Below are 63,541 nucleotides of genomic sequence, written 5' to 3'. Positions count from 1 at the left end.
TGTACATTTATTAAAAAGAAAAATACTGAAATATCACCCTTTCACAAGTATTCAAACCCTTGACTCAGTACTCAGGCAGCTCCTTCGACCTCATGGTTTGGTCTTTGCTCTGATGTGCATTATCAGCTGTGAGACCTTTACGTAGATAGGTGTGTGTGACTTTACACATCATGTCCAATCAATTGAATTTACCCCAGGTGGACTCCAATCAATGTTTAGAGACGTCTCAAAGTTGATCAAGAGAAATGGGAGGTACCTGTGTCATAGCAAAGGGTCTGAATACTTGTGTCAATGTGATATTTCAGTTTTTCCTTTTTCACAAATTTGCAAACTTTTCTAAAATCCTGTTTTCACTTTGTCATTATGAAGTATTAGTTTAGCGTAAGGCTGCAACATGATAAAACATGGAAAATGTGAAGGGGTCTGAACACTTTCTGAATGCGATGTAGATCACCCACTGGGGCAAATTGGCAGTACTTTTACCTTTGATACTTTAAGTACATTTTGCTGATACAGTAACACTTTTACTTTTTACAGAGGGTAAGAAATATATGGCGGTGGAATGCAACTTATTTATTCAAGTAATGTACAATTTGAGGTACTTGAGTATTTCCATTTCATCCTACATTATCTGAGGGAAGTACACTTTGCTAATAATACTTTCAATTTTTTACTGACCGACTTGTACTTGTAATGAAGTATTTTTACGGTGATTGCTACTTTTACTTCAGGATCTGAATATTTATTCCATCACTGCCTAAGCACTGAAACACGGTCGAATTCTACTTGGTATTTTTTTTATCTCACAGAGTCTCATATGTGCCTCAGAGTTTTCTGATGACATCTTTTATTTTAGCGTATGCAGATGAACAGGCACTACAGTTTAGAAATTACAGCACTATGCTAAAGAAAAAGAAAGAAGAGAAAGCCCTCTTAAAAGTTTCCCTCAACATTGCAGATCAATGTCTCCAGACAGAAAAGAAAGAATCATTTGAGCGTTTCTTTTTTTTAAATATGATTTACCATCCTTCAGTGTATCACAGGAGTTTCACAGTGGATGCCGCAGTCGTAGCTTTTACACATTTTTACAGTACACTTGTTAACAGTCCCGTTCTGTTTCAAATTCACATCATCTTCAGTCAAGACAAAGAGGGCCTGTCGGTGTAAACTGAGCTGCAGGAGCAGGAGTCAGATTCTGTGGAGGTCGAGCTCTCGTTCACTTTGTTAAACATGATGGTTGAGAGTCTTTGGAGTGGCAGGGTGGTAGATTTTGGTAAGGCAATATTTATTTCACCCCTGTGAATCCAGTGCTTACGAGGAGCAACACTTAAAAATAAAAAAAAAGCAGAAGCAACAAACACTTTACAAGAGACATTTCCCTCCTGGATCTTTTAAAAACAAACTTCTCTCTTGCAGCAGAAAAGGCAATTGTCTCATCAATATTTCAGAGACGGATCCTCTTTCTGCTTTTTTTTGTGCAGCGCTCGTCGCGGCCTCCTCTATCTGCGTCAGTAAGACTACACCCACCTTCCTCATCGACAAAGGTGTAGTTTTCACCAACACCTGTGATTACCAGGAGCAACGAACCAATCAACGTTTACTGTGCTGCCACATGCACTCCTAATCTTTGCTTGTAGAAAGTTTGATTTTCTGATTAAAATAAAATATTTAACTATGAAGACAGTCTGTATTTTGGTACACAGTAAAATAGACCAATCGGGATTGATGACGCAATTCAAATCAATGTCGTTATCATCATCATCCTGATAAGGGTTTTAATTCAATCAATAATTTGGTGGAAACAAATTGAGGCCATGCACTGGATCAGATCAGATCAGATCAGAGCGGTAGACAGTGTGTGGGAGCGTCAGCATGCACACAATCACAGAGATAAGAGCTGGAAGCTGATAATGCCAAGTCACCGACATTCACTCGTAGTAAACAATTAACTGCAGAACTTTAAAAGAAATAAAACCTTGGTTGTGAAATGAAGCTATTTTCCAGGCTGGTTTTGTTCATGGCGCCTGCGTTATTAACACAGTCTGTACGTAAACAGGAGGAGACACTATGATGAAATATAATAGTTCTAAACAGGCACCTTGTCAGTGACGGGTGGGACAGCGGAGGTTAATGTAAACAATTTTTGCACTGTTTGGTAGAATACACATTTCCATTTCAAAGAGAAGCTCTGCTGAGTGACTGTGTGTGTTTATTTTACCGATGGTGAGCTGTCTTTTATCTCGCTTCAAAATGCTATTTCAGTGACATGCTATGGAGTGCAGCAGGAAAACGGCTAAATGCATTAAAGGAATAGTTTGACATGTGCTTATTCTATTTTTTATTTTTTCCAGAGAATTAGACGAGAAGATTGATACCACTCTTGTGTCTGTGCACGTACATATGAAGCCAGAGCCAGCAGCTGGATAGCTTAGCTTAGCATAAAGACACGTGGCGGGAGGAAAGAAGCTAACCTGGCTCCGTCTGTAAAAGTCACTAAATAACATTGTGTATCTAGTTTGCTTAATTGGTACAAAAAAAATGACAAGTTGTGGTTTTATGAGGTTTTCTTGAAGGTTTGGGAATTGTACGAGAGAGGAGATGTGACTTTAACTTTCCATAACTGTCAAGAGTTTGTGTAATAGAACGTGTGTCAATTTGATCGCAAATGTAGTTATAGAGATATTATGGTTAGTTGTTGTGTCTTTCTAGCCAAACAGCTACTGTGGTGCTAACGTAGCTGTTAGGTGGCTCACGCTAACAAGCCGTGGTCGTGGCCGTGCTCGACTCGTGATTGGCTCGGGCGGTTGTGTGGGCGGGACCTCAATACCGCGGCTCCAGATTCGGGCTCCAAATGATGTCAAAATCTCAAGATGGCAGCTCCAGTATCCAGGATATTTTGGCTTCACTTTTATACAGCGAGAGGAAGAGGAGATGCATTGTCCATCTTTATATACAGTCTTTAGATTAAACAAAGAATATAGCCCATTACATGTTCATTAGTGAGCTTTAGAGGTGCTGGTAGGCAGGTTAACTGTTTCCAGTCTTTATGCTAAGCTAAGCTAACCTGGTCCTTGGCTGTAGCTTCATTTTTACCGTACAAACACTGAGTGGTATCAATCTTCTCATCTAACTCTCAGGAAGAAAGCAATCAGCGAATTTCCTAAAATGTCAAACTATTCCTTTAATGCTGAACATGTAAATATTTCTCAGAGAAAAGAAAACACTGTATCCAATGAGAAAAAAAAACTGTACAAGCATCCAGACTGTAAAAAAAGATTAAAATATATACATGAAATACACAATGCATAGCTCATTCTCGCTATCCAGGCACAACTGACGAGACCATATCAATACTGTGATGAGAGAACATACTGTATGGTGTGTTAGCGTCACATCTGAAATCAAACACAGCTACGCACAGAAGAGACTAAAAATGTTTTTGCTTCAGTTGCAGTATTCGGATGATGATGATGTCATCCTGAACAGGTCTTGTTTCAGTAAAGTCTTCTCTGTGATGAGTGCTGAGATGAAGACAGCTCACTGTGCCTGACGGGAAGAGGAAGCTTCGCTTTCGAGTCTCTGGCAATGTGCAGTTATGACTGGACGGTTCAGTCTGGGTTTGCCCTCCGACCACACAAGCGTCCTCAGCTGGAGCGGCTACATCGGCTCCACGTAATTGGCTGGGTAAAGACCCAGCTGGCCGTTGTCTAGGCGACCTTTACACCAGCCCTGTTCGTCCTCGTCTTCCAGCTTCATCAGCTCGTCCCCTTTAGTAATGAAAGAAGACAGAAATGTACAGCAGGAGATTATGTGCAATGATTCTAGTTAATGTAATACATCAATGTTAACATGGATCCTGTATCTGTCGACATTAAAGGAATACCCATGTATGCCTAGGGAGAAAGCAGCTGTTTACCGTGGTGACAACAAATGACCAGTTTCATGGCAAAAACAAGATATCCGAACCAGTTCCTCATCATTAGTCAGTTTGTAAACTTGGTGCGTCAGTATGGATAAAATCTTCTACAATAGTTCATCTAATTCAATATTCTGTGTGGAGTTTGCATGTTCTCCCTATGCCGGTGTATGTTTTTTGTAGAGAAATGAATAAATATGTAATAAAAAATATGCTTAATCGCTTTATTGTCAAGAGTTAAATGAGAAGATCGATCCCACTCTCATATCTGTCCGTTAAATATAAGACTGATTAGCTTAGCTTAGCATAAAGACTGGAAACAGGGGGAAGCGCTAGCCTGGCTCTGACTAAACCAGTGGGTAAGTGCCTTAAACTTGCATTATTTCTAATAGCCAGCAGGCGGCGACTCCTCTGGTTGCAAAAAATAGTCTGATTGTATAGAAGTCTATGAGAAAATGACCCTACTTCTCACTTGATTTATTACCTCAGTAAACATTGTAAACATGAGTTTATGATCTCAATCGCTAGTTTCAAGTCTTCTTCAATACAGCATGATGTTCATTTAGTAAATTATGGTTCCATTTAGAATCAAATAGACCATAAAGCAGGGTATGCTTTAGGGCGTGGTCAATTTGTGATTGACAGGTGGCTACCACGGCGTTGTCCGGTCTGGGAGTTGTCCGTGTTTTCATCTTACAACTTTAACTCTTTCACAGTGTTTTAAGTTCATGAAAGTTAATTGTAACATTTCTGTTACCTAAAAAAATTATTTCGGTTGTACTTAGCTCCAACCTCTAGTGTCACTTCTGGTTTAAAAAAACCAAGATGGCCAAAATGCCGAACCTGAGGCTTCAAAGTGGCCGTTCACAAACCAATAGGTGACATCACGGTGACTACGTCCACTTCTTATGTACAGTCTATGGTCCAAAGGTCACAGAATAATTGCCGTAAAGCAGTATATTTGATAGGAATTTGCTTTGGTGAGCTCACGTAAGACAAAACTCTGTGGTACCAAACTGATTACAGATATGCAAAAGATTTTTCAGTGGAGTATTCCTTTGGCAGTGTGTACTGACAGTGCAGCAGCAGGAAATATACTTGACAAAACTTGCATTCGTGAGTGAAATGGTTGCTAGCTTGAATCGTAACTGTGCTGGTAGGGATTCACGCTCACCGGCTTTGAAGCTGAGCTCGTCCTGCTCTTGGCCTTCGTAGTCGTACAGCGCTCTCACTCTCACACCTTTGCCCACTTCCTCTTCGAAGGGGTTCGTCCCCCCGTTGGTGTCGTTGCCTGAGTTCGGCGCCGTCTGGTCCTCGTCCGACCACTCTGTGGAGGCCATGAATGCCTGGTTCTTCTCGTAGCTGCTGACACTGAACGTTACACATTTCAGCAGAACATTAACGTTGAGTCCTACCGGTAAAATGTCATTATGTTCTAATGCTACCTCTGCTGCGGCTATTATTGCCACTGGGTATGTATTATGTTGTTTTAGTGTTTATAGATTGTATTTTTTTCTTTATTTTATTGACTTGTGAAGCATTTCTATCACTGCTCAAACTACTAATGCTACTATAACTAATATTACTATTAATACGACTACAGTATTTCTACAACTTGCAGTTGTATTTGCATAATGGGTTAAAACTAAATTACATACAAAATTATATGAATACAAACAAAGATTAGACATACAACGCACATTTAGAAGATGATCTGCATAAGGAAATCTGTTAAATATAATTAAGAATATTAAATTCCTTACCTTCCTCGGTCTCCAGCTTGAGCGTGGTCTACTACTGTTGTGACGTTAGTCAGCATGACTCCATCGCTGCCTTTCTTTGTCTTTTCTTTCTTCGAGATGTTATGGGTAAGGTCTGGATTGTATTCCTGCAAAACACGAGACAAAACATGTTCAGTTTTATCTGCACAGGAACTACTGTTCAATTCCAGGTCAGTCACTCAGTGTGTCACATTTGAGTGATACTTATTTTGAGTGATACTAATCAATATGATGTTCATCAATGCTGCACACTGCCTCAATAAGATAAGAAGATAGATAAGAACTTTATTTATTCCACATCGGGGAAATTCATTTGTCAATATTCTATAACCAACTTTTACTTAACTAGGGCTGTCCTCGACCAATGATATTCTTAGTCGACTAACACTCATACGACTTTGTCAACTAATCAATTAGTTGAGTTTCTCCACAAAGAATCACACAAAAGCACCACTTTAAAACTTGTGTTTAGGAGAGAGGTGCTCATAAGTTTCTTAAAATAAATTATTCAGCATGAAAAAAGCATAAAAAACAACTCATTAACTAGTTAACCAAAACGACCGGGTGGTTGACTCAGAGGGAGCATCCTTATCAACTTCAGAAATGATTGATTATTATGTATCTGTAATCTTTGTCTTTATTGCTACTGTTAAACTAGGCTTGATGGAAAATGTAATATTAAAGGAATAGTTCAACATTTTGGGAAATATTCTTATTTGCTCTCCTGCCGAGAGTTAGATGAGAATTAGTTCAGCACATAACATAACATAACATATACTTTGTTTTTTGTACTGATTAAACACACAATATATATAATATGTTAATTAGTTAGCATTGATTGATTTTGTTACCATGGACACAGCCAGGCTAGCTGTTTCCAAGGCCTATTGAAGGAGGCTGGGTCACACGTCATCAACGCGTCATATCTTCAGGGGGTATAAGACATGCGCAGTAAAATCTGGTCTGCCCTCGCTGAAATTGAGCCAATCTTCTCATCTAACTCTCAGAAAGAGAGTTAGATGTCTTACAATTGTAGCTTGTTTCTGTACCTCAAACTGTGGCCAGTTCATATGCATGCCGGGGCCGTGGGTGTTGCTGAACCACTTCAGATCATCCTGCGGGCTGGACGTTGTGATGGTGCGTTCAAGTTCTCTGTACACTGTGGTGTAGCTGTGAAAAGACAGCAGGGAGTTAGCGTACAGGCGAATGATTATCCGATAACTGTGTCTCGTCATATTAACCATTTCATAAACGTCTCGAACCTTTGGTCTTCTGTGAGGTTGAGGTGGCGTTTGACGTCCAACAGCACCTCCCTGAGGAAGCTCAGCCTCTTCTCTTCAAACTGCTGGCACTGGTCGAACACCACCTCCATGTTTTCCATGTACTGTGGAGTGCACTTACTCAGCTCATCCAGAGCCTTCTCATACTTCTCCTTGGCCTTGGTGGTAACACACACACAAGAAACAAATACTTAACAGCCTGAAATAAAAAAAAATTCTACAATATCTCACTGATGCAGCAATGTTTTTATGACACATCTAGTCCATATGTTGCTGTTTTTCAGTAATGTGTAAAATGTGAATCCTATTAACCTTGACAGGACAATAAATGTGTATTCAAACGTAACAAAGAATCAGTTCAAGAGTGTGAAGGTCAAGGCAGTCACAGGAGACCAGAGTCCACTTCAGCACAGAACAGCTAATGTTGGAGTAGTGAGGGAGGCACAAACATGTAGAGGGGGAGGTGTGGTATTATTCAGTCACACATTAATAATGCTACACTGACTACAGCTATGATGCCTTTACGACACCCAGAGAAAACAGCTCTACATCTTAAAATAGTCTGTGAGCCGATTTGCTTGCGGCTTGATCCCGGAAAACAATGTTTGCATAATGAGCTGCAGCACTCGGTCGATGCTCTCACCTTCTGCGAGTCCTGTTTGCATTTGTCCAGTTTCTCTGTGAGTTTCTTCTGCTGGTCGGCGGTCACAGAGGCCTCTCCCTTACTGTTGGCCTCTCTAGTGGACGCCAGCTTCTCCTCTTTACAGGCCATGTGGTAGGACTTCTTGGCTGCCTCGAGCTAAAAGAACAAGATGACAACAAATGCAAACTTTTTTTTGCGATAATCATATTTGCCTGACCAACAGTACAAAACATAATTATTATTATTTTTTTAGTTATTCAGTTTACTATCACAGGAGACAGCAAATCTTGTGGCTCCAGGGACAAATTCGTCTCCATCTGGGCTCCGGTTTTGACATATTTATGTAAACTTAAAACTATGATTGATATCCCTTAGCAGTTTCTCCCAACTTAGGATATTTAACATGCTTTTCTTTCTTATACTTGTATCTATGTCTGTTCTTTACCAATTACTTTTATTTCTATAGTTATCACTATTGTTTTTTTTCAGTTTGTATCTAAAATATGTGAGCGTACTCCATGTTTAGGCGGGTGGACATTTTGTTTGTTGTATATTTTCTTTTAAAAAGAAGGAAATATTAGTCTAGGAACATGTTCACTGTATTTTGTGCGTGTCAACACTTCCAGTTAAAACATTTCAGACAAAGAGAAGTAGCTAAAACTAGGGAATGTTTGGCATTTTTTATTTAAAAAATATTTTAATGATTGACCAATAAACAAAATAGTTGTCAGTTAGTTGTTAGATAATGATTATTTTTCTGATGATCAACAAATCATTTCACCTGTTAAATAAAGCTGACAGGATATCATATTCGAAAACAATTAATGGTTAATTCTTTATAAAATTTTTCCATGATAGTGCCTACAGAAAGTAGTTGTAAAAGTAGAAAATTGTAGAAAAATGACGCTGACATCAAAAGTGACATAAAGGGTCTGTTTACCCGTATTGGCATCTAGACATGCAGATAGTTTTGCTGTTATTTGTGAAATATCTGATGCCACCGGAGTTCAAATTAAGGTGAAAATACTTCTATTTACGCTCATGTCACTGAAAAATGATTTTTTTTAAAAACTCCACAGCATCAGAAACACCCAGGAACACAGTTGAAATTTTCAAATATAATTTTTTTAAAGCCGTCACCATTTATGGCAGTCTCAACGAAACCTCTGCAACTAAAACAAACTTAGAACAATTTGAACTGACTCTTTAAAATGAGTTCAATGTCTTTGGACAGTTTGAAAACATGTCCTCTTGGATGCACATGAATGGATGAGTAAATAACAAAGCCACTCTCGCTCACCTCTTTTAGCTTTTTGGCCCAGGGTTTCTGGGCCTTCTTGAAGCCTTCGTCTGCCTCTTTGGTTTCCTTGAATCCTCCCATCATCTGTTTGTGGTACAAGTCTTTCTGCCAGTTCTTCACCTTCTCAAAGTCCTCGTTGATCATGTTGTTTTTCACTTCCTGGTGAAGCTCGCTCACCTTCTCCGCCTCCGTCATCACCCCCATCCAAGCTCGCTCTACTGTGCCGTACTGAGGCCCTGGTGGAGGAAGGAAGGGCCAGTAAGTGAAGCATTGTATCAAAACAAAAAACAACAACACAGATATGTGAATTTGCATAATGCGAGTGTGAAACACCGGTTACCTTTTTCTACCAGCTGTCTCCATCTCTTGGACCACTCGGTCAGTTGCTGTGAGTAGGCTTTCTCGATTTTGGCACGCTCCTGGATGCAGTTCATCAGGTCATTGCAGAGCCGGTGACCATCGTCGATCCGCTTCACTGTACGTTTGTAGTTCCCAACCTTACAGAAAAACAAAGCTTCAAGTTACTTTCAGTAAATTTATATGATCCCTCAAATCAAAGGTATTAAAGGAATAGTTCGACATTATGGGACATAAGCTTAGTTGATTTCTTGCTGAGAGTATGAGAGGATCGACACCACTCATATCTGTGAGAAGCCGGAGCCAGGAGGCCATTAGCTTAGCATAAAGCTAAAAGGCATAAAGACTAGCCTGGTTTTGACAAAAAATCTAAAAAGAAGTGCTGGTAGGTGGGTTTTTTGAAGGTGCCTGGCTAGCTGTTTCCCCTGACTTCCAGTCTCTGCGATAAGCTAAGCTAACCAGCTGCTGGCTGTAGCGTCATATTTAACCATAGACTATATATAAGAAGTGGACATAGTCACCGTGGCATCACCCATTGGTTTGTGGACTACTGTAATGAAGCCTTGAGTCTGGCATTTTGGCCGTCGCCATGTTGGTTTTCTGGCAACCAGAAGTGACACGAGAAGGTGGAGCTAAGTACAACCGAACACTGAATAAGACATTTTTATGCAACAAAAAAGGTTATAATTAATTTCCATGAACTGAAAACACACTGTGAAAGGGTTAAAGTTGTAAGACGGAAACAAGGACAACTCCCAGACTGGACAACGCCGTGGTAGCGGCCTGTCAATCACAAGTAAGCCACGCCCTAAAGCATACCCTGCTTTATGGTCTATTTGACTCTAAATGGGACCATAATTTACTAAATGAACATCATGCTGTATTGAAGAAGACTTGAAACTAGTGATTGAGACCATAAACTCATGTTTACAATGTTTACTGAGGTAATAAATCAAGTGAGAAGTAGGGTCATTTTCTCATAGACTTCTATACAATCAGACTTCTTTTTGCAACCAGAGGAGTCGCCCCCTGCTGGCTATTAGAAAGAATGCCAGTTCAAGGCACTTCAGCATTGGCTTCACTTCTCAGACCCAGAGGTACAGTAGCCCACTGTATTTAAAGGACAGATTTGAGAGTCGTATCAATCTTCTCATCTAACTTTTGTCAAGAAAGCAAATAAGCCTGTTTCCCAAAATGTTGAACTATTCCTTGTCACTGCTGTGTATGTGATTTCTTCACTTCCTGGTTGGAGAAGAGCACATTCTCTGAGTTTCCTTTAGGTAAACAAAGATAATCTGTAAAGTTTTGATTAGAGTGGATGGAAATATTTTTGGCACTTATGCTCATTTTTAAAATCCTTCTGCTGCAATTGAGAAGTGATGTAGAGATGTTCTGATCTCCTCATAAATTATCCTGATTTGTGATTGTGATGGCTGAAGATGGCATGATGTGTGTTATGCTATTGAGAAAACTGCCGTGTACCTTATCGCTGTTATAGGGATCACTGTGTGTCAGGTGTCGCCTTTAAAAGGCACTCAGGCTGCAGGTGATGCATTGAATAGACAGGAGGGAGCAGCAGGGAAGAGAAAGCTGGTGTGAGCGGACCTACGCAATGAAAGCAGGGGGTGTCTTAATGTCCTAATTTACTACTCTCCGTGGACGCTAGAGCAGTTAGGTGTTAGCTTTGCCCAGAGAGCAGGTAGAGAGAGGCTAAAATCCCACATTACTGCATTCATTTCACATTTCATTTCACATTTCACACCTTTGTGAAAGAGAAAAAAGGACTGCAACTTTACTGGATGTGTAATAGGTGTTTACCGAATACCTCGCCCTGAAAATGACACTCAACAAATCTCAAACGTGGACTAAATGAAAGCAGCCGGGGGGACAAATGATTATATTCCACACCAGCCCTCTGCTCCAGCCGAGTCAGCGATCAGCAGGCAGCACTGCAGCAGCTCCACTATAGAGCGATGAGTGGCTGTGATGTAGTGACTGTGTGCTGGAAACAGACACCTTTACTGCTCCAGCACCGTCGTTTCAGTCTCAAATACTCGCCGAGTCCATCCATACTGTCGATGAAAACATGCAGCAACATGACACTCAATATTATATGTAGTTTTAGATGTGTTTCCTGGTTTGACCACCGTGAACGAGCTCTCATCTATAATGAATGGACTTCTGGGAACTTGTTGCTCAAATTACTTGGCACTGTTTGTGCCCAGGAAAGGTTGTTGTTGATGTAATGGCAGAGGAGAAACCCAGTACAACATACTGTCATCTAGAGCTAAAACAATAAATTAATTATTCAGTCAGCAAAATAATAATCTGCCACAAAGTCATTTTACAAACAAACGTGACAAACATCGGTCCCGGCTTCTCAGTTGTGACGATTTGCTGCTTTTCTGTGTCTTATGTGACAGTAATCTGGATATTATGGGCTCAGTATTATATATTCAGAGGCTTTGGAAATCGTCAAATGAATCAATAATAATTATTTTTACTTGCAGCCCTATCATCCATCTATTAACTTGCCATCAGAACTAAGACACTATTTGCAATTGATTTTTGTTTAGATATATTAACGTGTCAGAAAATATTTGGTCCCATGTAAGACAATACCAGAAGTTTTATAGCAATTACAGTAAAACCATAATAAATCAATTTAATACAATTTTCAGTCCGATGATTTGGATTACTGTGATTTGGTTAGCTCCGACTTTCTGCTCCTACAAGTAACTTGACACAGATAGCAGATGGCTTCAATTTGCGACATTTACTCCTGTCTTTAAACAGGGAGAGTCAAGATGGAGAGCACAGAGTACAATGGAAAACCTTAATAAATCAATTTTGTTCTGTTTCCAGTCAAATGATTTGGATTCATGTGACATTTAATTGATGCAAGCCTGTCTGCTATTCCTTTTCTTAAACAGGAGACAGATGTTGAAGGAGTCAGTATGGAGGTCACGGAGCACCCAGGAAAACCTGTACAGTGTAGCTGTCATTGCAGTGGTTGGAGACAGATACAGTCGTAACACGCCTTAAGATCAAGACCCTAATGTATGTAGAAGCCACTACAACAGCTTCAACCTCAAAGGCGTAGGCCTCGTTTATAAAAGCTTAGCTTAAGACTGCCTTTATGGAAGAGAAAGTTGGTATTCAACATGTGAAATAAACCATAAAAAATCTCCAATGCCAATGCTGAAGTGCCTTAAACTTGCATTCTTTCTAATAGCCAGCAGGGGGCGACTCCTCTGGTTGCTAAAAGAAGTCTGATTGTATAGAAGTCTATGAGAAAATGACCCTACATCTCACTTGATTTATTACCTCAGTAAACATTGTAAACATGAGTTTATAGTCTCAATCGCTAGTTTCAAGTCTTCTTCAATACAGCATGATGTTCATTTAGTAAATTATGGTCCCATTTAGAGTCAAATAGACCATAAAGCAGGGTATGATTTAGGGCGTGACTACCTTGTGATTGACAGGTTGCTACCACGGCGCTGTCCGGTCTGGGTGTAGTCCGCATTTTCGTCTTAAACTTTAATCCTTTCACAGTGTGTTTTCAGTTCATGGAAATTAATTATAACCTTTTTGTTGCATAAAAATGTCGTATTCAGTGTTCGGTTGTACTGACGGAAGCCTCAAAACGTCAGTCAGTAAACCAATGGGTGACATCACGATCACTACGTCCACTTCTTATATACAATCTATGCTGAGTAGCTAGCACCCAAAAATGTGAAAATTACTTAATTGAAAAATGGAGTAGGTGACAATGAGATTTCGATACAGAAAATGAGGTTCAGCCACAATTAATTTTGGGAATTACAGCATGACGGCGTGAAGGCAGGTGGTGATAAATGCTGCAAACTGTGTCATCTCTAATAAGAGCTCTATCAGAGGTGAAAACAATTACAGTTCACAAAAGAGACATCAGTGTCACCTCAATGTCATTAATAGATGAGAAAATAGTAGGCAGTTATTGGTGAGAAGTCCCAGATGGTTACACTGAGAGAGGTTGAACCAAAGTAGTAAATAATTTGATTTATAATTGTTGCACTTACTTTAACAGTTGCATAACAGAAGATTTAGCTGGCTCGGTCAACTCAATTAGAGATAATGGCACTAAAATGTAACCGTTTGTCATGATGCTGAGTGATTAAAATCAACAGACAGAATCAACAGATCTGTGCTGGCTCAGAGATCGATCACTACTGATAAATTATTTGTAGATTGGAGCGTTTATGTGTGAATCTGTGCCTACACGCGGTTGATAAACGAGGCGTCAGTTCTTCCCTCTCACCTCCCAGACGCAGCAGGTTCAGTGAGAGTTCATCACTAAAGCGGTGTCAGTTCCCAGTTGGGTTTAATATGTCAAAGACTGTATTCCCTGCTGTCTCACCTCCCAGAAACTGTCTGTGGTCTCCTCCTGGCTGGCGGACTCGTCGTAGGCTCCAGACATGGTCTCTCCAGATTTGGCAGGATGGTTTCAGGCGGTGACGGTCTGCAGCAGAGTAACGCTCCTCATGCACTGTGAGAGAAGACGAGCACGGAGGAGGGTAAACACAGAGACTGTGACAACAGTCGCATAAACACTGGAATTATAAATATGGTTATTAGCTGCAAACAATGTTGCTGCACACAGTGTCTCTGGCTATATTCACGAAAATAATCGTCTTGTAGGATCAAACTGAATCACATGCAGTTATGACGCTTATGTATTTCTTTAGTTTCAGACCACCAGATTAAATGCTTATTCCTGCAGCTCATGTGATCACAACATCATAGTCTTAGAACTTTAACCCTTTCACAGTGTGTTTGTTTTGTTCATGCTCTTGTGATGCCCACAAATGTTGTGTCATGGATTTCAAAATGCTTAAGTAACGAGAAAAAGGCAGCACACATGAAAGGCTTATGCAAGAGATTCGAATTTAAACACATTAAGATGCTTTTTTAAAGAACAATAGATAATGTGACTCTGTGGCTGACAAATAAATGGCATATTCACTGCCCAGTTTATACGCGTATTGGAAAACAATTCATTAAATATAGTCTAAGACTGAAACTAATGATTGTTTTCATTATCTGCTGATTATTTTTCAATTAATTGTCTATAAAATGTCTAAAAGTTGTGAAAAATGCCAGTCACTATTCCCTAAAACCCAAGATGACTTTCATGATACTCAGTTTGCAATGATATAAAACACAGGAAAGCAGAAAATTCTCTCAATTGACAAGCTGGAACCAATGAATGTCTGGCATTTTTATTTATTCATCATTTAATAATTTTCTTATGAATGACCAATCGACTAATCCATAAACAGTCAGCTTTAGCTGCATTTTTTAAATTGTTGATAAAAAGAAATGTCCCTCATAATATTCGAGAGCCCAAGGTAACATCTTCAAATTACTTTTTTTAGTATGACCAACAGTCTAAAATACAATGATATTCAATAAAAAAAGATATAAGATGGAAAAATTATTATTGAATTAAGTATTTTTGCTTTTCTGCTCTGTCAATCAAACAGTTACATCAGCTTTAATAACTTACACATACTGTAGATAACACAGCTGAATAAGCTAGTATAAATTTGTACAAAGTCCAAACCAAACGTGGCGAGGTCAGTGAGATTACCATCAGGGGAAATCAAAAGTTCACCACACGAACATATTACTTTCCACAATACTTTCCACACACTGATATCAGGTACGAACAAAGCCATCCTATCCCTCATAACCTGTTTCTCTGTAAGAGGGAGGGGAAGGGAGATGACTTTGTCAATAAATGTAATGACAGTCCGGTAATTATCAGTGGCGTCGTCTCACCCAGCTTCTGTCAGAACACTGTCGCCTAATTGCACAAGCAATATTCCCTCATTCTGGTCAACTAACATTATCCCAAGGCCACGCTGGAACTGCTGCAGAAATTAATAGCTGTGACATGACTGCTAATGATGACAGATACCGAAATTAGGGCACAAAATGAGAGGAGGAAGAGAGAAAATCAAACTGATCCATCCATCAATCCATCCATAGATGGACTGTTTGCGGAGTTCTTGTTGGAAAAGTTAATCAAACGACTACAAAGACGCACCAAACAACCGCGGAGATGCAAAATGATCATGAAGAGAAGCAAAGTGACCACAAAGAGAAGCAAAACAACTACAAAGAGGTGAAACATGACTACAGAGAATGCAAAATGAGACGCAAAACCACTACAACAACCTCAAAGAGATGCAAAATCGCTAAGAGACTAAAACAACCAGAGAAGCAATACGACCACAAAGAGAAGCAACATCCACAGCGGCTACAAAGAGACACAAAACAACCACAGAGAAATGCAAAACGACCACTAGGAGACACAAGCTTTAGTCTGTATCCAGAGGCCCATTGTCTCAAAATCTATCCATGTATCTATCTATCTGCACAGGGACTGATTATTACAAGAAAACCACCAAATAACACAGAATAAATAGGCAGTGATCGATGTCTAATGATGTATAACTGACTGCAGACCGTCAGCGTAATAAGTGAGTGAAGTAAATGAGAAAACAATATCCTGGTGCTCCTGCAGCCTCATCAGTGGCGCGCTCATCTCCACGTGTTCAGGTTCAATTCACAGCCCACACTGCAATTAAAAAAGGGACTACACTGTTAAGCTGCCACACGTTCACACAGCGTAATGACATTATGATAGATTATAAGTAAGAGGTGATTAGTCGCTGCCAATGAGTTTTGTTAAAGTTCATAAAACCTAATCGAACCGCTGTTCTTGTAATGATATCTTTTGTCGTCTCCTATTCCTGACCCTAACCCTTTGACCGACCGTAACTGTTTAGGTCCATTCAACAAAATAAACAGACAAACAGTCAAATAAGCAGTCAAGTTGCAGGTGACATCCATGTCGGATGTAAGGTAACAGTGACCTTTGACCTTTGACCACCAAATTCTAATAAGTTCATCCTTTTTTTTTTTTTTATTATGTTTTTGGCTTTTTTCAAACCTTTATTTATAGGACAGTGGATAGTCTAGAAAGGGGGAGAGAGAGAGGGGCTGACATGCGGAAAGGGCAACAGATTGGATTCAAACCCGGGACTGCTGCTGTTAGGACACAGCCCTCATGGGCACCCGCTCTACCAACTGAGCTATCGGGGCGCCCAATAAGTTCATCCTTGAGTACAAGTGGAGGTTTGTGCAAAATTTGCAGAAATTCTCTCCAGGGGTCCTGAGATATCGCGTTCAGGAGAATGGACCGGACGTATGGACGGACGGACAACCCAAAACAATTAAGCCTCTGAACACGGTTGTCATCGGCACGACGGCATACAAAATAAGTAATTTAATTTTAGGTTAAAAAAGGGTTATTTGTGTTGTTTTACAACAATAGTAGTTTGATTCTACATATTTGTTAAGTACCGTCATTCGAGATGGGCTTACAGTAAAGGACCATACCAGGGTTTTAGCCCCAATTCCAAACTAATGCATATTGTGAATCAGTGAAGTTATGCTCAGTTATAGAGATTTGGGAAAATGTGGAGCTTCCCAAATAAACTTAAATTTTACAGGTATCATTTTAAACACTTGCCTATACTAGTCTGACCAGAAGAAAACAACAGAAAGTCGCCCACTGGATTAGTTTTTGTCGCTATACTGTCTGAACAGGGATCTTCTTTGGGAGAAACCAGACGACTTGCCCAAACAATATGTTGCTTTGCTGGACTACTGGTTTCCCTGATCTCTACAACAGGAAGTGATGAAAGATAGCATGACCTTTAGTCAGAATGGACACAATTATGCAAATACGACCCAGGTTGAGAAATACCGGAATTTAAATCTTGGACATCAGAACTTCCCACCTGCACATGAGCTCCCCGGACTTGTTTAATCAGTCCTTACTACCCCACTATGATATGAAAACAAAAGCCCAGACATGTTCTTTACTTTTGAGATTTGCACAAACATAAATCACGGAAGTGATACAACACTGAGATAAAGAAAAGATGCATTACAGTACATAAGAAGTATGAATGGGTAAGGTGAGGCAGGAGCTACAAACAAAAAATAAAACATAGAAACCAGAAACAAACAGAAACAAAGATCAAGATAAGATGCAAAATGAGAATGCAAATGAACTCCTATATCTGATGATACTGTTATCATCTCAGTGAAATGTCAGCTGCAGCTACAGACTGAGCCTCTGCTGGAATACAGAATAGATGATACCATGAAAGAATTTGATAAGATAACAACCAGTATGCTGAGAATGAGTCATCTAACCTCTGATTAATTTGCATGTTAAAGGAATAGTTTGACATTTTGGTAAATATGCTTATTTACTTTCTTGTCTCGTATAGAGACATGAGAATGTCGAACTATAAAAAACACAAAGTTTGGTTGCAATAACTGTCGATTTCTGCTCAGAGTCAACAAAAAAACACAATTTTATGTTGCACAAATGTTTATGAAACATCAAGAGACTGCTGCAGGTCAGCACTGTCTATGCACTGTATATTCATGTCTCTACTCTAACTGAGACCACCAGCTGATTAGAAATCAACGGTTAGATGATTGTCTCATAATAACAGAACAATCTGACAAAGCCAAAGCTGCTGATGAAGAAGGATTTGATGCAGAGGAGACCTATATGAAACAATAGAGAGAGTAAAGGCAGTGATGTGTTTTGATAGTGAGGTCAGGGGGAGGGGTGGGAGCTGCATGGGTATTTGGGTCAACCGTGGACCAGTGGATGGAGCAACACTTTTGACAATGAAGGACGGAGATGAAATGAGAGATGGGAAGTGAAGGAAAAATCCAAAATCCAATTAATTGAGAGGAATTTCCTCAGTGGTCGAACCCAACGGCTTCAGGCAAAACAAACGCCTGAGCCAGATGCAGCGTGGAGCATGGCATGGGTGGGTGTTTATCATGCTTGGTTAATCCATTAGCTACATGCCGAGAGGGGGCTTTTGTTCAGAGGAGCCCTTTGCTTGGCTCGCAGAAAGGCAAATCGTAGAGTAGGAAAACAGCCACTGTCTAGCTCCTTCCACTTATTTTTAATCTAAGTCCAACAAGTAGAGATGAAACTAAGACAGAAAAACATCAATCTGACTGTATTTCTAATTCAGAGAACACTATATAGTGCTGTATTTATGGTAGCCAGACAAACAATACCTACCCACACATACACACAAACACACTCCAAGGTTTAGTCACCATCACACTGATTCATTCTTCACTCTTCTTCTCCTCTTTCATCAGTACATCCTGCAGTCTCAGTCAAAAAAATCCACATCCTCACCAACAAGCAGACTAAAAGAGCATCTCTGGGAATCCCCATCCCTCTAAAGCAAGTGCACCAAGGCACCAAAACGCACCAGAACTGGCGGCACGGCGAGCCAGTAGCATCAACACGTCAAGAGAGCCAAACCCCAAAACAAAGACCAGAACACAGCCCCCCGCCACAGCAACAAAAGCTTACCCCCAGTCCTCCATTAACAGCGGCTAAGGCTACAGCTAGGAGAAAAGAGACACGTGGGCTCCTCCAGCAGTCAGCCCCTCTCCTCCTCCTCCTCGCCTCCTCTTCTCCCCCTCCTGTTCGCTTATCTTTGCCCTGCTCTGACTGACTGACTGACTGACTGACTGGCTGGCTGGGCGACGGAGCATCAGCGTGCAGAGCAGGAGAAGAGGAGCACTAATCTGTGATCTGAGATCTTCCTGCCAGGGCGCACTGTGCAGTGTGTATGTGTGTGTGTTTCTCAATGAGTGAAGGATAATCCTATGGTGCTTTGCTTGAATGGTTCAGACAGAGCAGAGAGGAGGGAGAGAGAGAGAGAAGGGGGGGATGGAGTAGGTGGGCTGCTGCTGTTTGTGAGCACTGTGGATGCTGTAGTGTGGATGTGTGTGAGGTGTTTAATGATCAGCCTTTTGGTAGAACTGGTGACATTTGAATGCCTCTATAAAAGCAGCTCACACTTGGTATTATTACTGTTAGTTATTAGTCGTGGATCATTTTTGAAAGCTAGGAAACAAACTATTTTCCCTCCTACTTAAAATAGCTTCAACAAGAATGAGAAGATACTGTGTGATCAAATTAAAGCTGGGTAATTTTGAAAATGCCTTTTACATTTGTAATCAACATGCATTCACACCAGCTTTTTCATTATTGTCTACAATAAAATGCTGAAGGAATTATTGGTTTTATTCATTATTTTGGCTCTGGTACATCCGGTTAAGAGTGTTACTGATGCAGCCTGTTGAGTTTCAGCTGGTTAAACTTCTGTTATGAGTCCGTCCTTCTCTCTGTGATGACCTATACTGCGTTTTAATAAAGACAAACTTATGATTTAGTTATCATTTAGATATTTTTCTGTTTCTGTTGTCTGACAACTGACTGAACATAAAATACTGATTTCATCGCTAGGGGTGTAAGAAAATACACTTGAGTATCACGATATTATGTTTTGTGATACTGTATCAAAACTCAAAAACAATGTATGTAACTGATTTTGAATTACCGGTAATAGTTTACATACAAAGATTGGTGGCAGACAGTGCTTCAGATTGTACAAAAAGTAGTGCTATGATGTTACAGGGACTGTGTTCAATGCAAATGCAGATTTTACTCAGATTTTATGCATATGATGATGTGTTCTTTATACTATGACAGTTTTCTTAAAATTAAATTGTAAAAAATTGCAATATATATCGTTTTGCTTACAGTATATATCGCAATATATTGAATCGTAACCCCTGTATCATGATACGTATCATATCGCCAGATTCTTGCCAATACACAGCCCTGTTCTTCACGGGTCATGATACTGCTGCTGTAGAGAGATGTCTGTGTGATCTGTTACAGTATGTTGGCACTTAAAATGAGAGTGTAAAAGGTGACGTAATGTTGTCTAGTGACACACAGCTCCCAGGCTTACCTCGTTGTTTTACAAAAGTTATATCTAAAGGATAGCTTGAATTTTTAGATTTATACACTCTGGAAACCAACTCTGCGAAAACATTCATTTTCACTCAGTTTGACTTAGTGTGGATATATTCTGAGAGGGATATACACTTTCAGTAGGCTCCAGTAAAACACAGGCAGGCTGAGAGCTAATTAACGGGAGATTACGACAGTATATGAAGGGTGGAGGTGATCCCAATGCAGATAATATCTATGTAAGCTGTTCCGAATGAGCATGAAGGTCAGAGAGCAGGTCTGTGCTGTTGACATGGCAGCCATAAAATGATTAATAATTAGACAAGTGTCATAAAGTTCAGAGCAAAAGTTAAGCTATATTACAGTCTGTATGTCGGGGTAAACTGCAATAAATGTATAAATATGTTGATCACAAATGTTACAATTAAGCATAAAGAAAGTAGTTGGTCCTCTTTGACTGATACAACCCGTCACATCTGTCACCATGAGGACATCATTTGACCAGCCCTGTCCCTGGCAGCATTGATTTAAAGTCATTATCCAAGACATCCTGTTCGTACAGAAACCAGTGGAACAAGAGAGGGAGACCTCCGTCACAGTCTCGGCTGCAGCTCCATCACCCTGCCAACCAGACTGACATGATGTCACTGTCTGATGGCCCATCTGTCACGATGAGACAGCGGACCACAGAGAGCAGAGCGGACGACTTTGAGTTGTGAACAGGACAGGTGAGCTGGAGGACAGACAGGCCAAAGTGGCGCCCGGGGAGGTGAGGATGATGAAGAACATGGTTTTGATAGACGGATATAAAGAAGACTATAACACATAGAGTATAGGGATTAATTAATGAGAATAAAAGTCTACAGCATGCTGGCACCTCTGGGAGGTGGTACTTAGGCATAGCAGTGCTTTGAGCTAAATGCTAACATCAGTGTGCTAACATGCTCATAGTGACAATGCGAACATGCTGATGTCTAGCCGGTATAATGTTTACTATGTTCACCATCTTGTCTGTACACTGCAGCTGGCACCAGGTTATTACACTTCATCCCATAGACTTTATATGAAGCCGGATGTCATGACAGCTCCCCAAAAGTGAAGCCAAAACATCTCGATCGCCCCCTGGTGGCTGGCTGCAGTATGGACATAAAGCCCGCCCCCCTCCATGTTAGCGTATGGGTCATGGGCCAAACTAAAAAGTCAAAGTACACGTCAAATATATTTTTCTCAAAGATGCTTTTTGTCATTTTAGGTAGTTCTCATCACGCTGATGTGTGTTCAAGAGTTCATTTGTCTGATAAGTTTGGTTTTAATTGGTTATTTGATGCTATAAAAAGGGGGTGAGACGTCATGATTGACAGCTGTGATTCTCTCTCACTAACAAGCTGCGGCCGTCCATGGCTGCGGGAAACAAACAGCGGGACCTTGATACTGCAGCTCTATCTGGGATATTTTGGCTTCACTTCTGTACAATGGGAGGAAGTGGAGACACTGGAGATCTATAAATACAGTATATGCTTTATCCCGAGGGTGGCATGAATGTCTGTACCAAATTCCGTTGTAATCCATTCAATAAGTGTTGAGAAATTTCACTGAAAACCAAAAAAATGTCAACCTCATGGGGACACTACCGGTAAAGTCAGATCACCAACGTCAGTATGATTCATCCTCTGGGTACCATGAATGTCTGTACAAAATTTCATGACAATCCATATCACTAGTTGTAGAGATATTTCAATCTGGACCAAAGTGGTGGAAAAACGAACAAAACGACAGACTGACATTGTCATCCCTAGAGCCTCGCTGCTAGCATGGCTAATAAATGTACTGGATGAATCCAGAAGCAAAGATATTCAACGCCTCCTTCCTTCCCATGAAATCATATGCCATGTCCCATGTTGCTGGAATGTATTTATTTCAAAGAATCCATATTTTGTGACGGCTCAAGATTATTTACCATGTCAACTTTACACAGAATATTATAAACTTCACAACCGTGTTTGTTACGCTCTAATCTATTAAGTCCTCCTTTGACAGTCCCTGCCTACTTACCATTCTAACAACCTGTTAAAACTAGAAATATGCCACAGCAGAAATCAACACAATATACGCTAATAAAGCTGCACACCCCGTTTCATGTGAGAAACTTGTCTTGCAGAAAAACAAGCTTTTGCTCACAATCTTAACTTTTTTTGCTTCATGTACTATTTTGTCTCTTCAAGCTCTCAGTGGAAATACAACAGAAACTGGTTCAAAGTCAGTTCTTCATGTTGAATTTCTCAGCAAGAGAAGTAACTGCAAAATAAAAAACAAGCATGTTTAAAGATTTTCAACTAGGTCACTAAGTTTTCGGGAGCAAGACAAACTGATTATATGTGTCTTCACATTTAAAACTCTGGAGTGAACTCAACCACAAAAAATGTCTGCTATCACAGGAGATAACAGAAACCATTTCTCTCTCTGTATGACACCTGAGGCCTGTACTATGAAGCAGGATTTGGCGTTGGTGAGGTAACTTCAGGGTTAACCATGGGTTTTCCGTCCTACGAAGGTGGATCAATTCTTACCGTGGTAGATCACCAGGGTGACTTATGCTGAACGGCTAACCTGCTCCGGAGCAGGTTATGTTCCAGATAAGAGATCAACTCGTATAAAAGCACCGCCTAGTGACCAATCAAAGCTCAGTGCGCGAATCGTATGGTAATATTACACACATATGAAGAAGTTCAAGTCATAATCCAGGCTAAAAACAACACAGATTAAACTGACAAATGCAGGAAGAACAGCTGGCTGTATGCTGTGGGTGCTTACCGCTTTGAATAATATTTTCATACTTATTTTTTAACTTCCCTTTTGAGTCCGTTCCACACCGCCTGAGTGGGGGGACGCAGCTGAAAGAAGTTTCAAATAGTCAGACACGCCACAGTGTTATTGCTGGGCATGATTAGGTGTAATCCGTTATACATTCAAAAGCTATTTATATCTAGACGAGTATATCTTACTTTTGAGTGTTCCGTTAAATTAATGACTCTGTTGATTTACACATTCACACATCAGGAGTTTTTTCTTAAACTGTGCTACTTTTAGCCTGGATTATGTGTTTAATTTCTTCGTATTTATCTAATATAGTTTACTCTTTGTAACATGTGCCGCTCTGCCTGTCTGCAAATCTGTGGACTTGTCCATGTCTGTGATTGGTCAGATGCTGCAAACACCTCCCCGTTCATGTGAACGCGCGTAGGACCGCTTAGCGTGATCTCGTTTGTTAGGGTTAGTGAAGCCAGATAATGAGAAGATACCCTGGGTATGTTGAACTCGCTTCATAGTACAGGCCTTGGACCTACAAATACACAATACAGGCTGTTTCTTAAACACCGTCCGTAGCTGCCTACGAAAAGTAATGCACTGTAATTCATATATATCCCATGAAATCAATTCATATAATCCACGTAATCGTGAACCAGGAAGTATTGAGTGCGAAAAGCGCCGTGTAGGGAGGAGGTCGGGGTGGATGGGTGGGTTAAAAAACACCAGGAGATCGGTGTTCATATGCCGTGTGAAACCAGAAGTCAGCATTGATATATTTGTCACGTAACTGATATAAGTGTCTCTGGACATTCGTAGGAAAGAGCACAAAAGACGAGGATTACGAACTGTTTGAGGATACACAGACAGGCAGACGTATACTAAGACTAAGTTGGCATTAAAAACAACCTCAAAATAACAACAAGTGAAACAACAGTGCACTCCGCTTCAGTTCCTCCATCATTCTGAATGTGAGATAAAAGACGACAAGAACAAAAAAACACAACAAAGGCTGCTGATATTTTCCAAAACAGTTGATAAAAATGAGATGACACTTCAAGGATAAGCAACAAATAAATTACCTCTAATTATGCGCTTTGACAGTCACACTGTATCTTTTTGTAGCTGTTTGAAAAGTTGATTGAACAAAGATCCATTAATGATTTCCATTATCTATAAAGCTTCATATACTCTCACACATACCTATGAACAGACACACACACATCCACTGTATCTCTCACTGGAGCCGCCCTTCTGCCCTCTGAGCACAAACACCTCCTGTACGATGGGATGTTGGCCACATTATTCAAATACAGCACTTTTTTTTCCCCTCGGGGCAAACTGCGTTGCTGCCTTCCTCATCACATTCAAGTCCTATAAATAGAACCCCATTCATCAATAATTCACACTGCTGTAAACAGATAAAGGAGATGACCAGCATGACTCACGTGAAGAAACTCTTCAAGGTTTGATGTAATCTCAAGTCACTGTTAAGACAATTACATTATAGAACACAGAGATCGATACAACAAGCCTGAACAAGAACTTTGTGTTTAATGTGTTTTGCACCTTGAGGACAGTTTGGAGTGTCAAAAAACTAAATGTCACAGCTAATCCCAACAGCACAAAACACATCTGCAAACTAAAGCCCAGATCAATGTGTGACTTCATCTGAAATGCAATGTTATTGCGCAAAAAAACCCCACTCTTCTCTAGTTTAATATCACCACTGACAGTCCCTGATAAACAACTCCAACAAACAACTCCCTGCAAAACATCCCGGCTTCTTCTCAGCTGACGTCTCTGCTGCAAACATGGGTGTTGCAGGTAAATCAAATGTGAATGAACAAAGAGAATCTGTACGGCTCTCGCCTCCCTCAACAGCTGTTATTTTTATTGAGGAAGCCTCGATAAAAGGCATTTAACCCGCCGCTGCTCTTGTTGTGTTGCTTAAAGGGATGGTTTGAGTGTTTTGAAGTGGGGTTGTATGAGGTGATCATCCACAGTCAGTGTATTAACTACAGTAGATGACGGTCGGCACGCCCCCAGTTTGGAGAAACAGACAAGAGTTACTGCAAGGAACCAAACGGAACGTATTTTAGCTACCTAAAAGAAAGGCCCACTAAAAAAGTCAATATCAGTTTAAGTGTATGCCGTATTTAGAATATTTTCACCGCTTTACCCTGCCAGCCCTTTCCACGCTGGCTGATCTGCAACGACTCCTGGTTGAGGAATGGAACGCCATCCCACAGCAACGTGTGACCAGGTCGGTGACCAGCATGAGGAGGAGGTGCTGGGCCGTTGTGGCTGCGTATTGATCTTCCACCACTACTGAGGCTCCTGACGGTGTATTAAATGAATAAAGTGTAAAATAGCCAATATGTCTTGTTTGTTCCTTGTTACTGATAGAGAGTTCAATCATCCAATCCACCAAACAACTCAAAACAAGAGTCAATACCAACAGGAGAATACACTGTTTACCATTGGCAGAGCATTTTGGCAAATTTTTTCTTGGGTGCTACCCACATAATCAGCTGTGCTGCTCATCCCACAAATGCATGATCCTTACAAGTTGGACATCATTGTGAAGGTAAATAAACATGCTTTCCAACGATGTAAATTACAATGACCATTAGCATTGTAACAACAGAGAAATAATCTACCAAACACAAGTTTCCGAACTTTTTTTTCCCTTGTTTATGTTTTATTACCGGCCCAGTCCACAGTAGCACATTGCTTTGCTCCAGTGCGGGTATTCCTGTTTGCTTCTCCAAACTTGCTGACCGTCATCTACTGTAGGTAATACACTGACTATGGATAAGTACTTCATACAACCCCACTTCAAAACACCAGAACTATCTCTTTAAATATCCAGCAGTAGAGGTTGTTGTGCAATGCTCCGGTACAAATATGTGTAGCTGTAGGAATAGAAAAGTAAGCTCAGAAGATCAAACACATGCACAAAAAAAGGTGTTGATGCATCATCAAAACAAATAAAAAGTGCAGGAAGAAAAATGCGTGTAAAGTGCTTGTAGAACCATTTTTGTTGCAGCCAGACAGCAGAATAACTGAAACTCATTCCTGTTTCTCTACAATATTCATGTATCATCAATAATACAGACGTTCTGGACACAAGCAGACTTAAATACCTGCACAAGGGTCCTATTTTTAGCTACTAGCAGAACACTCATACCTCTGACCAAACTGTCAGCGGTCAAGTTGCATTATGGGTAATGCAGGCGGCGGATTTTGACAAGGAAGAAGAATGCATGGAACGGGAAAAAAACGATATCGTCTGCATTGGTTTTGATCCTTTCTGTGTCTGACTTATAAGAGCGCAATGCTTTATCGCCCTTTTAAAGTCCCTACCTTCAATTAGATAAGGCAAGGAACAACGTCAGCATGTCCTTAATATAAGATGACCTGTTTAAGATAACACCCACAAAAACCCTCATTCATTCGAGTCAGGATTTATCATGTTATATGACAGCAAAAACTACTGGAAAAAGATCACAACTACAAATTCAGCTACAACTAAAAGTATACTTTTATAAGATCTAAAAGTAGACATTGAGATGCGTCATTACAGATCAGAGCAGTTTACTGAACCTGGTCTGTCCTCTCTGCGGCAGCTCTGTCCTCGACAGCGTCACTCCAAGTAACTTCTGACAGTCTTCGGGAGAAACTTAGAACAAAGAACGTCACTGCTGAACTGCAACCATGACACATCCTGCGGTCTAGCACGCCTTTTACACACACACACACACACACACACTCACACTGAACTTTGACATATCCCTGAGAAGACACATTAAACCATCAATAATTAGCCAGCTGTGAGGGAGGGTGGAGACTCCAGGGCTCTCCCTTGTCACACACATTCCTTAGACAGGTGCCATGTTGTCAAGCAAAGGACACTCAGAGACAGACTGATGAAGAGAGAAGGACGAAAGGGACAGAAAGTTACTCATCGCAAAGATAAAGAAGGCAGACAGAGGAGGAGGGAGAGGAGACGGTCACACGGGCGGTTAGATAAAAGCCTGTTCTGTGGAGGACAGACAGGGATGAGTCAACATCGGGGTATCAGGTCAGCCGCGCTGCATCCACTCAATCAATACAGATTTGCTGATGTACAACGAATGCGGGATGAATATTCTGAGGCGTAAACGTGTACAAAGGAATAAAAGAATACTGTCAAAATGAACAGAAATTATCCCGGAGGACACAGTTTGAACGCACAATGAATGCATCAACACAGTTCAAATCCACAAAGCTCTTTTGTTATGTATTGTGACGCTGTGAATATAAAAGGAATCAGAGCAAGCAGGTGTGTATGAGTCGTCCTCTGATAATAGACAGGTAGGTACAACATCAGCCAGACACAGAGCAGCGGATAACAACTTGCAGGGTTGTCGCTTGAAATCCTTTAAGTCATGAGAGACTCAAATAAAGCCAGTTGTCTATCCACACAGACAGACGCTCGTCTCCCCATTATGTGCCATCTGTGGATCGTCTAATCATGTTTCTCCCCGCGGGGCTCACTCCATTTGACCCCGGTGTTCTATCCCATTATTGTAGGAAGTAATATACGACCGCCACTCAGGCAAAAGAAGAACTGAAAGGGCTGCAGGTCTGATCTTATATAGAAAACACAGTCTTATAATGGAGGCTGTTCTCCTGCTGTGATTTGACGACATTTCAGTTATTCAATTTGTGAATATTTGCTGTTTGTTCTCTGGAAATCAACACAACTAACTAGAGTCTGACTAAAATAACAGTTTTAGAACATTATCTCTATTATTGTGATAATAACTAGATATAACATTTTATGAGTGAGCTTTAGAGGTGCTGGCAGGCTGATTTGTTTGACCTTTGGTCAGAACCAGGCTAGCTGTTTCACCCTGCTTTCAGCTTTTATGTTAAGCTAAGCTTAGCTAAGCACACCATTTCCTGGCTCAAGCTCCTTATTTAACGGAGAGATAGGAGAGTGGTATCTACTTTCTCATCTCACTTTCTGTACGAATAGAGCATATGATGACATAAAATGTCGAACTATTCTGTTAAATATGCAGAGTCTGAACATACTGGACTGCTGTGGTGCCCTTGAGCAAGGCAAAACGTCCCTTTATAAACAAAGATTAAACTATAATTACCGCCTGGCAGTTGTATGCCACTGCCAATTGCAGTTGCAGTTTACATCTATGTCTGTCCAACATGTCATCACTTCATCATTTATCCTATTTGACATTTGTGTGACATTGCCGTAATCAGGATATATGAATTCTTGAGTTATGGCAAAAAATGTAATTTGTGAGGTCACAGTGACCTTTGACCTTTGACCAACAAATTCTAATCAGTTCATCCTTGAGTCCAAGTTGACGTTTGTGCCAAATTAAAAAAAAAAATTTGCTCAAGGCGATCCTGAGATATCGCGTTCAGGAGAACGGACTGGACGGACGGACGGACAACCCAAAAAATATAATACCGGCACGGAGGCCTAAAAACACATTTCACAATCTGACTGAGTGTTAAACACAGTTTGAACAGTGAGGTTTGATAACTAACACTAGCTGCTCAAGCTGCAGAGCTCCAGTCACATCATATGACATCCCACAAATATTATATTGATTTCAATGAATTCAATGAAAATCAATTAGACTCAGTGGAGGTAAGGGAATTCAATTCATTCAAAGAAAAAAGAAAAATGTAATGATTTTAAACATTGTTGACAAAACCATCTCACCACAAGCTCCATTTAGTAGCTGTTATGGAGCTTTTGATCATCTCACACGATCTTCCTCAGCATGGAATTACAGATGTTTAAAGGAACACTTTTCCATTGGCTTAAAGACTGAGACTGAAAGTTTCCTCTTGACCTTGGAAACATAAACCTACTGATGTCATTTTAGTTTCACTTCACATTTACAATAAACTGTAGAGTGAGGGAGTTAAACCCAGACACAGACTGAGGCCTACTGGTCGTCTCCTGTAGATTAAAGAGACAAAAAACATGCCTGCAAAATTTGTCTGTGCGTGTACAGTAAGGTCGTGGAGCACCATTTAATATTCAGTGTAGAGCCAATTTCTCACACTCCAGGGTTAAAAAAATTCAATCAATAGTCCAGAGCAAATGGGAGGACCTCCGTGCTCTCCATCCCAGTTTCTCTGTAATCAATAACCTTTTATTTTTTCCCCTGCCCACTAGTGCAGAGAGTCAGTGTGGAGGGAGTTTATTGGAGCCCCTGATTCAGCTGCTGGAGTCAAAGTCTGCACACACTGAAGCTGATAGTGGGCAGGAAAATGGAAGCGACTCATTCAAAGACAGTGCAGCTGCTAAAAGCTATGAGAGCTAAACACACACACACACACACACACACACACACAAAGCCTCTGTTGTTGTTGTCATGAATGAGAAGTCCTCTGGCTGTTAGATCCACTGCGAGGAAACACCATCAGTGATGCAGTCAGTATGGAGGCGGCTGTTAGGCAGCAAAGTGAAAACTGCTTATCCAGGTATAAGGGTTGCTGTTTCTTTGTTGAATAAGAAAGCAACACCTACTGTAGTAGCAAACACACACACACACAAATACACCCAAACTGAAACAAAACGTGCTGAAACGATTAGTCAATTAATTGATTAGTCTAGCAGAAATGACACAAAAATGCCAAATATTCTCTGTTTCAAGCTTCTCAAATGTGATTATTTTCTGCTGTTCTGTCATATATGATAGTAAATAGAATATATTTGGAGCAATTGTCAGTGAAGCAAAGTCTCTGAAAATGTTCATTTGGGCTCGGAAAAATTAAAATAGTAGTTAAAATAGACAATTTTCCCTATTTTCTGACATTGTATAGAAAAAAACGATTAATCGATCAATCAAGAGCCTCAAGTTAAGTTTGAGAATTCACTCTTGGCCTTGGAAACAGATATTGACAGAGTAACTTCATTTCCATTTTTAGCTGTTCTGGAGCTTTTGATCATATAACAGGATCTTCATCAGCAGACGGAGTTTCCCCTTGTCATCAATACATTTGAAACTAAAGTCTTATTCCAACAACAAGAGGGGAAAAGAGGTGTTCATGAAAGATGTAAATTGGAACATCTACAATTCCTTTAAAACTGGGCAAACTCCATCTTCTGATGAAGATCATGTGTTGGGATTGAAAGCTCCACAACAGTTAATAATATATGTGCCTTGGTGTGAGATTGTTTTCACAAGTTTTATAATTGATTGAAGTAATTTTTCAAGCAAAAATGCAAATCATTTGCTGCTTCTTTGCCTTCCTGACTGATTTGCTGGATCAGGTTTAGGTAAAAACTGGGAACTTTTTTGGAACTTTGAAAACTTCTAACCTAAGCAGAAAAGCGTCCAGAAAAATGCTATGTGTGTATTATTCATATGCAGGAAATTTGTTGAGATGAAATTATTAATGGATAGGTCAATTCAATTAATCAGAACTTACGATAAAAAACAAATTTAAGAAAAAACTATTTACAAACAACCTCCATTATTAAAGGCCATTGTGCTCATTAAAATTGTAACTGGCATGTTTCAATATGATCTGACATGTCAGAGACCAAATGGCTATATTAATAATCTATTAATCAAGAGAACATCTGCATATTAATCAACAATGAAAATAATGGTTAGCTGCAGCCCTACCTCAGTCGCTCCCACTGCTGCACGCACACCACACCAACGCCATCTTTAACAAACCCAGTCGCCATGGCAACACCTAGCCCTCTTCCTTCCTCCCCCTTTGGCTCTAAAGCACTTCACTGACACTATACATCTGACACGCTCGAGCCTCAGAGGAGCAAAGCAAACCTGCAGCCAACAACCTCTAATAGCCTCTTCTTGTTCCTCTTTAGCTGTGAGATGGCTTTTGTAATGTACCATCTACAGCCGAGGCGCCCCGGAGACACAAGTGATTTATTACGCTCGGGAAAGTGGAAGCATGCTCGTCACATGATGCAGATTCACAACAATTCATCTCATGACACTTCCTCAATGAAAAGGTCCCCAGTAATCATACAAGGCTGGCTTACATGAAACTAGTCTAAAATGTTGTTTGAGCAGGCGTACAGCCATGCAACACTGACCCCAGCCTTTGTGTCTTGTGACCCCTTAAAAATGAAGCAAGATCTACCCGTGATACCTCAACGCAGGCACGTGATTAGGACGGAAACAGTAAAAGTATTTTAAAATTACAAAACTTAAAAAGTAAATATAATTGTGTATTACAAAAATGTAATTCTTAAATCATCTTGTGACCACTTGAGGCCTCCAGGTTATAGAGAGTGACCTTCATCTAGGGCAGCAACTTATGATTATTTTCTCGATTAATCTTTCCATCTATAAAACATTAGAAAAACAGTGAAAAATGCCCATCACAATATCCTAAAGCCTAAGGTGGTATTTGATATTTGATTTACTATGATGTAAGACAGAGAAAGATACAACATTTTCACATTCGGCCACCTGGAACCATCAAAGTTTCGGCCTTTTCGCTTGAAAAATGACAAACAATTAATCAATTATCAAAATAGTATCTGATTAATTTTCTGTAGATCACCTAATTGATTAATCGACTAATCGTTGCAGCTCTTGATTCTTTATTTTGGTCATATGATATCACAAAATAATGACAAACGGCCATTACAGTTTCCCAAAAGCCAAGGTGACGTATATCACATTACTCATGTTGTCCAACCAGCAGTCCAAAACCCAAAGATATTCAGTATTCAATCACAAAAGACAAAGAAAGTTAGCAAATACTCACAATTAGGAACCTGAAACTAGATAATTGTTTATATGTTTTACTTGAAAAATGACTTCAAACGATCAATAGATTCATTTTCTGTCCATCCATCCATCCTTTTCAGGTACAAAGTTTTTTTTAAGTGAATATACTGTATAAATATTGGGACTGACCTTAACCTATTCTGTCTATGTGTTCATAAATGTATCATCAGCCAGGGACCAGGATGCACTTCTGGATCACAGAACAGCATGGCTGGACTGTGTTGGCGTGAAGCAGTTTGCTGCTTTGATTATGCTGATTCAGCACCTATAGGCACCGTGCAGCAGAGTCAGACAGTATAGACACAACGGGGAATTTATAATCAGTGTCTGGGAAGATGCCTCCAAAACACCTCATACATAACACAGTTCCCATGGAGTTAAAAATAGTAGATTTGGCTTTTATGACTGATTTGCGAAATCAGCATTGGGTGAAAAAACTGGGAACTTTTTTTGGACTATAAATGCTATGTGTGTATTCAGCCCATTCTCATTCCCACGGCATCAAATACAGACGCTTTGTCACAGCTGTCGGCGTTAGATATGCACCGGGCTTTCCATTAACTACAATGTAAACTCATTGGATCAATACGTTTTTTTTTTAATGAAAAATGCCTGGAATACTTGATGATTTGCTTGAGCTGTGTCCAAGATCAATCCTTTGTTCACCCATTCACTACTCCCTGATACTCAGCGGTTTACTCTTCAGTGATCAATAAACTGAGATTTCAGATACTTAGCGACCATCATTATTTTCTTAGGTTCAGAGTCACACAACAGTAGATTTTGCAACTATAAAATGCAACTCACTGTGCGAGAAAGTAGTGTACATGCCATGGATGCTATACTTTCCTATATATATATATATATACTATATGGTGCATACATTTCACACTCAGAATTTGGACTCAAATAAAATGGTAAAGGTAAATGTAGGGCACTATATAGTAAATAGAGATTGTGAGGACATCAAATTGCATTCTGGGAAATTGTATTTTAAAATTTAATTTAAATAATTTTCTGATATTTTATAGACAGAATAATTAATGGATTAATCAAGAAAATAATCAGCAGATTAATCAATAATACAAATAATTGTTAGTTGCAGTCCTAGAAATTTGAAATCCAAAAATGTTATAAAATACCATAAAGACACAGGAAAGGCCACTGTATGTGTGTTTTTAAATGTGTTTCAAATGTTTGTTTGATGCTGCACTCTGTCAAAGGAACATTTCTGTTACTTTGTGACAAATAAAGTTGATCTATCTATCAATCTATGTATAGATAAAAGTATGTTTAAATCATATACTGTATGCAGCTAGCATCATACACATATACAGCAAAATGTCTGTTAATTCATAGAATCAGGTTCATTCTGGCTTTTCATTTTCCATCACAGCACTGCCTGCCGTCTTTCATAAAACACAAAACAATGAATGACATTTATTCTGTGCCATGGCGGGGCACATTTCTTCTTATGCAACTGTTATTTCAAGTTGCTCTGCAACTCCACAGTTCAGCAGTTGCACAGCACAGTGTGCCCTGGTATGTAATGACAGCTCGGCCCTTCCAAACCCCCCGGCCTTTAAGGAAATGCGGCCGGCCTTTCTCCCATGATCCCCTGTGAGGATCCTATCTCAGGCTCCAATTACCTTACAGTTCAGGCCAAAGCCAAAGCGCTGCTCTCTCGCCATCCACCCTCTGAACACGGAGGAAGCTTTAAGAGGATCCTTTCCATTTAGTGGTGTAAATTATCGACTTGAGTGTTCGTCCATAGATGTTAGATACAGTAGCTTTGAAAAGTTGCTCAAAATCTGCTCATTCAGATAATTTAAGGAGAGCAGTACGTAACTTTGAAACACTTTGAACCTATTGGGTTGTGGTAATTCTCAGAGGAACTGAGATACAATTAAAATTTTAATTGCATTGATCCAAAACCCAGGCATAGATGGAAAGGCTTAGGATGTCTGAAGCCGTATTCTTGGTTACAAAGGCAAAAGGGACTAATAGAAAAGAATAAGTCTAATTGCTTTCAATCAACTAACGTCAGCCGGGGCTCGTGAGCACCAGATGTGACGTTCCAAGCTTGTAAGAGCAAATGGAAATTGGAAGCAAACAGTGACGTCTATGCCCACTGGGAATAACATAGTAAAACCTATAGTTATTTATACAGAAAAAGAATAGAAAGACTTAGGTTTTAGTCTAATTAATTACATTAGAAATGACGACTCGTCTGTCGTTGCTCCTAGCAACGCACCACAAATCAAATGAGTGACCCTCATTTGTCACATGAGTTAATCCAATTAGGCACTCACTCAAATAAAACCACTTTAACATGTGTGACACACACAAATCCACTCATGCCTCTCTCTCTCTCTCTAAATGACCCTCAGCTGTGATAGCTCCATGAAATTCAACACTGAATTTGTAGGTACAATACTTGATTCATACGATTAATTCTACTTGATAAGAAAAACAAGAAATGATATTCTTTGTATAGTTCATGAAAAGCTCATAAAAACGATTCACTCTCTCATTCCCTGCAGCCAAACAATCCCCTCTTAAAGCATATCTGTGTTTGTTTTGGCTTTGTAGTTGCAGGTTGATGGGTTTGATGACCAGAAATGAGATGAGATCATTTCCTCATAACAAACTAGAAGACGGAGGATTTCTACTCAGCTTGTTGACAGCAAAAACACTGAGTGGGAATAACCATTATTTTCATAATTTTTCTGAATAACAATTTAATCACAAATTGTCAAATTGAGTGTTTTGTCCAGCTTACAGTGTATACACAATTTACTAGTTAATTATACAACAGAAAAAGCATTGAATCCTCATCTTTCAAAATCTGGAACCAGCAGTTTTCTTGTCATTTCTGCTTGATAAATGACTTAAACCTTCAGTAGGCAGCATATTTTTGGCATCATTGGGCAAAAATTCCATAATAACCTTTCAGTATATTGTAATTCAAGTGTTCTGAGAGATAACTAGACTTCTGCACCTCCTCATGGCTCTGTTTTCAGGCTTTAAAAAATCTATCCTGTGACAGAAGACTTTGACCAATCACAGGTCATTTCATTGCGTTGTGTGCTGTGCTCCGGTCATTTTCAGATTACCTGTTTCATGTACTACTGTCAGGATATCGCTCCAATCTCGCCTACTTCAGCTTCAAGTGATTAAGCAATTATTTACATTGTCAAGTAACTGATTATTTCAGCACTCGTGGGAATGACATGAAATGTACGTAATCCGGCTGACAGTCTTTCTGTCCAGCACACGATAGGCTGAAACATACCATAGAATCTACGGTATGTTTGCAGCAGAGTAATCTACGGCGTAGTTTACTCTGCTGCAAATACTAATCAGTTTATATACACCAAATTCGCCGAAGCTTTGAATACCTTGAATATTTCTCACCGAGGTTTCGAAGCCCAAAAATCGGTATTCGGGACAGTCCTAAATTTAGTGCAGCTCTTCCACCAAGTTGGAAGTCTTCAAAGCAGTGGACACTGGATCCCAAAATGCAACTCAATAGCATCTTTCGTAAGACTTAGCAAATGCCCATTTCTTTCAAAGTCCACATCTCCAATTTGTGACACATTCCCGTTATACATGTGTCGACTCGTCTCCAAGTCAAAGCTGAGACAACCCTGATATTTTTCTAAGACTCAACAGAAAGCTCCTCCAGAGCCACATAAACATCGGACAAATGTTTTCACAGACTGAGCCGTATTAGTAGAGTAAACTGAACTTCATGTGTGAAAACAGTGGAGTGGCCCTTTAAGACACGAGGAAGAACATAATGTTTTTTTAATAAATTGACTTCTGTTTCATGCATACATCACACTTTTGCTCATAGATTGGTATTCAATTGAACATCTAGAGATTACAGATGCACAGTGTCCAGCAGCCTGTTGTACTGTCCTGTATGCAGCAGTCCATCAGGAACCAGAGTTCAGAACCGTGGACAGTGACTGTGCTCACATGGAGGTCATCAGCACCTCACAGCAGCCCTGATCTGATCTAGCACCAGCTGCTCTCCAAATGATAAATCAAAAGAAATGTGCTGATCTGGAGGAAGCACAAGCTCTCTCTCTCCAGAGACCAGCTTTTTTTTTTACTTCTGACATCCCTCCCTGCCCTCTGCTGCTGCTGCTGCTGCAGCCACCACAGGCTGCTGCTGCTGCTGCTGCTGGGTCTCTCACTGCATCTCTGCACAGCAACAACCACTACTACATGCTGTTAAATGCATTCTATTATGTCAAACTGTAAACGTGTATATGCATAGATCCTGATTCATTTTAAATGAGTGTCATGAAGCATGGGTAGGCTCCAGTCTGGCAGTGCTTCAAGTTACCACACTTCAGCTAAACCTGCAGGTTTTTATGATGCAAACAGAGATGCTATAACAAGGACTTTTCTTCTCCAAACAGTTAAATTGTAACGCTATGGACTTTATGAAGAGCATCACTGGTTCTCACTGGTACCAGATGTAACGGTGCAGCAATATGAACTATAAATTAAGCTACTTTATCCACAACAAACCTCAGCTGGCTGTTGAGGACGGATATGTGGTTATGAAATGAACAGAATAACATACCTGATAGGTTTTTTTAATCCAGCTTCTTTGAATGTGTTGTTAAGATGTAATCATTGTCTTCATGAGAAGAGGCTGCCGGTAGGTCGCTGAGAGGAGCCGCCAGATGGGGGATGGTGCGGGAGGGTAGTCAAGGTAACCATAATGTACTATGAAGCTTCCGGGAAGATCTTTCAAAATAAAACGTTTTTATGACGGAACGATAGGCGGAAATACATGCTGAAAATAGCCTACAAAATGTATCAGAAGAAGAAGAAGAAGAAGAAATTAAAAAATAAACAAAAAGATAAAAAAATAAGAAAAAATAAAACAGATAAGAACAAGGAATGGAAAGAAAGAACAAGAAGAAATAATTAAAAAAATAATAAAAAAAACAAAAGAAAAATAATAAAATAATAAAAATAAAGAATTAATGAAATTAAATAATAAAATCAACAAATAAAACAGATAACAACAAAGATTGAAAAGAAAAAGAAGAAGAAGAAGAAGAAATGAAAAAATTAAAAAAAAAGATAAAAAAAATAATAAGAAAAAATAAAACAGATAAGAACAAGGAATGAAAAGAAAGAACAAGAAGAAATAATTAAAAATTAATTAAAAAAAGAAAAGAAAAATAATAAAATAAGAAAAATAAAGAATTATTAAACAAAATAATAACATCAACAAATAAAACAGATAACAACAAGGATTGAAAAGAAGAAGAAGAAATTAAAACATATACACAAAATAAACAAAATAAGAAATTAAAAATAAGAAATTAAAAATAATAGACTAAAAATAATAAAGAATGAATGAAATGAATGAAGAAGAAGAAGAAATAATTAAAAAATATATTTTCATTTCCGATCATTAAATCCATCAACCTGCCATAAAAAGGCTTAAACAAACACAGCTCTACTTTAAGGGCTCATTGGGATGGAGGAGGAAATCATTACTGAGGACTAAACTGTGAGCAAGTGAATTGTTTTCATCATGAAACACTGGAGGAATATGAATTAATTACTGAATACATATTCAGATCATTTACTTAAATAACAGTAGCAATAACAACAAAAGTAAAAGTAGGTCTACTCCATTTGCAGGCCCTGTGAGTTTTACATTATTATATATCATATTATTAGATTATTACCATATTACTGATACATTAATGTGAGGGTAGCATTTGGAGGAAGAGCAGATTTTGATTACTTGTAATCTATAAGAGTGAATTGTGTTATTTTATCAGATGTTTATATGTATGTAACATTTTAATCTGTAAAGTAACTAATAATGAAAGCTGTGAAATGAAAGTAGGTGAGTAAAAAGTGCAATAATTGTAAAAAAGTGCAATAATTGCCTCATATATCATATATATATATATATATATATATATATATATATCTACTGGAGTAGAATTATAAAGTAGCATCGAATGGAAATAGCCCTACTTATGTTGAGTAAAGTAAATGTACCTCATATGTATTATTTATTATTTATTATTTACTTATGTGCAGTGCTTGAATAAATGAATGATAAATAAGCATTTCACCACTAACTATTTCAGATTTTATCTAGTGTTTTGATACCAATGATGATGTAGAACTACATACTACTATTTCTACTACTACTACTACTACTACTACTACTACTACTACTACTACTAATTATAATAATAATAATAATAATAATAATAATAATAATAATAATAATAATAATAATAATAAACTTTATTTATACAGCACTTTTCAAGTGTTTCACATGGTTGAACCAGGATTTAAACATTTCAGGACAGCAATGAGGCAAATAAAATCAGGGAATTAAACATAATACAGCATAAAATATCCAACAATTATATAAGATACAGCATATAATAATAATAATAATAATAATAATAATGATAAAAAAACAGATAAGACATGTTGGAAATAAAGCTGTATGCTAACTTTAATAAAAAGACAGGTTTTTAGCAATACAGACTCACACTGTATGTGCTTTTATTTGTCTTATATGTCTTTTTCCCAACTGCCTCCTCCTGCCTTTCTCCTCTGTCTGTGTTGAACACGTGCAATGTAAATCTAGTGTTACGGACATGTGCAATAACACGTTGGTCACTTCTGTGTCACTTTTGTGCAATATAAGGGCTGTGAATCTACTGTTACGGATATGTGCAATAACATTTGCTGATCACTCTGTGCAATAATTATATGATGCTGTACAACAATTATATAATTATCTGACGGATAATTTGTGCAATAATCTGGCAAAACTGTGATCTGGCAAAACTGTCATCTCATCAATGTACATATTGTATTTTTATATTGTAAATTGTATTATCTTTTATCTTTTTTATATTTATTTATATTGCATATATCTCTTTTTTTATTGTATTATCTTTTCATTAGCACCTATGGGATTATCACAATCTAATTTCGTTGTACTACGCAATGACAATAAAGGGCTTGAATCTTCAATCTTGAATCTTGATGAAATTATTATTATTTTTTAAATAAATTCACCAGAGTCTTGGATAGAAATTGACATGACATGAAGACATTTTCATAAACTAGGTTTTATTAAAAAAAGAAAAATTAACAAAGGTTTGTTTTATGTATAGCTGAATAACTGTAGTCTCTGGTCCACTATGACTGTAGTACTGTTGTTCCCCTCCGGACCAGCAGGAGGCGAGACATCCTCCAGCATCACCGGGGCGACAGGATAAACCTTCCCCAGCAACGAACCGTCGTTCCTTCCGGCTCCGGTCCCTTAAACAAGTGGAAAGGTAACGACAGACCCGGCGTCCTAATCTAAAGATATCTTCAACATCTCATGCTCTATAAATACATACTGTATCATATTCGACTGTTCTTAATGTCACAACTGAATGTTTAACCGTATTTCAGCTTTAAACGCGTTATAATGGAGGATATTAGAGTTAGAAGTGGGGAAGTGAAGCCGACTCTGGTCTTCACTAATGGCTGCCATGTTTCCTCGGTTAACGCGGGGCCTCTTTAGTTGATGTTAATGTGTATAAAAGTGTGTGTAACTAGTGATGTGAACACTTAAAAACAAACCTAGTATGTTGATCTACTAACACGTTAATGTGGAGGCTTTCTGCTGCTGTATTTAGATCAGTATTTCATAGTGAAGTTGGCTAACATGCTAGTCAGTTAGCATGCCATCAGCTAGTGTGTGAGCTGTAACGTGTACTTGTGAAACTGATACATATTAAATGTCTTTGTAACACAGATGCTGATGCCCAAGAAGAATCGCATTGCTATCTATGAGCTCCTCTTCAAGGAGGGAGTCATGGTGGCTAAGAAAGATGTCCATCTGCCCAAGCATCCGGAGCTCGCTGACAAGAACGTGCCCAACCTTCATGTGATGAAAGCGATGCAGGTGAGACACTAGAGGATGAGGATTGTTGTTGAACTCTGACAAGTTCATCAGTTTTATGTGGATGTAGTCTGAACCACCGGGCTGTATATGTATCAGCAGTATCTGCTTCCTGTAGAGCCCAGGTGAACACAAGTGTAGAAAGATCTGAGTAGTACTGACATTAAATCACTATATAGATGGATAGATGCTGTAGATAGTTAGATAGGTAGGTAGGTAGATAGATAGTTAGATAGACAGATAGGTAGGTAGGTAGATAGATAGTTAGATAGACAGATAGGTAGGTAGATAGATAGTTAGATAGACAGATAGGTAGGTAGGTAGATAGATAGTTAGATAGATAGATAGGTAGGTAGATAGATAGTTAGATAGACAGATAGGTAGGTAGGTAGATAGATAGTTAGATAGACAGACAGATAGGTAGGTAGGTAGGTAGATAGATAGTTAGATAGACAGATAGGTAGGTAGGTAGATAGATAGTTAGATAGACAGATAGGTAGGTAGGTAGATAGATAGTTAGATAGACAGATAGGTAGGTAGGTAGATAGATAGTTAGATAGACAGATAGGTAGGTAGATAGATAGTAACTTTATTGATCCCGAGGGAAATTCAAGTTTCCTGCATCACAGTTCCATAGTGCAAAACATGTTAGTAAAAAAGTTAGTAGTGCAAAATAAGAAGTACAAACAAATATACCAGATATAAAAATACAAGGAGATGAAGAAAACTGTTAAAACTGAATATAGTGCAGGGTAACAGCTGTGATACACGACTATTAAAAAAGTGAATACAGTGCAGAAGAGACTGTTAAAAAGTTTTACAAAAGCTCAGTTTTCAGTGACCTAAAGCGCGGTTTGGGTGTGGATAAACCGATGGATGCCCGTGACCCGCATGTATGCTAATAAATGGGAGGCATTGAGACTTTGCTGGTGGTATGCACATGGATAGGGGGAAAAATGTGGTGTGGAACTAGTCTTGATTAATTTTAGAACAATACAAATGCTAGAGTGTTTTGATGCAGGTTAGAAAGATTTATTAGGAAAGCAAAACATATACAAATCTAATATTTTTGACATGGAAGAGAAATGGGCCAGGCTCATCAAGCAACTGTGTCAGTCAGTATCAGGGGAGACTTTTGTTTTTAAAACTAGCAGTTTGGGCAAAGTTGAACTTGTATATTTCACATGCACAACAGAACCTAATGAAAATCATGATTATAAAGAAACATTAATATTCTAGATGAGGGTATTTCAATCAAACTCAATGGGGCTTTTTGTTGGAAGCTGTTGGTTTATGTTGAGGGAGGTAGGTGAGCATCAGAAAGAAAAAAAAAAGCTTCTAAAGGGGGACCATGGAAGAAAAGTTTAGGAACCATTACCTGAAAGGATACACTTACGTAGAAGCATGCTTACAGTAGATGAGTTGGTAATACTCTACTCACTGTGAAAACTACATAATGTTTGTGCTTTTCCTCCAGTCCTTGAAGTCCTGTGGGTACGTCAAGGAGCAATTTGCCTGGCGTCATTTTTACTGGTACCTCACCAACGAAGGTATCCAGTACCTGAGAGACTTCCTCCACCTTCCCCCAGAGATTGTGCCCGCAACCCTGCGCCGCCAGACTCGCCCTGAGACCGCAAGGCCCAGGCCCAAGGGTAAGCTCACTGATACACGTAATGTGGGTTTGGTTGACTGTTGCTTGCTTTTCTTTTTTTGTTGGAATATACTGTATTTCTCAAAAGTCAGTGTCACAGGATACGGTTCGTGATAATAACTACTGATGTTGCTTTTCAAAGCTATCTGACGAACACAAACCATCAGTCATTAGCTGTTAACTTAAAACTGCCGAGTGGAAGCATTCCAGACGGATTAACATGGAGTCAAAAGGCTGCAGCCATGGCTCAGTGTTACGAGTTCAGCAACTCTGATAGTTGTTTCCAGCTGTGTTTTAGCGCTGAGATGACCTGTAACTACATTGTTTTATATCCTTTATAAAATTGGAAAAAGCAGATCCAGCCAATAATCAAGTCTGGGTAACATTTTCTGCTAATTTAGTAGAAAGGGTTGGGACTTAAGGGGAAATCACAAGCCAGATAATCATCCTCCCTTATCAGTACGTATCATAATGTTTGTTGTTGTTAATTACAGTGCTGAATCTTGGTTTTAAAACTGAAATGTGGTACTTTAGGGTCTGACACCTTATTCAGAACACCTGATGCTTAAAGCTGCAGCTGGGAAGTTTGAGCAAATATGACAAAATTAATTTTTATTAAATTGTAACTATCCTGGCAGAAGTACATGAGACAGATACTGTGAAAAATCAGGTTGCTCTGCCTCCTCTTGGTGCTCTTAGATTCCACCGCGCTGAAGAAAAACAACCAATCGCAGCTGAACAGTCTCTTACTCAGCTATCAATCAGTCACAGCTCGTGAAGCTTGTGAACTCTGATCAAACTGTCAAACTCCTCGGCTACAGTTTTTTTTTTTTTTTTTTTTTAGGGCACGGTGTAATCTTTTCTAGGAGAACTAAAAGGAGTTTTTTTTTCAGAGATTGTCTCATGTAGTACTGAAATGTATGGGATGAGAGAACGGGTCAGCTCAGCACTAAAGCAATATATAAGAATGAATATGAAAATGACACTAATAAGATAGAATAACATCAATAAGAAAGAAAGGCAATGATAAAATACAATGACACTAAGTGTAAGATAGAAAAGTGGTGACATAAATCTAACGATCCGCTGATTGACGGACATCTCTTTCTCAATGTAAGTCTATGGGGAAAGTCTTTTTGGATCCAATGCTATCACGTGACGGACACGGAAGCTAAAATTTTGTTTGACCACTACGAAAATTTGCTTCAGAGTCTGGTGCTCTTACTGGGGGCTTTCTTTAAATAAAGAATTTCAGGGTGATAAAAAGAATTACAGACACAAATACAATAACTGATATAAAAATATCTTAAAAGCAAAAACAAGTTAATTAAAAAAATAATTATATATTTCTACATTCATGTTTATTTTTCTAATACAATACCAATATTTGGAGAGCAGTCCCTAGAATAAAGAATACATACATTGATGGTAAACTTGTTTGTAATAATAACCTTGGTTTATTTCTATAACAAAATATGTAGACTAATTAATGGCAGACCTCTGGACTGGTTAATGGTTATGATGTAGAAAGGATGCAAGCCTTTTACAATAAACAGGCTGAAAGCCCGGAGGCATCATTGATCCTCTCTGTCATCCTCCCTCTGCTGCTGATGTGAAGGTACTTGCTGTTGGTAGAGAGGGATGGTCAAAGTCTACACCAGTTCAACAAATTTCCAGATACATAACATTTCATTAGGCTCAACCGTTGCGCACCATTAGCGGTCCTTTGTAGCGCGTTTATAACCAATCACTAGTATTAGTATGTGTGTAAACATAGTAAGTATCAATTTAGATGGGACAGCGAATTGACAGCGGGCAGAGAGGTAAAAGACATTGTGTGTCTGCAAGTTAATGTTCTTGTTTAAAGGGTGTTTGATAAATTGCTCGTACTGTCTCCTTTACTGACTTTGTTGCACGTATGGATAACGAGCATTGTCCTCGTGGACTTGAGTAGACTCTGCTGTCTGCCCTGTGTGTGTGGAGCATAATTATCAGCTAAAATGACATTATAGGAACATTTTAATTTTCTTATCTGCTTATAATATATCTGCCACCACACATCATACGTTCCTCGCTTTAGAGTTTAAGTGCAGGATGACTGTGATTGTCTGAAACAGCAGCACATTCAGGGATTATGTTTCCCCCCCTTAAGCATTCAAGTGCCTTTTTGTTTGTCATGAATAATCTGCTCTTGACGGAGTCCCTGAGACCAAATTATTATATATATACTGTTATCTAATATAGCACAATTGTATTTAGTGAAACTCCTTGGCATCAAAACTGAACAATTCTAACATTAAAGCATACTGATTTTCCTCTGATTTACATCCTTTTGTTTGCAGCAAAATAACCTGTAACCACAGTGGACCTGAGCTGACTTTTGCTTGTTTTTATTTCTGCAGGAATGGAAGGAGAGAGGCCCGCCCGCCTTAACCGTGGCGAGGCTGACAGAGATAATTACAGGCGATCTGCTGCACCCCGTAAGTATACTTCTAACAATATTAGTCACCCATATGAACTGAGTTGTTTTCATGTGGTGTTGTGTTACTAGTTTTAATGAGCAGCATAAAGTCTTAGAGGCAGGTAAAAACATGACTTTGGCTTGGAACAGTTTTTAAGACAGTATTATGCATTGAGAGTGCTTTGTAATTAATTATTTGTGAGAAGGAAAAAGTCAAATTCAGTGATGTGACCCACTGTCAAGTACATGTGCCATAATACAAGAACAAATTCAACAATGTAAATGCTGAATTAATACAATAATTTAATTTGTTTGATTAGTACTTTATAGCAAAGTTTCACAACAATGGGCTGAAACAGAAAAGTATTTTCCCTGGGTATCTCCCCTCTAATATAGTGGAGAATACTATCTCAAAATTAAACTTAAGGGTACAAACTGATAACATTGATTCAGCCACTAGATGTCGCATTCTCCCTCCTCTGTTCCATTGCATTCACTTCACAAATGAAAATAAAGAGCACCTGATACCAGCGTCGTTATACTATTGGCTCACAAGCCTTGTTAGAAGTGAGAACCAAAGGTCAGATATCTTCCACAGAAATAAACGAAACATTAATTTTGGATCCGTCAACATTTTTTTTTTTTAAATGATTCATTCACAGTAATCATTTTTTGGAGAAGAAGCCATACTTTTATTTGACACCTTTTTTTTTTGGCTACATAACAGTGTTATCAATATAACCTTTAACCATGTGTGTATAATATCCTTTTATTTTACACGTTTTTGGTGGCTATTGAAACTTAAATTATGGAAGATGTTGACTGGCTTGTTAATCCATAATTTCTCCATCAGCTGGTGCTGACAAGAAAGCAGAGGCCGGTGCCGGAGCTGCCACAGAATTCCAGTTCGTAAGTACTGCTGCTATATTTGTAAAACCTTGTGAATCATTTTTCTTAAATTTCCCTTTGTGGGAATTATTTATAGATGGGGGCATATTTTTGGTCTTGAGTCGTTTTTGTCTTGTTATGGCAAATGAGGAATGTTTTCCATGTCAATTGTACAACAAGAATGTCCCAACATTCCTCCCTGAAACCTTGTTTGTTTGTGGCTGCGGTTTTATAATCGCTTCAATAAGGAATGCCAGCAAGCTGAATTTAGTTTTGTTTGGTGCAGTGACGGAACAAAAGACTCCTCCTGCACACTGTCCTCTTCACTTGCAGTCAGAGATGTATATTTCGACTCAGTACACAGACCTTTATCAGGTTATGTTCGTAAAGTTTATTTTTTTTTAACTATTTATGAATGCACAACCATAACAAAAATAACAAATACTATACAGTGCAGGAAGAGGCAGAAAGTCCACTGGGCTTATTTGAAGCCTCCACCTAAATGTTCAAATTCCACAATGTTAGAGAACACGAGATCAATATACAGAAAATAATGACTACATAATAGTGATGACAAAAAAATAGAACAAGATATATATTACAATAACGATAAATATATCAAACTAGTGCAGTTATAAAACATTATTCTTCTGTTGAACTTGGGTTGAATGGTATATTGACAAAAACTTTTTCCTTTTGCAGAGGGGTGGCTTCGGACGCGGCAGAGGACAGCAGCCTCAGTAAATTTCACCTCATCTTTCTGTACAATAAAGAAAATCAAAATACAACTCTTCCATCTCAGTATTGTTTGTATTAAAACCCCATGACACCTGACATTGCTGTTTTTAAGAGGCTGTAGGGGTTCCTTGACCTCTGACCTCAAGATATGTGACTGAAAATGGGTTCTCTGGGTACCCACGAGTCTCCCCTTTACAGACATGCCCACTTTATGATAATCACATGCAGTTTTTTGTATGCAGTATAAATGTGTTATTTTTGCTTATTCTAAAATGGATGTTTGAATATTTCTGCATACTGGGGTCCCTAAACCGTCTTGGAATTACATAAATTGGGTATCACTGTAAAGCTGAGATTCTTGTGGATCCAATGAGCCCAACTGTATTCATGTGTGATGTTAATCCCCATTGTAGCCATTTCATTGTAGTGAGACCATTTTTTTGAAACTTGGCCTCACTGTATAAAATGACCTGTGCTGACCTCTAGGATAATCCCAGCCTCATGTGTATTACAGATTTATGACTAGAACAACTTGACATACAGTGCTGCATCTCGGATGATGTATACCACTTCCATGTCACATACAGTCCCCTCGAAAATGTTGGTCTCTTGAGGTTAATGTGGAAAACATGGTTGGTGAATGAATTTCAAAGTGAACAGCTTGTTTCAAACATTCTCAGATATTTTCTTTTATGCTGAACAAAGTGAAGTTAGTCAGCAGGTGTAAATTTAGAAGCACAAGTCAAGATGACCGTCACCAGATATGTACGACAGAACAAATAACAGGATCAAGTTAGTCAGCGAGACTCGTGAGATGTCTGTCGTCATTCTTTGATCATTAATGAAGTGGGTAAGTACATGGGGTTACAAGCTGTGACAGTATGCACACTACCAGGACCCTGAAACTGGATTCATATTATTTACACCTGTGCTTTTTCTGTGACATCACAATATGTGTTCTGTGAAAAAGGCCGGTGGCTTATTTGGCTCCAAATGACGCAGCTGGGACGGAGATGGGTCTGGTGAGGTTAGATTGAGGTCACTTGAAGACCCTGCACACCCTTGGTATGCAACACACAGGTGTTTTCACAGGGCACACACCATTTTTAGCATTACTTAATTTGCGACTTGATGTCATTTCTAGCATAGCTCCACCACAACAGAGAAGTTTTATCAATCAGAAAATGTAAAAATGTGTGGGTGTGCAGAGTATTTAAAGGGGTCCTATTATGCTCCATTTCCAGCTCTATGTTTAAATTCTGGGACTTCACTAGAATAATTTTGCATGATTCATATTTTTTTTTTTTAAATCCATATTTATCTTTATCTTGTGTGCAAAGTGAAGTTATATTATACTGACATTATTTAAATAGGAAATGGGAAAGCTGGTGTCGTGATTGCATTGTATAATAGGTCTGCTTCTAAAGTACACGGAACCTCTTCTGCTTCGAGGCAATACATTTGTGTCATTAAACACATGAAATGCCACAGGCAATTTTTCTCGTTTGATGTGAAATCAAACTCGTTAGCGGTGTTAATTTCCATACCACATCCTAACTCTAAACAGGTTTTGTGTGTGCACTGGACAGGACTAAATTAAGTACACTCAGAAATCTGTATGCAAGCTTAATTTTTGAGTGTGCAGGTGATAAACACTATTTTCCAATTGTATACATCATATACTGTGTATACTAATCCTGATAGTATTGTTTTTGCAGTTAGTATTAAAGAAAGAAACATACTAAACTGTTTTATATTAACATGAAATGATACTTGTGCCATCAAACATCAATCAAACCGCAACCTAAGAATTAAAGAGATAATTAAACTTCACAGAGACGGCAAATCTGTTTTTCCAAAAAATGTAATACTTGTTTTCTGTTGTGATTCTGGAGCTGTTTCACCACCATCCACAATAAATTTAAAGCTTTTCCAGCTGTGAGCAGCTCCTCCATTTGCTTTGTGCGCTGCACTGAGGGAGAACAGTGTACACACCAACAGCACACTCAAAAAAATCTAATATTTAGGGTGCATTTTGACTGATAACTTTGTTTGCACTAGTTTGTGTCCACTTTTCCATAGTGAACCCATTACATACTTAAAACCTACTTAATATCAGAATGAGGTGTTGATTTGGGACAAAGTTGGAAGCCACGGCTTAAAAACATCATTAAATATTGTGCACAGTGGTGAGACAGCTCCTTTATACTTTAATACTACATATTTATATATAAAAAACCACCCCAAAACATTCAAATAATGATTTGGAGGTCGATTACCATGGCAATGGTCAAAGCCTCGAAGCATTGGGGTCAGCCCTAGAGCACGTTGAATAATTTCCTGTTAAAACAGTTGAGTGTGTCCATTTATTGTACACTAAATGCAAAAATAGTATACTGTAAAGAGTAGTATATATACAACAATAAGAGTTATGTCACTTGCCACAGATTTATAACGTATAAAAACTTGGTACATAAAAAAGGAAATCCCAGTTCAATCAGCCTAATACACAAAACTAAAGTCCTCTTATCTACATTCCAGTGTAATATATTACTGTATAAGACTGCAGGCACATGTATCAAAACATGTTTCAGACATGAAGACAGACAATGACTGAATGTGAAATACTGGTGTTTATTTGTTGGCACATTTATATTACAATCTTCAGTCTTCTCTCACTGGTTTTATTCCACAGTCCCAAATGACAAAAGAGAGGAAAAGAAAAAATTCCAGTGACACATATACCTTGGAGAACACAATTATGAGTATGTAACTTCAAGGCTGAGGTCAGGTGCACATGTGTTTTAGTTTGTTATTCAATTACAAGTATTTGGGGCAATCTTTTAACCGCATTCATCAGTCAATTTCTAATTACTAAGTCATTCAGTTAAGGAAATGGCCATCTGACCATCATGCTAAAGGAAACTGATCGTTTGAATCCTTAGCTGCAAAGTGATGTGCTTTTAATTTTTTTTTTTTTGCTTTGGCCACAAGATGGGGCAATACATATTTAAACCATCACCTTTGGTAAATTAAAAAGGAAGTGACTTTATCTGAAACTCAAGAGCGCAACAATATTCTCAATTTATCCTTGTTTTTACCCCCAATTTCAGAAGCTTCAATGTCCTACAAAGGAGCCAATTGTGATAGAAATCTCCAAGGAGACAGAGTAGATGTGTCAACTCCAACATATGGACACATGTACTTCATAAATCCCCCCCCTAAACTCCAGCCCAAAACTATTTACTTATGACAGGAAGTGCTTGAATTGAGTTAGAAGGGAGTTGTTAAAAAAACGGACACTAATCTTTATTTACCAAAGCCAAAGTGTGTCCTCTGGCTATCAGGGTGCTGTGTTAGCTATATACAAGACATTTGCTTGTCAATAACACAACAGATTAAAGAACAAATTGAAAAAAAAAATAATATGGATCAAGAACAAGTGGTCATCAATAATTAAGTCACTGGCTGTTACTTGTGGATATCCTCCTCACATTCATTTTGACAGTACCTGTCACCCGCATCCAACCACCGAGAGCGAATTACATCATTGCCAATTACTCAAGAGAAAGGGTTTAGATTATCTTTTAAGCCATATACAGATTCATCCCCTTAACATCCGATTGCACATTTCAATGAAGACTTTAAAAAAGGTCTAATCAACACAAACTCTCCTATGAAGTGCCAGGTAGGGCATCATAAAGCCAGACTTTGGCCACCACACCTTTCGGATGCACAGCAATAGAGGAAGGAGACTTTAGACTCCTTCCACATGTACGGTTATTCAGAAAAAAAAAAAGTTTTTCATTCAGGGATAATAATAAAGGAATCTGTCTGAATTTGCTGGCAGAGTTGTGCACCCACAATTACTGGGAGAAAAGACGACCATGAATAAAAGACAACCGCCCACCGCTGCTGTCACTGTCAAGAGACTTTCTGCCCCTTTTCTAGGTTAGCTTATGATCCACTAGCTTTCACTTGTCAATGTTAGTTTCCCACAAAGGATTTTTTTTCCCAGCAGTTTCTGCACAACTGAATCATGATACTGGACTTTTCTGTCCATATTCAAAGGAAAATGTGCATCTGCTATTGTAAGCACCAAACTTTGAGCACCAAATCATTTTAACCAAGCGTAAACATATCTACTTTATTTGTTGGCATTTAGAAACTACGACTCCCACGAGTCTTAGCAATAGGCGCACAATCAAAACCCATTCAGAGCTGTAGTTTTTGAGTGCTGGCAAGGTAATCATTGACTTATTGGTATTAAAAGGTCTCAAGTTTACATCCATAAATTATACTTTAGCTTTAATCAATGTTTCTATATTAACAGTGGTTCATGTGACTACTCTTGTGTGAAAGAGGGTGCTAGAAGTGATGAAGCCGCAGAGGATTATCAACAGATGGCAGTTCCCCTCAGCTTGACTGAGCTATTTAGCTTCTTCCAGCTCATTGTTTTGATTTTATGGCAGACAACTCTGATGTTTTAGTTCACTCTCATAGCACAAAGAAGCTATAAAAAAACAATTGTATGCTACTTGCCTAACACGAGACAGCAGACTAATTTAGCGTCTAGCTGGTGAACATAGTGGAGCATTTAGTACTTATGGAGCCGGATTTACCTCAGGTATTGGTGGAAACCAAAACTGAGCTAAAATAAAGAAAGATAAAGTGAATTATCAGATGGACACAAACACAACAAATTAATGCTAAATGTCACATATGCCAGATGTGTAAATAGGCAGCTCTTTGCCAACAAGTTTGCCATATAAATGTAAAACAAAACTGATGAATGTTGTGTTTACAGTTTTGTTTCCGCTGCTCTCAGGTGGCCAAAAAAAGAACCTGTTATTATAAGCTTAAATATGGACAGAAAACCAGTATCATGTTCAAAGTTATGGAGAAAGACCAATAAAAGAACCCCCCTATGAGAAAATACACTAACTGGGGATAGTGGAACAGCTGCTGACTTGAAAAGAAACTTCAGGTCTGCTTTAGCTACTAACTAAGTCGGGAACTCGGACTATAGCCTGGCCAAAGAACAGTAATCCATTACCGTTACAAATTTGTTTTGGTGTCATTTTTTTTTTTTTTTAAAGGATTTAGAGAATATTCAATTATAAATAGGCTCTTCACTAACAACCATCACCACATTCCTTGTTCTTCAGCCTCAGATGTACTGTACGCCACCTCAAGAAAACGTTTCCAACAGCTCCAAAGCCAACGCTATTGAGTTCAATCAGTTCTTCCAGCCTAGGTTGAAATGACATGTCGGACTCACAGATGTATAAGAGGTGTTTTGTCATTTGTACTCTCACCTTTGATCTATACAGAAATAAACAATTTACAATAAAAACCTCTAACATGCTATCTACAGCGCCTCCAGTTTCACAGTATTGAGCCAGCTGCCTCACGCCACATCAAGGCCAAGTGACGCAGCTCGGCTAAAGAGACTTTTGCCAGACGTTAGAGAGAAAAACATAAAAACAAAAACTAGTATCCAAAAGCATTTTACATGTTAAAAACGAGGTCTCAAACTGTACAAGGCTTGTTTGTTCTGCACCAGCATTATAGATTCCATTACTTTCTATGTCAAGCAGGTGTTTTGAGTGTTTTTGGGGATGCACATTAAATACTAAAGGAAGGATAAAAAAAATAAATCATGACCATAATGAGTGCCCACTAAAGTCACCTGTGCTGTTACGAACACAGTGTAAACAATTGTTTTTAACCAAACTGAATGTGAGGAGTAAAACATGGAGATGGGTTTTAATAAGTTAAGTGATATGTGCTGCATTTTGAAATTACAAGTCCATGATTTTTTTAAATCTACTACTTCTACCCTCTCAGTATGTGGAGGAAGACTTTGTAGTCAGTCACAGAAAAGCAGTTTTAAAAAAAGAAAACAAAAAGGGATTAAAAGTAGGTAAGGACACTGAGGAGAAAGGTGGTTCATTTGACATTGTATGTTGACATTCTTTCGCTCTCTTTACAGTGTATATGCTCTGTTTGAGAGTGCAACCTGTAGTGCTTGGCTAGCTTCCCCAAATAAGAGAGAAACACACTTGACACTTGAAAAACTAGTGAGGGGCCGTATCCTTCTGATTAAAGAGACATCAATAACCACGATAAGGAGCAAAATGAAGAGAATCCAAAAGACCTTACCACAAGTCTGTTGCACAGTTGGGTCACTCGAGCGAGTGAGACACAACATAACAGTGCTCATGCAAGACAAGTCACTTCCCACAATTCTGTTCATTCAGATACAGACAACATTTCCTATCCTTATTAACATGGGGGAGGAGGGAGTACACTAATGGGCACATTCATTCACAGAAAAATAACTGAAAAATGGAGGAGACCACCAAAAGCCTTCAGCTTAAGCACTAAGTATACACGTTTACATTACAACAGTAAAAAGTAGTTCTTGCATTCAATAAACACCACGCTAAGGGCGCGTTAAGGAAAGAGAATGAGGGGAGCGAGGGGACATTTCATGCAGTTGTCAGTAAAAAGAAAAAAAAAATGAAAAAAAATATGGGTCAAAAATTACATTTACATTTACAAAGTGTTTCAGACTATTCACCCAACACTTGTCATCAAGTCTGTGCCACTGCTCTGGCACAAAGGAGTTGGCAAGGCAAACCATGTTATTGAGACAGAAGAGAAGAGAGAAAAGAACAGAGAAGAGAAGAGAAATGACACAAGTAAGAGCGCAAGTGGTGGCGAAAGCTCCCGAAGGTGTCAGAGTTGTGGTTTTAGTTATCTGATACCCGAGACGGAGCTCTGATTGATGCTGTAGGTAGGGGAGAGGTCCCCACCTATCGTGGCCACCAAAGGTGTTCCATTACTGGTCAGGCAACTCTCCTGGAGAGCCTCGAAGTAGGTGGCCTGCACAGGCTTGTGACACAGCAACACTTGCATGGCATCGTCTATTTTAAACCATTCCCTTTTTCTCCCTGTTGACAGAACAAGACACCATTGTGGGACAAGTTGAGACATGTGAGAGACAACACGAGAAGACACACATTATGAAAAATAGGTTTGACTAATTAGCAGTACTGTGCACAGCGTTAAAGTGAAAATCAGGGTAGGAGCAAAGCTGGTGTTATAATCTCCCCCCCAAACAAACATAGAATAAAATCCCTGAACTGTAATATCACTAAGGCCTGGGAAAGAAAAACAAAGCTACAGACAGCATGTGACTGCCTGAGAACTTTGTCCGGATCATCCCCATTTTGACAAACAAACAAACATGCAGTGCTTTACCAATGTTGACCGAGTCCTCCCAGTCCTCCAGCAACTCTGTTACAACAAGAACATAGACGTAGGTTCTGTGTTTCCTCTCTTGGTTCTGCGGGAGAAAAACATGATCATATTTTTACTTCTCATTCGCAAACATGCTGCACACAGTATGTTCACATTTGAAGACCAAAAACAAATTAGACGGCAAACAAACCTCACCTCAAATACTCCGACCAAACGACCTAAAGTCCCCTTCACACCGGCCTGTAAAATAAATAAGAATGATTAGGTGAGCAAATACATACCACAGCATACACTTACAATGGACAACTAAGGGCTGTTCTTAAATATAAAGAGGCAAAACAGCATAACACCTGTATAATGAAATTAAATCTAACAGCCTGACAATAAACACTATCTTCTTACCTCGTGGTGTTTTGTTGAGACTGTAATTTTTAAATGATTTGTGTTGCGGGGGATTACATTACATCATAAGATTGTTTTTTTTATCCCCTTCAAATTTACTCAAATCTAATTCCTGTGTTGTTGCCGAATCCTCCAAGTAACACACAAGTAAAACATGAACAAAAACACTGACTTAATTTGATTAAAAGCTGAAGTCATGTCTTGCATGTACTGATTCTTTCTTCATTAATTTCACACTTCAGTGCAACGAGGTCTAATTTAGCCAACAGTAAGTAATAAGTAATATAATTAGACTGACAGCCTACGTTCTGGAAACTGGAGACTTTTTTTTAAACTGTGTGATAATGATTACAGAACAGGTGAAGACAAGTACAGGGACACAGAAAAAGGAGAAGAAAAAAAACCAGAGGACAAATGCGCAACAGGAAACCAACATTTATAGTCACAAGTTAGTTGGAAATTAGGTTTGTAAACTTTCCTGACCAACTGTTACTCAAACTACAAGTGCAATTACAGTATAAACTATATTAGGGTGGAAACTAATGATTATTTTCATTATTGATTTAATCTGACAGTTATTTTTTTGATAAACTGATAAAACCTTTGGTCGACAAAATGTAAGAAAATGGTGAAAATGCTGATAACAATCTCCTGGATCCCAAGCCTCACGTCTTGTCCAACCACGAGTGGAAAACCCCAAAGATATTGAATTTACAATTAAACAAAACAGAGAAAATCAGCTAATTGACACCCAGCAAAAGTTAAAAGGTATTTTTCCTAAGAAATGACCTCAAACTTTCTGTCATTCGAGTAATTGTTGCAGTTCTAAATTCTACAGCTGCAAAATACATGTAAACACCTCTGTTCAGCTATCACTTACTGTCACATACTGACGGCTTCTCTACAAGATGTTTCGCGTACCATAAAAGATCATGTATAAAGGTCACAAACAAACAACAGAACAACCGCCTTGCTGTCATTCGCCGTTCCTCTTCCTATGACATCAACACCGAAGCCGTGCAAATGTCACAACCTTTCCTAGAAAGACGACAACTTGCCTGTTACCTTTAAAGATATTCTAATAACAAAAATAATCCCCGAGGTAGAGCTCAACTCCCAGAGGTGGATAGTAGGTCAGGTTTAGATACAGAGCAAGGCCACTTGCTGACATCTTTGCAGCTTCTTCAGGTTCCAGTTTCAGTCTATAAATAAGTGTTGACTGCACTCGCTGCACCATGGACTCAAGAGTTGGACTCTTCAAGCCTTAAGCAAGATCATGTGTAAAAGAACAGGCCCACCACTAGCAACCACAAAGACATGCCAGGGATGAAGTAATAGGCCAAAAGTCAACCTGTATGTTTTGAGATGGAAAATGTCTCCCGACTCAAGCATTCATGTAACTGAAGACTGATGGGCAGCATCTTGGGAGAGGATGCACAGCATTGAGGCTGCATTACAAGTTATGCAATACTGTCCTGTGTCTTGTTAGTGCAGGGCGTAGACTACCAAGCATAAGCCGAGGTTATGAACGGTCAGATAGACAAAGGAAGCCTCTGTAACCTTTGGCCTGCTCCTAAGTGCTGTGTATTCGCGGTCATCCCTGGCAAGACTCCAAACCAATAAGCATAAGCAATCACTCACCACTCATATGGTCATCAGAATAAGCTTGTCAGGATTAGGATATGTCCTGTTACACCACCGTCCAATAAGAAGCTTAGGAAGCCACAAGACGTGGTGATGCATGGAGTACCACTCAAAGTCACCACAAAGTTTCTGAATGTGGCCTTTAAGCACTTTTAACAAACATCAGTAGTGATGTGACATTGCTTTTGACCCTGTGGAAATGTGTTGGCAAGCTGCAGCGTCCTACAACCGCCAAAGCCACCGAACAGCGGGAGCCAGGATAGGGGATGATATCAGCATCCATCAGCGTGATGGATCACACACGGAGAATAGGCTTTATATGGTCGGTGACTTGCCAAGAGCTGACAGCCGGGTGAGACTCCGTGTCTTCAGTGCCCTGTCGCCATTCTGATCGAAATGCCAAAGCGATGAGCAGCTTGTACACAAGAGGGATACCTGATTTAAGGGACGGACGTTGGTGGTATAAGCAGTTATTATTGATTTCCAATGAGCTTCAGAGCCGTTTACTAATTGCTACCTATCCTCCAAAACACACACAAACAAAAATAGACACATTTTGCCCTTCAAACTGCTTCTGTAATGAGGCTGCTGCTGTAAAAATAGAACTGTCTGAAACACACAAAGAATGAAAACGGATTGTTTTTCTTCGTTTGCTGTATTTTTGGGATTGGATAGTGCTGCAGTGCAACCGCTGTGCAGCCAGTGTTCAATCTCAGCGTGACCTCCTTTGACACCGAAACACTGCTTTGTAACATGATGCTATGATACAGCTTACATGTTGCTAGGCTCTCTCTCTCTGTCCATCCAAACAGGATGACGGCACTGACGAAATGGGTTCCGAGAGCAAGGTATTAGGCCCAGCGTTAAATACAGACATGATTTAATAGATGAAATACAATACATCTTATGAGCTTCCACTCAAACTAATTTGCCACACTGCAAATGGAAATCCACCCCCAGAACAATATTCCTGGCTATGAACCAAGTCTAGAAAGGTATCTTCATGTTTCAGATAGAAGGGTCAAGTAAAGTAGGAACAGTATCAGAGAAAGAAAGGGGGCCACAATATAGGCTTAATTTAGATATAATAGTTATGAAAAACAGTGAAAGAACCAACCTCTTCACACACTTCTCGGGCTGCAGCAACACTGGGCTCCTCCTCGGGCTCCATCCCCCCTCCAGGAACTATCCACTTGTCAGGATGTCGACTACTGCTCACCAGCAGCACCTGCAAAGCATCCCATACAAAACATATTAGACATTACAGTCCAACTCAATGCTGCTGCTTGTTAATTGTGTGCAATCACAATTCACAAGTGTTGCTGCTTGAGCAAGATTATTCAGTGATCTGTGTTAGTATAAGACGCAAGAGCCTATGCTTGTCTGACCTGTACTTATTATCTGTACCTAAGGTCCGCGCAGAACTAGGTAAGATGGCCTTTAGCTATTCCGCTCCCTTTTCCTGGAATACACTGCAAGCTAAGTTGAAACTGGGAAATCTGATTACTTTTAATGAATTTAAAACATTAATGAAAGACCTAGAAGCGGAGTCAATCGGGAGCTGTCTGTGTTTCTGAATATTTTCACTTTAACGTTGGCTTAAAACACTTGATTTTAATGTGTTTTGTATGATATTATGCTATGTATTTATTTTGCATTTGTTTTATGTTGTGGCGTCTGAAACTTTAATGTATGTTTAAATGCTGCTGTCTTGACCAGGTCTCTCTTGCAAAAGAGATTCTTAATCTTAATGAGTACTACCTGGTTAAATAAAGGTTAAAAAAAAGAGCAAAACCCCAACATATGACACTGAAAACTATCAAGACTACCTAAGAGTGGCCTGAGGCCGAGTAAGCCAGCTGGATGTTGTGTGAATGCAGTTTTTTTTCAATGGCATAGTGTATGAGTCACTGTTTGCTTTTTTGCTCCACACTAGTATGGTGAGTTCATGGTGTCAACAATCTGTTTAGAGAAAAGCTGCAGGCTTGGCTGATTGCCGATCTAGTAGTGTTTGGTACAAGTTTCTAGCTACGTGCAGGTCATACTGATATATTTCCTGTAATCAACAGCCCAAGTTCACAATCTGGCCTCTACTTATACACCAAAATGAGGAATTAGTTAAGTCTCTATTAGTCCCCCACCCTCCTGGTATAATAGTGTTTCCACTACAAAGAACATCTTTGTGCGTGTTGTTGACTGGACATCAGCTTCCCAAAAATCTGCCTCTGGTCTCAAATAACCTTTTGAATGCTACTTTGAGGTGTTTTTTAGTAGGAGAGTGGCTCATTAATGTCAACTACGTGGTGACATTTGGGACACAACGAAACAGGTTTAGAGTTTGTCATTAAGCAGATTGGATGATCCAAATCTTTAGTATTTTGAATCTTTAAGTAAACAACGCATACAATATTATAATAGTGCGTGTTGTTGACTGGACATCAGCTTCCCAAAATCTGCCTCTGCTCTCAAATAACCCTCTGAATGCTACTTTGAGGTGTTTTTAGTGGGAGAGTGGCACATTAATGTCAACTACGTGTTGACATTTGGGACACAAACAAACAGGTTTCCAGCTTGTCATTAAGCAGATTGGATGATCCAAATCTTAGTATTGTGGCTTTTTGAATCTTTAAGTAAACAACGCAGAAAATACACAGTGATTTCTACCATAATCATGGCACCTGCACTTTATGATCCATTTATTTGTCTCTATTTTGATTTGAATGTTTCTATGTTTGCTTTTAATGTTTGCTTTTACTGCCAAGAGCTGCTAAAAGCTGTTTTTCGTTGTTTTCCATGACAAAGACAATAAAGTCTCTATTCTATTCTAAGATAACCAGAGCTGTACCAAGAGTGTGTCTTTTGACTAAAGCCAGCACAGCTTACATCAGTCCCATGTTTGGCTAGCAGCAGTACAAGTTGCATTAACACTAACACAGTTACGTGTCTTAGCTTGTCACTTTAAAGAAACTAAAACAATGGTTTTATATCCAGATGACTCTCGTTATGATAAAGTCATCACAGCCTGTGTTATGTGGGCTTTGGTCGCTGGCCGAGAGCCGGCTGCTCCACAGTAGTAGAAGCAACACGGCTGGTAGCTTCCACAAAAATCACCTCTGGTCTCAAATAACCCTCTGAATGCTACTTTGAGTGTTTTTAGAGAGAGAGTGGCTCATTAATGTCAACTACGTGGTGACATTTAGGACACAACAAAACAGGTTTAGAGTTTGTCATTAAGCAGATTGGATGATCCAAATCTTTAGTATTTTGAATCTTTAAGTAAACAACGCATACAATATCATAATAGTGCGTGTTGTTGACTGGACATCAGCTTCCCCAAATCTGCCTCTGCTCTCAAATAACCCTCTGAATGCTACTCTGAGGTGTTTTTAGTGGGAGAGTGGCACATTAATGTCAACTACGTGTTGACATTTGGGACACAAACAGGTTTCCAGCTTGTCATTAAGCGGATTGGATGATCCAAATCTTAGTATTGTGGCTTTTTGAATCTTTAAGTAAACAACGCAGAAAATACACAGTGATTTCTACCATAATCATGGCACCTGCACTTTATGATCCATTTATTTGTCTCTATTTTGATTTGAATGTTTCTATGTTTGCTTTTAATGTTTGCTTTTACTGCCAAGAGCTGCTAAAAGCTGTTTTTCGTTGTTTTCCATGACAAAGACAATAAAGTCTCTATTCTATTCTAAGATAACCAGAGCTGTACCAAGAGTGTGTCTTTTGACTAAAGCCAGCACAGCTTACATCAGTCCCATGTTTGGCTAGCAGCAATACCAGTTGCATTAACACTAACACAGTTACGTGTCTTAGCTTGTCACTTTAAAGAAACTAAAACAATGGTTTTATATCCAGATGACTCTCGTTATGATAAAGTCATCACAGCCTGTGTTATGTGGGCTTTGGTCGCTGGCCGAGAGCCGGCTGCTCCACAGTAGTAGCAGCAACACGGCTGGTAGCTTCCACAAAAATCACCTCTGGTCTCAAATAACCCTCTGAATGCTACTTTGAGTGTTTTTAGTGGGAGAGTGGCACATTAATGTCAACTACGTGGTGACATTTGGGACACAAACAAACAGGTTTCCAGTTTGTCATTAAGCAGATTGACGGAGGATGATCCAAATCTTAGTATTGTGGCTTTTTGAATCTTTAGACAACACACACAGTGATGTAAGATAACCAGAGCTGTAGCAAGAGTTTGTCTTTGAGCTAAAGCCAGCTCAGCTAACACCAGTCCCATGTTTGACTAGCAGCAGAATCAGTTGCATTAAAATCATCTCTGGTCTCAGATAAACCTCTGAATGCTACTTTGAGTGTTTTTAGAGAGAGAGTGGCTCATTAATGTCAACTACGTGGTGACATTTGGGACACAACGAAACAGGTTTAGAGTTTGTCATTAAGCAGATTGGATGATCCAAATCTTTAGTATTTTGAATCTTTAAGTAAACAATGCATACAATATCATAATAGTGCGTGTTGTTGACTGGACATCAGCTTCCCAAAATCTGCCTCTGCTCTCAAATAACCCTCTGAATGCTACTTTGAGGTGTTTTTAGTGGGGGAGTGGCACATTAATGTCAACTACGTGTTGACATTTGGGACACAAACAAACAGGTTTCCAGTTTGTCATTAAGCAGATTGGATGATCCAAATCTTAGTATTGTAGTGTGGCTTTTTGAATCTTTAAACAACACACACAGTGATGTAAGATAACCAGAGCTGTAGCAAGAGTTTGTCTTTGAGCTAAAGCTAGTTCAGCAGTACCAGTTGCATTACAATCTGCCTCTGCTCTCAGATAAACCTCTGAATGCTACTTTGAGGTGTTTTTAGTAGGAGAGTGGCACATTAATGTCAACTACGTGGTGACATTTAGGACACAAACAAACAGGTTTCTAGTTTGTCATTAAGCAGATTTGGATGATCCATAATCTTTAGTAGTGTGGCTTTTATGAATCTTTTAAGTAAACAACGCATAAAACACACAGAGTGATGTAAGAGTGTGTCTTTTGAGTAAAGCCAGCACAGCTAACATCAGCCCCATGTCTGGCTAGCAGCTGTACCAGTTGCATTAACGCTAACAGTATCTTAGATAGTCATATCTGAGCTGGTCACTTTAAGAAACTAAACAATAGTTTCTATCCAGCTGAATCTCGGTATGATAAAGTCACCACTCATCACAGCCTGTGGTCGCTGGCCGAGAGCCGGTAGCACCATAGTAGCAGCATTAGCTTTAGCATTAGCAGCTAACAGGTTGCCTCCATGTAGCGCTGTGTGAGAACCAGCGGTTACATGCACAGCTAAAGAGGCTTACATAACACTCCGCTAAGTACGAGCTCAACACTAAATGTTTAATACACAACCACAGCAGACTACACAAGAGGTTATATACTGTTATAAACTGATTTATACACAGAGAACCACACTGGGAGCAGCTAACGGTAGCTTTAGGCCCAGTCAGACCAACTCATCCCCGGCCTCACCTCCTCCTCCGCCTCGCTCCTGAAGCACAGGCAGGCGGCCCGCTTCTTGTAGCCGTCCCCGTCGTACGTCCGGGTTTGGTTCGACTTTAGCTTCATCATTTCCCAAAAAAAAAAGGAAGAGGGCAACAAAAGTTGTAAAGTACAAGCTAAGTTTGACCACTTAAATGTTGTTAGACGCAAAGTCCTCCTCCAAGGGGAAACCTCGGCGTTTTTTAACTTAACAGAAATAACTTCTTCTTCGCTTCATTTTCACTAAAACCTAGAGGAGGCACATCTACGGCTCGGTCGCCATTACAAGCAGCCCGCTACGCACACGACGTAGTGGAGCTTTTAATAGCTCAGGCGGCGTAAAGAAACTACGTATGAGTGGTTGAGGAATGAGAGGAGGAGGAGAGGAGGAGAGAGAGCAACACCACGCTGAGACTGGAGCCAGCCGGTACTCTGGGCTCACACTAGAGCTGGTCACGGACACTTGTTAGAGGCTGATCTAATTAAGTAAGATTGTAGCCTACCACCTTAGTTGAAGAATTAAAATGTTATCCATGTGTGCTGTTATTAAATGGTCAAAATGGTTTGATCAATGCTGGTTTGATTAATCAATTTCAGCACCGCAGGTGATGGACAGCGACAGCATGGTCCTCCAAAACTCATCCAATAATAATGTGAAATCAAAATGTTGTCTTATAAATGTACATTATGAGTTCACTCTTGCCATATGGAGAATTGATAAAAAAAAATGATCAGAAATCCCTCCAAAATACCACATTAAGACACCAAGACCTTGAGGAACACCATAGAAAAAGCCATGCTGTGATTTAGTGTGAAAAACCTTTGGCCCATGAACTAAAATGAGCTTGACACCCCTGTCCTAAAGGTCACCACAGGTCATTTTATGGACAGCGACAGCATGGTCCTCCAAAACTCATCCAATAATAATGTGAAATCAAAATGTTGTCTTATAATGTACATTATGAGTTCACTCTTGCCATATGGAGAATTGATAATTTTTTTTTTTATCAGAAATCCCTCCAAAATACCACATTAAGACACCAAGACCTTGAGGAACACCATAGAAAAAGCCATGCTGTGATTTAGTATGAAAAACTTTTGGCCCATGAACTAAAATGAGCTTGACACCCCTGTCCTAGAGGTCACCACAGGTCATTTTATGGACAGCTCAAGCATGGTCCTCAAAAACTGATCTAATGTGACATCAAAATGTTGTCTTAATATGTACATATGAGTTCTCTCTTGCCATATTTAACAGATGAGGCTGAAACAATCAGTCGGTTAATCGATTTTAGGCAATCCACCAAAGCTTAATCAACTACATAATTAATTAACCCTCTGAGACCCACAATAGACCCGTTTTTGTCTTTTTTGGAGGGGTAGAGGGGGTCTTTAGGGCAGGTCAACAGTAGATGTCACATACACAGCAAAATCGGAAGTGTGAATTCAACTCGTTTAGTGTTAAAACTAACACTTTGCCAGTGTTTATATAATTCTCACAGGTTCCCATTTAAATTTACACTTTGGATAGTGTTAATATTTTAACTCTTAATAGTGTTAAATATCTGCCACTCACAGTGTTGTTTTATGACACATGTAAGTGTATTTTTTAACACTATATGGTGTTGTTCCCTTTCACTAGTAGTGTTAATTTCTAACATTCACAGTGTTGTTTTATGACATCTGAAAGTGTATTTTTGTAAGCGTTTACCACCAAATTAATGTACAGTATGCACTACACTCCCACCATGAATGTTTTCACCAAAACTGAAAATGCTGCTAGATTCAACTGTAAGGCTTGAAAAATAGTACTGACAATATCAAGCTGTAAATATGTTAACCTATAATAAATCATTGAAATAAACTATTATTTTTTAGAAGTGGTGTACATCATCTGAAAGCTGGGAACCTGAATATTAATGAGATGCACCTAATTAGTTAATTATTTATCTAAAATAAATTGTGAAAGTGTATCAGGGTTTAGAACATTATGATAGAAATATATTATGGCCATTCCCATGCTCACTTATGTCTCATAGGTTGTTGCAGTCATTTTTGGTTGATCCCATTTGTTACACAGATTCGGTGCTAAACGTAACCATTTTTTTTTTCCAATGGAGAATTGATAAAAAATTATCAGAAATCCCTCCAAAATACCACTTTAAGACACCAAGACCTTGAAGAACACCATAGAAAAAGCCATGCTGTGATTTAGTATGAAAAACTTTTGACATTTGGTGATTTCTGCAATTAGATGGCGAGCACTTCTGTTCTGGAAACTGCTCAGAAATTCCCTTATTGTCAATATACCCAGGAAAGCCATCCATCCTCTGAATGCTCTAGGTCTCTAGTTTGTGGCTGTAAAGTTTCATGAGGCTGTGATTATCCTAGAGCGGAGGTGTCAAGCATCCGGCCAGAGGGCCAGAACCGGCCTGCCAAAAGGTCCAATTCGGCCTACTGGATGACTTTGAAAAGTGGGAGAATTGCAGAGAAGTCATTAATTCCAATTTTTCAACAAAAAAAATCAATGCTATTGTCCACTGGGGGTTTGCTGCAGGAGTCGCTGGTGGAAAATGTTGAGCTTTCCAAGAAAAATAGGCCAGTTCCTATTTCTTCACAGAGTTAAATGGGAAACCAGTGTGCTTGGTTTGTTTACAGCACCTTTCAGTGCTTAAGGAATATCATATTTGTTACCACTATCAGACTCTTTATGGTCAGACTGTTTAGGGACCCCAGTATGCATACATTTTCAAACAGCATTTTAGAATAGGTGAAAATAACACATTTATACTGCATGTGAAAAACTGCGTGGTTTTTGCTCAATACTGCATGTGATTATCATAAAGTGGGCATTTCTGTAAAGGGAAGACTCGTGGGTACCCAGAGAACCCATTTTCAGTCACATATCTTGAGGTCAGAGGTCAAGGGACCCCTTTGAAAAAGGCTATGACAGTTTTTCCTCGCCAAAATGTAGCCCAACTTTGGAGCGTAATATAGCTTCCTTTCTAGTTTTCTAGTTTCATATGATGTAACTTCATTCTAGCTCTGACAAACTGAACCTGCTACAGCCTCTGAAAGATAGTAAAGTTGGGCAGGATCGGGTCTCAGAGGGTTAATCATTTGTCATTTTTCATGTCATCATATACAGTGTGATAATAAACTCAATATCTGTGGATTTTTTAACTGTTTT

At 39.1% G+C, this 63,541-nt stretch overlaps 3 protein-coding genes and 1 long non-coding RNA gene across 4 annotated transcripts; 2 read left to right on the top strand and 2 right to left on the bottom strand.

Annotated features, from left to right (window-relative positions):
* Window positions 1-3,173: 3,173 nt before the first annotated feature.
* Window positions 3,174-13,808, bottom strand: pacsin1b (protein kinase C and casein kinase substrate in neurons 1b). The gene is made up of 9 exons (XM_037780308.1): window positions 13,680-13,808; window positions 9,261-9,417; window positions 8,921-9,156; window positions 7,621-7,776; window positions 6,960-7,135; window positions 6,747-6,867; window positions 5,680-5,804; window positions 5,091-5,287; window positions 3,174-3,767 (listed from the first exon to the last, which is right to left on the bottom strand). The coding sequence occupies exons 1-9, from the start codon at window positions 13,737-13,739 to the stop codon at window positions 3,658-3,660; spliced, it is 1,338 nt and encodes a 445-aa protein (XP_037636236.1). The 5' UTR covers window positions 13,740-13,808; the 3' UTR covers window positions 3,174-3,657.
* LOC119494453 lies at window positions 13,681-36,554 on the top strand. The gene is made up of 3 exons (XR_005208216.1): window positions 13,681-13,810; window positions 20,934-20,938; window positions 36,430-36,554. It is a non-coding gene; the product is annotated as an uncharacterized LOC119494453 (long non-coding RNA).
* A 2,467-nt stretch (window positions 36,555-39,021) lies between these two features.
* rps10 (ribosomal protein S10) lies at window positions 39,022-45,579 on the top strand. The gene is made up of 6 exons (XM_037780321.1): window positions 39,022-39,177; window positions 39,645-39,794; window positions 41,269-41,443; window positions 43,845-43,922; window positions 44,757-44,812; window positions 45,494-45,579. The coding sequence occupies exons 2-6, from the start codon at window positions 39,645-39,647 to the stop codon at window positions 45,533-45,535; spliced, it is 501 nt and encodes a 166-aa protein (XP_037636249.1). The 5' UTR covers window positions 39,022-39,177; the 3' UTR covers window positions 45,536-45,579.
* Window positions 45,580-48,143: 2,564 nt separating this feature from the next.
* nudt3b (nudix (nucleoside diphosphate linked moiety X)-type motif 3b) lies at window positions 48,144-60,743 on the bottom strand. The gene is made up of 5 exons (XM_037767342.1): window positions 60,343-60,743; window positions 55,962-56,072; window positions 52,994-53,038; window positions 52,799-52,883; window positions 48,144-52,488 (listed from the first exon to the last, which is right to left on the bottom strand). Exons 1-5 carry the CDS (start codon window positions 60,439-60,441, stop codon window positions 52,292-52,294), a joined length of 537 nt encoding a protein of 178 aa, XP_037623270.1. The 5' UTR covers window positions 60,442-60,743; the 3' UTR covers window positions 48,144-52,291.
* Window positions 60,744-63,541: the final 2,798 nt, after the last annotated feature.

This window comes from Sebastes umbrosus, chromosome 1 (genome assembly GCF_015220745.1).
Source record: "Sebastes umbrosus isolate fSebUmb1 chromosome 1, fSebUmb1.pri, whole genome shotgun sequence".
Classification (NCBI taxonomy): domain Eukaryota; kingdom Metazoa; phylum Chordata; class Actinopteri; order Perciformes; family Sebastidae; genus Sebastes; species Sebastes umbrosus.
The sequence above is the reverse complement of the archived record's forward strand: the minus strand, read 5'-3'. Positions and strand labels throughout refer to the sequence as shown.

Bases quoted from the DNA above. Each gene is read 5' to 3' on its own strand.
- pacsin1b (XM_037780308.1), bottom strand. From the start codon at position 13,739: ATGTCTGGAGCCTACGACGAGTCCGCCAGCCAGGAGGAGACCACAGAC. The intron at 7,777-8,920 runs GTGAGCGAGAGT...TTGTTCTTTTAG, and splicing joins GGGCCAAAAAGCTAAAAGAG to CTCGAGGCAGCCAAGAAGTC. The intron at 5,805-6,746 runs GTACAGAAACAA...CGTGTTTTGCAG, and splicing joins TGAACTGGCCACAGTTTGAG to GAATACAATCCAGACCTTAC.
- rps10 (XM_037780321.1), top strand. From the start codon at position 39,645: ATGCTGATGCCCAAGAAGAATCGCATTGCTATCTATGAGCTCCTCTTC. The intron at 39,795-41,268 runs GTGAGACACTAG...CTTTTCCTCCAG, and splicing joins ATGTGATGAAAGCGATGCAG to TCCTTGAAGTCCTGTGGGTA. The intron at 43,923-44,756 runs GTAAGTATACTT...TTTCTCCATCAG, and splicing joins CAGGCGATCTGCTGCACCCC to CTGGTGCTGACAAGAAAGCA.
- nudt3b (XM_037767342.1), bottom strand. From the start codon at position 60,441: ATGATGAAGCTAAAGTCGAACCAAACCCGGACGTACGACGGGGACGGC. The intron at 56,073-60,342 runs GTGAGGCCGGGG...GATGCTTTGCAG, and splicing joins GGAGCGAGGCGGAGGAGGAG to GTGCTGCTGGTGAGCAGTAG. The intron at 52,489-52,798 runs GTAAAGCACTGC...TTCTGTCAACAG, and splicing joins GGAGGACTCGGTCAACATTG to GGAGAAAAAGGGAATGGTTT.